The following is a 56027-nucleotide window of genomic DNA, read 5'->3' on the forward strand; positions in this document are numbered from 1 at the left end:
TCACGAATTAATTAAAAAAAAGTAAGTAAAATCATTAAAGAATGTGGTGTAACGGATGAGGCTGATTTTCCTTAACCAAAGGTCTTGGACTCAAGATTTGATAACGGAAAAAATTCTTTGTAAGGACACTTTCTTTCGAATGAGGCACTACTCGACATGAATTCGAATTCTTCTCATAAAAAAAAAAAAGTAATGATCGTTTAACTTTATTGAACAAGCCATTGTTGAACGGTCCCATTTTCACTTTCAAGAAGTAGTTGTATACTCGACAGACATTTTACCTACTCCATTACAGATCTTTAAGAATAGGTTGAATAATCTTCTTTTTTTTTTTTAGCTTATAACCTAAAAACAGAATTGATGTCTAATTCCGTCGTCAAAGATTTAACAAGATCTCCACATATGTAAGGCCCTTCAATTTTCCAAAGGCACTAAATTTAATAGTTAAAATTTAATAAAAGGCTAATTGCATTTTTGATGTCAGAGTATTGATAAATTTTTATTTTAGTTTTTATGATATACATCTAATCTGTAATTAAAAATTGTACAATTTTAAAAATATATAACTGCTTATGAATATTAATAAATTTAACATAAATATTAATGGTACACCAGATAATTGTCTATGTGTAATGTTATTGTACTGTTACTCAATACTTGATGATAATATAGGTCTAAAAATAGTTCAAATAAAATAAAATTTTTATATAAAGGAAACGAAATCACACTTTTTTACTAATTGAAGGTTAAATGTATTGAGGCATAATATATCAAAAGAATTTACCGAAATCTAAGGGACTAAAAGTTTATTTTTATCTCTTTAATAAAAGAAAGACATTCCTTTAAGTTTTTCAAGTTGTTGAACTTTTTCTTTTTAAGAAGGAAATACAAATATTGTTTTCTCAAAAGATTATTCAACACACTTTTGCCAAAAATTTGTCCCAACGACAACTTTTAATTAGGAGTAAAAAAAAAACAACTTTTCCATTTCGCCAGTCTTTTTATCTAAAGTTGTTTATTGGCTATTATAAAGTGGGGAAGGGGAAAGGGAACTTATTTGTATCCCATGCAATATCCTAAATAAATAAATTAATGACATGTTTAATAATTTGATTTTAACCAAATGTGGCTTGTCATTTAATCATTCATTTGGCATTACGTTTTTCTTTAGATCATTATAAATTCTTCCTATAAATTTTAAATACTCTATTCTAACATAAAAAATTTATAATTTTCTCACGGACAATATATGTTATAACTAGATTTAAATGAATGATGATTAAAAGTCCTTATTCATTAGATTTTTATTTTGCATCATATACTAAATATACATTAATCAATCATAGTTGAGTAATTAAAATTTACATAAAATAATGGCATAAGCACGAATTTATGAGTTGACATATCGGATGGGTAATTTTCGTTTTCACAATGTAAATGTAGATGATGGATGTAATTTTATTTTATTTTTGTTTCATCCGATATTTTATATTCGTATTGATATAATTGGGATCGAGCATGACAGGACATCATGGGGAAACAGTACTTTCAAAATATTTTTTTTTTATATTTAGATTTCAAGGCTCTAACTTAAAATTTTAAATTCTTATTATTCCACCGCAACTCAGGGTGATGATAATAGTCGTAAAGTTAATGCCCACCCGCTGTTCCCAAATGGAGCTTAGGTGATAATGGTTGTTGTGCTCATTTGTCCGCATCGGATTAAAATAGCTAAAGGTTCAAAATTTTATCTTAAAACTCTGAGAAAATGGTTCAAATTTCTTCTCTGAAAATAGTTAAACTTAAATGTGTATTCTTATTTATTGTTATATAAGCAAATAAGTTGTTTAATTAATATGCGAGTCTTTATAGTTTAGTATAAAGAAAAAGAAACAAATTTATCCCTGTTTTGATGATATGTACTTAGCTGAAAACGATGCACAGCAGCACTAAAAATGGATGTGGTTTAATTAAATTATTAAATTTGTTATACATTAAAGCTTTATTGGTTAATTCATCCATTTGCATCTATATGTCATTGATTTAAACAGTAAAATAATTTGTTGTAAAAAGGAGACGTGAGGTGATGTTGGAAAAGCAAAAAAGATTGATAGATAAGGATAAAGTGGATGGCTTGACTTGGTTTGGAATTTGGAGGTTCCAAAAAAAGCTTTTGACAAACCAATGCAAATTGAAAGAAAACAAAATAGTGGTGCGGACAGTCCATCCATAGAAAAAAGCTGTGATGTGAAGAAAATAAACAGATTTTTATACAACTTGGACCCACACCATTTCACCCTAATTACATTTTGAACCATAAAGTTAAACATGGATTTATATTATCAACAACATGAGGAGGTCACCGATCGCATTGGGTTTAGACTTTAGACAATACATAATTACATATAGTTAAAAAAAAATTGAATATATATATATATATATTTATAAGAATGATCTTAGAAAGGAATAATACATCACTTTTTTCATAAACAAAACTTCAATTTCAACTTTTGATTTTTAATCTTAAAGTTCGTTAAACAAGCATAAATAAAAAATTCAAGATCATTTAATGTAATTTACAGGATAAAATATGCTACCTAGATAATGGAAATTGGGCTCCATTTCTGTCATAAAAAATAAGTCATTATTTTAGATTGGCACTTTATTAATCACCAACTAAGGCAAGGCCATTTCTGTTCACACCAATAAGGAAGCTGACACAATAAAGGAACTGCAGGGTGGGTCGAATAATGCATTATGCACCATCCAAACATTTCAATTTTTTTTGTTTCCCACCGCTAGTTTGTAGAGTTCCGATTAAATTTAATTTGTATTACAAGGCTAATTAGAGAGTGGCACTACTAACCAAAATTTTTTCATACGCAGATTCGAACCCAAGATCTCTAGTTAAGGATGAAGTTATCCAACCACTATACCACAATACATTTCTACTTGTGCTAAACTATTTTTAAATTTCTTCAAAATATTGGAAATCAATCAGATATTTTTGAAAAGGTTGAGAAAGAGGTAAATGATGGATTTCATTTCGAAAGCACAGTTAAAATTAGTGAGTGGGGAGTAGGGAAGCAGGAAGAACAAATTATGAGTCAAAAGTTAAAAACAATCATATATTCTTTTTCTACCTGCCAACTACCAGCCTAACAAGCACAATCTTACCACTCTACTTCTTTTTTTTTTATCGCAATAAAATTAATGTCATGTGATCAAAAAATTATAAATTAAATAGTAAATATAGTCTCTTGAAGAAATAAAAAATAAAATTATATATTCGGTTTTTTCTATTTTATTTTTTTTGGGTCGACAGAGACGAATGTTAAAATCAAGTTAATTTGTAGTTGAGACCAGCAGGTGTGTGTGTAAATATATTTATCTTCCCCCTTTGAATAACATCTATCATATGTGAAAGTAATTTGTAGGGACAAGAAGGGAATCCTATAAACTTGTCAATTCATGCCTAATGGCTGATGTCTATGGGGACTTACTCGATTAACAGAGGTGGAGGCAGAATTCAATTTTATGAATACTAAATTTTAGACTTTAAGTGATAATAACTGTGTTCTAAATTTAATATTTAAATATATTTAATATTTTTTAAATATAAATATATTATTTAAATAAAAGCTATTAAATTCAATTGAATCTGTAAACATGAATATTTCTAGCTCTAGGTCTTGGGCTTTTGTTACGCACTTCAAATTTAATAAAAATAGCCTTAAAGTCTAATGATAGAAATATCTTCCACACATTGGACATTTAATCCCACGCTTTGAATGGGTTGATCTTTAATCTTTTGATTTTATCAATCAAAATTAACCTAGTGGGGCATGAGTTTTTTTAGGACGTGGGGAGCATAATTTATGGAATACTATAATGTGAAAATACAAATTTATGTTCTGCGAAAAAAGTTATTTGTCTCCAGAGGCAACACGAAATAAGGACAAAAGTGCAAATGACCATTTTTCTGAGGAAAAACATTGGGCTATTAGGAAAAGAAAGTTGCAAATATTTTGGGCTTCAACAAACTAAATCTCAAGCAACGGAATAATGGGCTGAAGACATATGATTTGCTTCTGTTTCTTCAAGTATGCAGCAGGGCTAAGCCCAGCATTTGTTATGCACCAATCTGTTAAATGCTATATTCTACATTTCTACATATCCCACATCACAAGAAATAATCACTTCGTAGAACTTTATACAGTCTTATTGCACAAAATTTTTGGCATGACCTTACTTGAACAGAATCTATTCTATAAGGCTCAGACTGGGATTGTCTCAGCTCTGTTTGACAGACTTCTAATATTTTTTCGGGATAGGGTGTCAATATTCAAATAATTTTAAAAAATTGATCGTATCGAATTTAATTACTAAATTTTTTATGTTTCTACTTAAATTTATAGCTGAATTATTGGGTAGGTTTTAAATAAAATACCGAACATTACCAAATAAAATTATTTGATAAAAACATTACAAGTCAACAGGTAACTAACACCCAAATCCCAACTCTGTTAGAGTACTGAAGTGAGTAAGATTTTCAATGTAGAGTAAATAGTGGCTGCCTTTTAAATAATAACACTAAATTCTACATTTTGAAGTGTTGGTTCTGTTCTTGGGCTTTTGTACCATCGCATCTTAAATATGATGAGCGCCGAAGTAATTTTCCCATCCATCTTCTATATGAACAACAAAAAATTGAAAATAATAATAATCAACAATCTAATTTACTGAAAGCAAAAAAACGTGATGAAGAAATCCTTCTACACATTCTTCTTTGCTTTGTATCAATTCCCGTAACTTTTTTTCACTTTCAACAATGACGTCATTCATGAATCTTGACTCAAAGCCCTTACCGAAGCCACCACGAACTCCCGTATTTTGACCAACAACAATTCCATCACTTTTATATCATTCATACCTCACCTCACTTTTTCATATTTCGGAATGTCTCAACGAGATCGACACGTTCATGTTATATTAGTACAATTTGTCGACAATTTTGATTCAAAAATTGAGATTTTTTTGGAAGAATGGGAAGAAGAATTTTGAATTGTACTAACATGTTTCAATTTGCCAAGGATTGAATCACATTGCCAATAAAGTTTTCCCATAAGTTATGCTTTCGTTATTTACTTTTTTTCTTTTTAAACGTAAAAAAATAGTCTGTTAACAGATCTTTCATTAATTTTCCTTTTTCACTGCAACAACATTAAAGGCATCACTATGTATCAAGGAAGATGACTTATGTATCTGAGTTTCTCAAAAAATAAGAGATTTTTGTAATTTAAAAAGAATAAGAATAGAATGTAATTGACTCTTTAACACTATGGGATATATGTAAGTTATACCTTAAAAAAAGAAGAAGTAAAGAACAGTCAATTTACAAATTGGAAAGTATTTTTTGAGTAAATTAATTAGGCAAAGTACTAGCTCATTTTCATATTTTTTTCTCAATAACGAAGTCTTTACAAATGAATGAAATAAAAGAATAAATTAAGGCAAAAAGAAAACCTAGTAATCAAATCAGGACTCATGATAAGTCCTAACTTGATACTACCAATCTACCATCATTATAGTATAAAAATTAAAATTTGTAAATTGTCCATAACTGTACAATTAACGCGTAGGTCATACGATATTAGTTCAATCTATTTTAGGGGGAAATTCCCCTACAATAACTTGCTATCGAGACTGCAAAATATTGTTTGACATTACACTAAATTCGAAGCTAAAAAAGCCATTTTTTCCCCTTTCCACAACAAATATCCTCTTTTTTTCCCTCTCTTTTTGTTTTATGAATTTAGATGATAGTGGTGAGTTTCTAGAAAAAAGTGAATGTCCTATTGTGGGAGGTTTGTTTTCAAAGAAGCACTTGATGGTGTTGTGTTTTTTATTGTTTGGATATCATTGATGTCTTAACTCACATTACCTCCCTACCCTCCAATATATATATTTTTATCGTTTTATCGCGATTATTTATTTATATTGATATCTTAATTTATAATCTAATTGTAATAAATTAATGTAATTTGATATAATACGAAGAGTACTTTCTTCCTGCTTTCACTATAAAGGAAGTTGGCCGTCTCATCTGTATGCTAAGATGCAAAATTTAGTTCCATTGATATGACAAATTGATAAAAAGAAAAGATGAATGCAAACGACGTTTAGATCACATCATAATATATAAACTTACCAATGCACATCACACGTCACTATATTTGTGAATAACTTTCCATAATTATCACGCGGCGCATATATATCGGTTGTCTAAAGTCAAATTCGAATGAAGGCTTAAATTCTAATATATATTTTTTATGAAGTTTATTATAGTTAATTATTTAATTTTTTTTGAGACATAGTTTTTAAGATTTGTCAAACTTCTATTACTTCTTTCCTCTTATATGTAAAGTTTATATTTTCTACAAATAATACTCGATATTTTAAAAAAATACTTATAACCTATTATTTATTTTTTAAAAATCGAGACCTCTCAAATTTTGAGGTATAAGACAATTGCCTTTTTTCCAAAGCCATAGAGCCGCCCCTGATAATCATTATCATCATTTTGGGGGTATAGAATGAAGCTTAAATGATTGAACGGGTTGAGAAGAAACTATAAATTAGTAATCTAAGAGGACGGTGAATTAAATTTATTTTTTTAAAATGAGAGTAAGGAAAGGTGAAAAAAAAAGTTTAGGTACTTAACAATTGAGCTACTAAATTTTTTGGAAAAAATAAAATCATCAAATTTCCTAAATTGTTGTTATTCTACCAAATTTATTGAACAACTTTGACCCGTGAAAATTAAAATCATCAATTTTGTTTCTTTATTAGAGTTATATATAATATATAGAACAAAAAGAATTGAATTAGACAAATCAAAATGAGTTGAACTAATAAAAAATAAATTGTAAAAATTTAACTAAAAACCCTACTTTGACACAACTTTAGTGGTGTCGGAAGTTTCATATAATTGAAATTCAGACAAAAATAATTGAATTTCAGCCACATAAAACATAAAATATTTTGTGTGAAATGGTATATTGTCAATAATAAATTAATCCACCGTTCAAAATTATTCTAAAATAGAAAGACATACAAATTTTTATGAGTTTAGGACAAAACTTAAAGAGTGACACTAAAACCAAGTATTTTTATACCTGTATTATTGTTAATTTGCTTAAATTTCGACAAATAATATTTGTATCACAACAAAGCAAAGTAAAAAAGACAGAAGAAAGAGGACAAGAAAGAAAGAAAAGAGGGAAAATCCACCTCCAAATCATGGTCTTGTTACTTTTTTGTTTTGAAGTGTGTGTGTGTGTGTGTGAGAGAGAGAGAGAGAGAGAGAGAGAGAGAGAGTTGCATGTAGAACTGAGAACTTTAAATGGGCCACAAAATAGTAAGCCTTATGATGATTGATGGGTTGAATTAGACCATCATTACAAAGAAGCCCAGTCCCCCAACGGACATGTTGAAAGGCCCTTTTCACCGGCTCTCCCCCTTACCGGTTTTCTCAACCAACTACCTTATTGCACTACTCGCTCTTTCACTTGTTCATCATTTTCATTTTTGACGCTTCTCCTTTTTCTTAAACGAGCGCGTGTTTTTTCGATTGCAATATGCGAGTGGGGTTGTTAATAAAATCCGGCCGACACGGAGAAAAATCAGAACCGTGAAGAAAAAAGCAATATATTTGTTGAAAATAATGGACCAGTACTTGCAAGAAAAGTGAAAATGAAATACTGATTAAAGTAATATAAATATTTTTATTAGTCAAATATATGTTAAAAAAAGAGTTTAAATTTTATACACATTAGTGTAAAAAAAATTATTTAGATTGATAATACAAATATGTATTCCATGTTAATGTATATGAAATATGTGATGTAGTTTAACTTGATATAAAGTTTTTTTAAAAAAATTGTGATATAAAATAAATTATAGATATGTGTAAAATTATAAATGATTTCATTAAAGATAAAATGAATATTTTAAAATTAAATTATTATGAAATATAAAAATGTGTTATTCATTGATTCTTTTTGGGACCAACCATATATATATATTGTTGTAATAGAGAATTATACTAACAAAAATTTGAAAAAGGAAAAAAAAAGTCTCTTGCTGGCGGGGTCCTTATAAATTGGTCCTCGCCCTTCTTTTTCTCTTCTTCTTCCATTCCCAAGGAAGAGATTTTTGTGCTTAATTAATGTGTATGAATATAGTAGACGTAATACTCGACAGATTTGTAAGAAGAAAGCAAATGTGTAAAGAATATTAGAAAGATGATGATGTTTTTGGCAATTAATCGTGTGAGGGAGAAGAGAAGGGGTAACGTTATACAAGGCCGCTATCAATGCGACTGAAGAAATAATTAAGCTTCACTTTTCTCTTAATTTATGTTTTAAGCTTGGAAATTAAGATCAAGGCACACAGATGGAGCCAGGCAGTATACTCTTTTCTGTTATTACTTTCTTCTTTCTTTTATTTTCATCTAGTCTTAATCCCTTAATCCTTTGCTTTTCTTTTGTTAAATGTAATAGTTTTTGTTCTAATTAGGAGGAGCAGTGAATTAAAACACTGTTGTTTTTAATCATTTAGTATGATGCACGTACAATACTATAAAGAGCTGAAAGTAATACTTGCATTCAGAACCTATTTGTATTATATTTTCTTGAATAATGTTATTGTGATTTTTTTTTCTTTTTATCTGACATTGATATGTATGTTCTTATCACTAACAAACTGCAGTTTTTAATTATGAATTCAAGTATTCAACTGTATACTTTACACTTTGTTCGGATGTTATTATGTATTATTTCATAATGTATTGTATTGTGTTGTGTTATATTGTATCATACTGTATTGTTTTAATGAATACAACGCTTGGATAGATTGTATCGTACTCCATTGTTACATAATGTCACATATTCATAATTTGAATGATGAACCTACAATAAATTATAGGGTACGGATCGAGTAGATCTACTATGAAAAGACAAGTTAAATGATAAAATAGAATTATTAAATAATAAGTAAAGATAAAATGAGAAAAAAATATTAAGATAATGACCACACTAAATCGATCGTTACACAAAATAAATCTTTTAGTCGTTACCTAACGATTGATTTAAATGATACGACACAATATAATTTCAGTAACAATCAAAACAAACATTATATTTCTCCAACAATACAATACAACGGGTAACAACCATCCAAACAAGGGGTTAGTGGTTACACACATGCACATTAATGTATTTGTGTGTTTTTTGTTTAAAAAAATAATATCATTCAATATAGGCTACATCTGTCTCAAAACTGCAATCAAGACCGTCTCAATTATAAGGCCACTAAAGCAATCACTTAGGACCTCAATTTTTTTGGGCCCTCATTTTCTCCCATATATATATATTATTAGAAAATCTCATGTATTAATAAATTTAAAATATATATATATATTGTTAGAAAATCTCATGTATTAATAAATTTAAAAAGAATTTTTTGAGTGGAAAATATAATAATTCTATACCTCTTTAATACAAGGATCATTGTAATAATTGATAAATAGAATAGTGTTTAGTTAATTGTAGCATCTTATCTTATGTGGCTATCGATTTTGTTGCCTCATTTATATTCTGACGATTATTATGAACCAACATTATTATTCTTATATTTTACTTTTTTTATTCCTCTTTCACTATTTGTATTCATTCATTATTAAATATTCTAAAGTCTCTCAAACGGTTGAACCTTCTACATTACGCAATTTTTTTTGTATGTTTATAAAAAGATCAAATTTGTTTTTGATGTCTTCTTCAAATTTTAAGCACTAAAACTAATCAACACTATTTTAATATCATTATATCAGTTTATCAAATTCAGTGCAACACTATTTCGATATCATTATATAAACTTTTTAAATTTTTGAGTTAGGTTTTATTATTCTAACTTTAAATTATATATTTTTTCCATTGAAAATTTACATTGTTTACCTTCTTACTTCATAATGTTTATATATATTCTATCTATCCAAACCTCATTATTAGGATTATATTGAGTATGTTATAATTATTTAATTTATATATATCAACTAAAAAAAATAAGACCTCTTTATAAAGTTAGGCTTTAGGTCTCCAAACTTGTTGAGGCTACCAGCAACTGCTCAGTGATGATGCTATATTCCACAATTAATTAAAAAGAGATTCGGTTGAGCTACTTTTGTTATCACCCTTTAAATGTGTTTTTTTTTTTTTTTTTTTTTTTTTTGGGAACAGACCCTACACGAGGCTCCCACCTCTCGTGCACAGTCAGGGGTTGAGCCGCACCCCCAAGCCTTACCATAAATAATCAAAATAAAATACAAGGAGGGGGACATAAACCTTACCTCCGATCCTATGGTGGTTCATAAGTCGGCTAACCTCTTAAGGTCGGCTAACTCATCCCCGATACAAAAAGAGACTAACTATAACTAGAAAGCATTAAACCTGTGAGAGGACTCCTCTCGGTACAAATCAACTAAGAAAGCATAAATGAGGGAGACTCTCCCCTTCCATGAGAATACAAGAAAGTAGCCTACACTAGTCCTATTCAAGAACCAGTACACGAACCTTCTATCTCGCATGGGTTGGGGAAATTCTTCTTGTAAACTGCAATTTGAGACAGTGCCGGCTGATAATTTGGATGACTTATCATAAATATTGGAATCTTAGCACATCCAACGGGTGAATACTGGCCATGATACATATGTAGCTTATTGAGAATATGTTCCTAGTAAATTAATTTGGAAGACAAGTATTAGGATATGTTAAATTATGTTTTAGGCCTAATTTACACTTCAAAAGCTAGCTCAAAGGGAGAAGGATTGCCGGAGCATTATAAGGAGTTCACCCATTTCATTAACACCAATGCGAGACTTTTGTCATTCTTCAACAGGATAGAAGATTAATAAGTAGTCGTGTGTTGTATGTTTTATTAATCAGTATTGTTTATATTACTCTGTCTATTAGCACATCCAACGGGTTTATTCAAGGGACATTTTCAAATATATACAATAAACTAATTAGTTTACAATAAATATAGTCATGTTTTATTTACATTACTTATTCATGAGCTATACACTGAATATACATTATAATACACTTAAAAGATGAATATAACTTGACTATACATGAAGTATACACTGATTATACATGTCTATACAGCGAATGATCATTTTTTTTGATAATTACTTTTGCCGAATGGCGGCGTAATTATCCCAAATAAAAATCTATTGTTGCCTTATGGTCCCAAGTGTCAAAGCCCAATAATAGCTCATGGCACAAGCAAAAAATGCATACATTATCCAGTATTCCAACTTAGTAACAAGTGTAGAGATTTTAGTTGGTTGTTGTCCAACGGAAAGCATGGGAGTTGTTGGGCGGGGCCCAAACTCAATGAAAAAGAAGACTGGATAACCATACAGGCAGGTCCTGGAAAACATTTCGGATTGACCAATCTGGGTGAGGGGCATTTCCACTTAATTTTGTCCCTATTTTGTGTCCGTCTCATTTTTTTTGCATGGCGAATAATTTTTTATCACGACATAAATTTATATTTTCGCATTATAATATCTTTTAAAATTATGTCTTGCGCCAACTTATGTTCCATTGGGCATAAATTTAATTGCTAAGGGCAAACCGTGCAATAAGTGTTTGGGTGACTCATTATTTCGGAAATCTGCAGCATTCTCGAATCCTTTCAATAAAAGTTCAAAATTTTAGACTGAATTTTCTTCCATCTGCAAGAATCTGAGGTAGCATCAGTGGGATATTGCATATTTGTATTAGTCTGTTAGACGTCAAAAAACACATGCATATAGGGGGCAAGGGGTGCAAGTTTGAAACAAAAAGTACAGCAACTATATATCGCTATTTCGAGTCGCTAATTCAGTTTGAAACATTTCTCATAAAAGTTTCAAGTTCATGAAAAAGAGAAGGTCGTGATACATCTCTGATCCATCATCATTCTAAATATAGACCTGGTTTAACTATTCTATTCATGGTCGAGGAACAGAAAATTAAATTGTCCTTCAATGCTTCAATTGTGGACTGAAAATTGAAACTCTGTGCAAGTGATCTTTAAAAAATCAATTCAACACCCAGCAGCGAGGATGTCGTCTTTGTATTGGGTAAAAATCAAACCAAATTACTAATCGATTTTTTCCCCTTGGATTATCAATTTGGTGTGATTTGCCACTTCTCTTTGTACAAGACTAGGGACAAATATTATTTAGCCACTATTAAACTTGTACTACTACTAAAAATCTGCAGATATATGATTTATGAAAACCTTGGCAAGTAGCTTATACTTTCGGCGCTTCACCAAACTCACCACTCTACATAAAAATATATGTATATTCATGTTTCTTCTTCGATCGCTGCAAATATTTAATTATGAGACAGTCATTACCTAAACCAATAAGCATTTATAAAAGAATTCTTGAATTTGCTCAACATGATCCCTTTCATCAAATTGCTTCTTGTAAAGAAAAAGTCATCTTTTTAAAATCCTTCTAGAAAAACTAATCGAGTAGCCAGATGCACACGATCCAAATAATAATTGTCCCATTCATATATAGTACCAACATAATTATTCTAATCATATCAGTAGTTAATGTTGACTTTGACACTCAGCTTCTATGTTTCTATCTTTTACTGTTTGTGGGAGTTTGGCACCTATATATGATCACAATTGATATGATACCAAAATTCACTCTATATATCATCTTTGAATTAAAAAAAAATTAGATCGGCATGAAGTTCCACAACTTTAGGGAACATTCTTGTTTGAGTGTGAGCTATAGCACTAATTAGTTTTAATTTAAGATGAATTTGGAACCTGTTCATAGCTTGAGTTTTTTAAAGGAAAAATGAAAACAAGAAAACGCAAATATAATTCAAATGAAAATTCCGTCAATTGAAATGGCCACCAAAATTGTTGTTCCTGCTGGGCCCAAGCAAAAACTAATCAAAATTCTGTATCCCAGCTTGGGGCCCAAACTCAATGAAAATCTGACTAGCATAATGTGCATTTATTTGCATCTTGAAAAAACATGGGTGACCCATTATTTCTGTATCTTCAGTGTCTTTATAAGAGAGACTGGCATGACATATGACTTGAAGAAATAGTGTAGTGTCATTGGATAATTCAACTATTAATTCTAACATGTAATTTGGAAGAAAACCAACGCGCAATTTAATTCATTATTGTGTCCAACTTCGTTTTTTCACTTGATAATTCATTCATGTTGTTCCCTAATCCCTCGAATCCTTGCAATACAAGGTAGGAAGTTTTCTAAGTTTCCATCTATAAGAAACTGTTTGTGTTAGAATCGGTAGGCAGGATGATGTCTTAGACAAAAGAAAAAAAAAAGGACGTGGAGGGGCAAATGAGTAAGTTTGCAACTTTTCTCATAAAATACGACACATAGTGATGCTATACATTATATTATGATCAAATAATAAATATTGCGTCAACTTGGAAACACCGTTAGTAAACCACAGCCAGCACCTTAATATATATATATATATATATACATGCCATCTTTCCTATTTCTCTCAATCACTGTCTGTGGTTCACTCCACGTCAAAAGACTATCTTCCAAAGAAAATGTCTAAATATTTACTTGGCTTCATTCAAACAATAAGTTCGACCTTTTTTTCCCTTTAAATTTAGGTAGAATGTATTGAGGGACCAAGGAGCCACCATGTTCTATTCTTAGCCAGCATACCATCAACTACTTTAAGAAAACATCCGTCATTTACTTCGGGTACGTACTAATACAGTAATACTTCACCAAACGTCTCACCACTTATATATATCTAGATTAAAAAGTACTCATGTTTCTGCTTGGTTACAAATCATTAATCCGACAGTCATACCTAAACCAATAGCCATCAAAACATTCTTTAATTTCTATATCCGAAATCCTTTGTTTTTATCCCCCAGGTAAGAAATACGGTATGATAAGATCACATTCAGTCCAGTTATCAAGATATCGGCCAGGCAATGTATATATATGATTAGGGTTGTTCATGGTCCGGTTTGAATCGGTTTTTAGCTAAAACTAAATCAAACCAATTAAGGCGGTTTTTTTTAATATTCAAACCAAACCAAACCATTATAGTATAAATCCTATCGATTTCGGTTTTATCGATTTTATCGGTTTGATTCGTTTTTTACAGGTTGAAATAATATATTTTATAATGAAAAAAAATTGACCAACTTATTTACGTAATTCATACTACAAATCAATAGAATTTCAAAATAACTATCATTAATCTTCAAAGATACCTGAGCTCGTTTAGAGATAGTGAGGAGAGAAGATAAGTATATAAGCTAAATAAGTTACCATCTAAAGTCCAAGCTAAAGTTATAAGAGAGAAGCAAATATGGTTTCAATAATAACAAACTTGAATATGTCCTGACTGGAACTATCTTATGTTCTTGTAAAGTATATAAGCTAAAATGATAAGCTCTAAAAGGGCAAAATATTAGCAACATAAATCCATAAGTTGGTGGATTGTTCAACTCCTACGGTCTACGAAGGAAATGACTTCAAAAATAAAGAATTGACTGCCTGTTTTGACTGTCCAAGTTCAATACCGAATCTAAGAAGAGGAATCACCAGAACAAAAACAAATCCTTCAAGAAGCATCATTTTTTTCACTATTGCATGAAGTAATTGAAGCATTCCAGCCGTGGCCAATAGAAAACTTGTTACTTTACCTTTCTCCAAGATGAAACTATTTGAAAGAAAACTTAAAGCACGGATCAGCAGCCCAGTATATGCAAAAATAGCCTCGAAAGAAATTACAAAATTTCCACCACGAGGAAGATAACAACTACTGCATAGTAGTACAACCTCCACAACAACAAAATTGAGAAGGCTAGCCCATAAAAGGTTAATTATATACGTTATTTTTTCACTAATCAAGTTGAGAAAAATAACAAGGTCTTTAAACAGTCCTCCGAATGATCAACATTCAACACAAAAGAACCATATACCCAACTATCACCAGAGAAAGATCACTTAATTGCTTGCATAAAAGTGTGATTAAATAAAAAAAAAATAAGTCAATAACATAATCCAAAAGTACTTCAGGTGAAGCAGCAGCAAAAACCTGAAAATTAACTACCAAAGAGCAAAACAGTTGCACTACGAATTTCAATTGCAAAATCCAAACTAATCAATGCTCAAGGTTGTGCTAGCATATTCTGAAAAAAAAAAAGAAAGTTTAACAAAGTAGGCGTTAAAACTTTTTAAAACATAAAAGGCATATTCAGAAAGAGTTAAATGTGTAAAATTACCTTTTTCAACTATCTCAAGTTTTTAAATTTTTTCTAAAAGATCTTCAAGCTTGCATTCTTTGGAAGTTGATCTTAACCATTATTGAGTCTAAATAAGAGTTTCTACTGTCTTTGGAGATAAAGAACTTCGATAAGAGTCAAGAATCCGACCACCGGTGCTAAAAGCTTATTCAGAAGCAAAAGTAGAAATAGGAATAGAAAGAACATCTCTTGCCATCCTAGAAATAATTGGATATCTAGCCGAAGAAACTTTTCACCAAGCCAAAATATCTAACTCTTTGGTCTTTTCGAAATCATCTACCAAGTACTTCTCAAGTTCTAATTTATGACAAGTGAGGATTGCTCAGTTGGTTAAGCACCTTCACCCACGATCGGTAGGTCCTGGGTTCGAGTCACACTGGAGGGGAAGTGTGGAAACACTATAAATCCTCCAAAATGGGGGGTAAAAAAAAAGTTCTGATTTATTTTCAGTATTGTCTTCATCTGCCAAATATTTCTCCCATTGTAATTGCCACATCTCGTCACTATGCATGGTATCAATTTCATCATTCAAGCTTGTTTGACCATCAATTTTATTGGTATGAGTCCCATAAAAAGAACTCATGTAGTAATCATACAAGCGACTAAAAATATCCATCACCTTTTTTGATTTTTCGGCTCGCACCAAACAACCATAAGAGTTTTTAAACAGATATTCCACATATTTCAACTTGTATCGAGGATCCAAAACAACAGCAATGAATAATAACTTGTTCATACTTTCAAAAGTACCCCAGTATTTATTAAATTTAAGCTCCATTTTTTTAGCCATGCCACTCAAAATAGAATCTTCACTACGAACATATTTGCAAATTATCTTTTGAAGATTAAAGATCTCATGAAAGAAAGAATTGGAAGTAATATATGAAGTTCGTGAGAATTTCAACGTTACCTGGTAGAAAATCTCAAGGAACTTAATGAAAACTTTAACATTCTTCCAATAATCTATCGATGGATGCCCTCCCACATTACTTGTTTCTAAACAATACTTGAGGTACTTGTGATCTTCATCATACATTCTTGAAAATGCCCTATCAAATTTTACAGCTGTATCTAGCATCATATATGTGGAGTTCCACCTAGTCTCAAAATCTAAAGTCAAAAGACCATGAGTGTCAATCTTAACCTTCTCGACAAATGACTTAAAGGAATCAAACCTTTCAGCTGAGGACTTAACATATTTGATAGCATTTCTTATCTGATAAATAGACTCATTTTGTTCATCGAGTCCTTTTTTCACGATCAAATTTAGAATATGAGCATTACATCTAACATGTAAGAACTCATTTCCTAAGATGACTCCTTTCCAATCCTCAATTCTCCTCTTCAAGTGTTTAATTGCAGAATTATTAGCAGTTGCATTATCTAAGGTCACCGTGAATATGTTATCAATTTCCCAATCAAATAAGCACGCCTCAATTCCCTTAGCAATTGTTTCACCCTTATGATTCGATATTTGGAAAAAGTTGAGATTTTTTTTTTCAGATTCCACTCATCATCGATTCAATGGATAGTGACAACCATATAAGTTAGATTTTGAAGTGATGTCCACGTATCACTAGTAACACATACACGTTGTTATGAATAAGTTTTTTAAGTTTTTCTTTCTCTTCTTGATATATTTTCAAACATTGTCTAGCAACAGTCAAGCGAGAAGGTAATTGAAAATTAGGCAAAATAACTGCCATTAATCTCCTAAAACCTTCCCCTTCAACAACTTTAAAAGGTTGTACGTCAATAATGACAAACTCAGCAATGGCTCTCCTAATCTCATTGACGTTAATCACAATCTTTTCTACAGTACATGTACTATATGCTTGTTCTCCTTTTTTAACTACCTTGATTATTGATTGATTTCTGTCAATAATTCTAAGAGGGGAATTAGGAAAAACCTCATTTAAATATCTCCATAGCATTGAGGTCTCATTCGTACTTTCAGAAGTAAAGTTACTAGTACAGTAGTTACATTTCGCCCTTTTCTTACTCAATTTATCAAGATATTCAGTATAGTGTTTCCAAACGCCGGATGTTCTCCTATCACTACTCACAACGCTATGATCAGGGTCGCAAAAAGTTGTTTGTTTCCGCCTTTTAGCATAATTGAGAGTAATATCACGAGTTTTATCACCGTTAAGTTTAGGTTCCAGCAAAGTAGTTGGAGATACTTTGTTGGTTACCTCCACTAGCTCCACCTCTTTTTGAGTAGTTGTAGTTTCCATCTGAAAAAAAATATCTGAAAATCTAAATAAATAGAGAAATCCAAAATCATTAGATAAAAACTAAATCAACAGAAAAAACCTAAATTAGTGGAGAAAATCTAAAATAACAGAGAAATAAAATAAAAAACACATACAAGATGAAAGACTAGAGAAACAATTCATTCAAGTAAAACTTCAAAAACACAAAAATAATTACACAAACAAAGAGTAGGGAACATACAAAAAGTAACCAAAAAAGTAAAAGGAAAAAAAGTTACAGTCTTACAGGGATTAAAGCTTCTTGCACTCAATTGTTATCGTGAGAGACTGAGAGCAGAATAGAGGTCTACAGGGTTTGGGAGAAAATAAGAGGGAACTGAAAATCTAACGAGGAAAAAAATTATTTATGTTAACTATTCATTAAGGATTTTTTATTTTACTTGAAACGTAAATGGGCTTGGGAACATTGGCTAGACTTTTTTCTTGAAATGGTCCTAAATTATGAAGAAGTTAAAAAATAGATAAAGTTTAATAAACATATATAAATATATATAATATTTTAAATATGTACATAATTATCAGTTCGGTTCGGTTTAGTTCGATTTTCTTTATGGGTAACACCAAACCAAATCAAATGTTATCGATTTTTAAAAATCTAAAATCAAATCAAATCAAACCGAGCCGGTTTTTGATTTATTAAATCGATTTGACTTAATTTTTTGGTTCGAATCAATTTTTCGATCTCGTTCGAATACCCCTGTATATGATCTCTTTATTAAGAATTACACCGCACAAAGAGGAATTTGATTTACTACAGTACATTTCTCGTTTAATTGCACTTAATTTACAATGAATATTCGGTCATTACGTACGTACTAAAACACAAACTTACAAAAGAGAAATATGTTAATTAACCAGTGCACGTGCCGTTAATATAACGCCAGTTATTTGTGTGGTTTAAAGTCCATAAATTATTAATATTGTGCAATCCAACTGGTATTCTAAGAGCACACAAAATGATAATCATCAGAGTCCAACACCAGATAAACCTTCTCAAGGTTAATTCGAACATAAAACAAAGAATAAATTATAGTCGACCAAAATCAAGAATGTAAAACAGAATTAAGTCGCATATGAAGATCCAATGAAACTAAATGGTGAACAGTACTGAGTCTTAAAGATTTGAATAATGGGTAAATTACATTCGGTGGCCATTCAGCGCATTTGTTTTTTTTAAAAAATAACTATGCCTTTTTATCTTATCAAAAAAATAGCCAATGATCACTCGGCTGTGCAAAGCAAATGACCCATTTGCTTTCTTATTTTTTAAAAAATGCTACGCTCTTTTTAAAAAAATCATTGCCTTAATTAATTAATTTGTTTGCTCCATTTTTATTTTTTTCTTTTATAATTGTTTCACTTCTTTTGTGGAAAAAATGAGTATTTATATCATTTTATTTTTTTGTTTATTCTTTTATTTATTAAGGTGGGAATGCATAATAGTCAAATAAATATCATTACATTACATAATTATTTATATAATATCAATACATGATTATACACATTTATACCATATCAATATATTATATATACACTACAAAACTATTTATACATCACATATACATATTTATACATCATTTATACAATATTGATACACGTTTATACAATATTTATACAATATCTATACATTATATATAGACTACATAACTATTTATACAATATCGATACATTACATATACACTATATAATTATTTATGAAATATCGATACATTACATAACTATTTATAAAATATTGATACATTACATATACACTACATAATTATTTGTATATTATATATATATACATGCTTTTACACCATTTATACAATATTGATAAATGAAAAAAATTTAATGAAATTTTTTTGAAAAAAAGGATATTTTTTATTCAAAAACCCATAAAAAAACAGAAAAATAATTTTTATTTTTTTAAAAAAAATCAACACTGCAAAGAAAAAAAGAAAAAAAAAAGGAAAGAAAGCAAAAAAGGCCTAATGGCCTTGTGTCGAATTGAGCCCGTGTTCAGCTAAAAAGGCCTAATGGCATTGGGCCAAATTAAGTCTTATAGTGTTCAGCCCATAGCCTATTTTTGATTATTTTTTGTATAAATGAAAACATAACTAAATTTTTTGTAAATTAATAACTTTTTGATAAATTAGTCCTTTTTATTTTTCAAAATAAGAAAAAAGGTTTTTGACACTCGAACTTTATTGCCTGGCTATAAGATAAAATTGTAGGAGTACTATATTGTGCCATTGAGCTACTAGTCAATTGTAGAATAACTGATTAAGCTGAGATATTGTTGTTCTTTTTTCAAGAAAAGAAACTAACTCCACGTTGTAGTGTTAAAGCTCACATCCAAACAAGAATTTTTTCTTTCAATTTTGTCCAAAATTCCCTGACTAGCTCCAACGTTGCTACGTCGGATTCAAAATTTTCACTAAAAAATCTAAAATAAATTAAAAAATATATAAAAATTTTAAACCTCAAAGTGAATTTTAAACTACTAAATCAATATCTAATTTTATATTTAGAAATTAAAAATAATATATACATTAAAAATAAAAATAAAATATTTTATATATACCATCTAATTTTTTATGGAGGAGGCTCAGGTGAAGAGGGGGCCATAGGTACTAAACTCCAAGAGGAGTAAAAGGACGAGGCATAGGAAGCTACTTTAAGTCAGCATTGACTGCTGATGTGATATTAAGAAATACAAAAACGAATGGGATAATATTGTGTCATGTCTGATGCATCTATTTGATTAATTTTTCTACAAAGTTATTTGACTCTTCGTTATGCAAAGTAAATTGATGAAATAATCATTTCCCCAAAATCATTCTCCATTCTGATATTTGTGTTTGTTTATAAAAGTCGCAACTAATTAGACTTTGTTTATACTTTAAGCATGTCACTTCGGCATATTGTGAATGGCTGATCAAAAGCACATTTCACCTTTTGTTACACCACACTTAAAAAATTGAAATTTTTGCAAACATTTGATTCGCTTTGTAATGCGCTTGGAAAGTGGGACACATAAAACGTAGAAATTTCTTTTCTTCTCCTTTTGCTTTAGCTGGATAAAGAAAACCAATATTTACATTGGAGAATATTTTTTTTAAAAAAATTGAATCATCACCTTAAATTTTGTGGTAATTCAAAAAGAATAAGATAAAGCTAATACAAAGATCTTTTGTCTTACAAATTAAAATTTATTGGTCCCTAAAACAGAAAAGAAACTTTTCTTTATTTCCTCATTTTCTTTATCTAAGGCCATATAAAAAAAAATCTCATCCCACCTCGGTGGGACTCACCCCATCTCACACTTTGGACAGAATATTAATTTAGAGCGTGAACAATTTTATATTGAAAGGCCAACACTGATAATCTCTAAATTGGTATGAATCTGATTTTTATATCATGTTAAATAAATTTTGCTGGAGTTAACTCAATTTTAAAAACTAGCTTTATAAAATTATATAAAAAGTTCAAACAAAACAAGAGAAAGGGGAAATATGTTAAAAACTCTTCTTAAAACTTTTTTCAGCTTTCGCTTGTTTTTCTCTTGAGTCAAAAAAACATCACCACTATTAAATTTAAAGGACCATGTTGAAAGGGGAAAAAGGGGACCTAGTAGCTAAAAACTTGAGAGTTTACTAATACCTCCATAGCCAGGGGCCCATAATTACAATGAAAAGAATGACTGGAATAATATTTTTGTACTGATTTCTTTTGTTAAAATTATTGTAAGTTCGCTATAACTCGTGGGATATAATATCATATAGTATGTGACTAAAGCATATATAATACTAGATGATCATTGACTTCTGTGGCGACAAAATTAGACGGATAGATTAACAGCCCCCTAATAAGGGGTCATTGTTAGTTGAACAACTTACTACTAATTTATCAGTTCCCCTTTGAGCTACCAATCCTTTCTTTCCTTTTTTATGATTGTTGAAAACTTGAAATATGTCTATGGGAATTATCAATTTATCATTGAAGCTATTTCTCAGTTCATTACTAAAAATAGATTTACACTTTTATTAATTCAGTTTGAAAAATTAAGAGATAATTTATCATTTAATTTCTTATTATTAATTATAGTCATTTCTCAAAATATTAAATTTATCATATTTAATGGATAATATAGTAAAATTTATTATATAATTTATTGCTCCTCAAGATATGTCAAGTTAATATTGAACAAATAAAAATGGACGGAATAAGTAACTTTTAAGCTACATTAGCGTAACAAGAATTTGGTTCCTAGGCTTCGGAAGTTCCACAAACAAAATAAAAAATATGTTACAAATTAATAGAGTAACATATAAATGGAAGAGTTCATATTGTTCATATTGTTCCTAGAGCGGATAAATGTTTTCTATACATAAGTGTTCATGCTTAAGAAATATAATTCAATGTTTTTTATTCTCTTTACTACTACCAACTTTCAATTAAAATGACTGCCTCTCTCCAAAGTAAATTTAGCTAATAGAGATTGTTGACACGTGCAAACGAATAAAAAAGAGCATTAGATGGACCATAGATGAACATCTTCACCTCTGTCCACCCACCTATACTTCCCCATCCATTTTAATTATCATACTTATTTATTTAAAATTAAATTAAGATACAATTAATTATTTTTACCATTTTACTTACTAAAATAATATGAATTTTTTATTAATGTGATAGGGAAAAAATATTTAGTTAAAATCAAAAAATAAATAAAAATAATTTTATTAATTTATTTTTAATAAATGTTTTTTCAGAGGGACGTGTAATGGCAAAAGGTGGAAATATCATTAACTGAAAGTAGGCATAATTAGAACTCCAACTTTCACGCTAACATTTTCTAAACCCTAAGGCCTATGCTAAACTATAAATAAAGCCTATGTAAGATTATATTAAAGGCTTGTACTAAGCAACTTACTCGTCACGGCGACGTTGAGTTGTTTTGTCTCTTTCAAAACCCCTTAAATTTTTGTTTGTATAAAACATAATACTAGTATTTTTCATAACAATTAATGAAAAAAGTATTTCACACAACTCTTAATACTTGCTCTTGAAATTCATTTCTGGATAATGTTTTCTATAGATTCTTCTCACTTCACAGTAGTATAATCAAAATTCTTTTATATACGTGGTTTTTTATTATTATTGTTGAAGAATGACTAAAGTTCATATTGGTGGTTAATGAGATGTGTGGACTTTTTATAAAGCTTGGGCAATTCTCCTTCCTTTGAGCTAGCTTTTGAGATGTGAATTAGGCCTAAGATCTAATTTAACATGGTATCAGAGTAGGACCAGACTCACCTAACATCATCTCACCCAATGTTGTGTCCTACAATTATATTGAGTTAGACCTAAGACCTAATTAAACAATTATTCTATACTAATTAAACTGATATCAATATGTTAAAATAACTTTACAACTCGAAACCAGGATTTAGCTTGATTTAATCTTAACTAAGGGCTCTCAAGAAAAATTTCCCTTCCATCTAGTTTAATTATAATTTTGAAAAATCTTATAATGGTAAATAAAATAGAATAAGTTGGAATTTGTATTTCTGAAAAGTTGAAATTTACTCTTTTTTTTTTTTACGTCTCAAGGAAAGTTAAGAAAAAATTTGCGTGTAATTAGAAAGAAGATTTGTTTTTGGGCTTTGTCCATTATAATGTCTGCCCAATTAAAATGTCTCAAATTTCAAAGCACTCAGTAACACTCTTATGAGATGTGAATATCAACGAGTAGCACGAGACTTATAAGAGCATCACGTTCCTTGCACTTCGACGTATGCTTTTTTAAACAACAAAGATTATGAGCTCAAATTCAACTGCATGATGTGAGCCGTTAATATAAATGCCCTTGACAGCTCATGTCCTTTTTGTGCAATTACAGTATATATTTAGTAGACGAGACTATAGATTTTAAATATTTTTTATTTTATTTTAAATTAATGAAATTATATTGGTTGTATTTCTTATAAAGAAGACTATTTAAAATAGTAAGAATTACACAAATATCGTAATATTTATATTTAAATGTACATCTTAAATTTGAAATACAACTTCAATAGTAAAAAATGAATTTAAAAAACAGATTATAAATTGATGGCTAAGCGGATCCTTATAAACATTTGCAGTAACTTTTGTTGGCGTCTTCGCGAGGCTTTTGAACTGGATGCTCTGCTAGTGTCGAACTATATCCTTGAAATCGTAGAATTTGTGTGAGAGTGGGTTGTATTATATTTCGGGCAGATCTACAGAGGATTAAAGAGGGTTCATATGAATCTACTTTGTCGGAATTGGCTATTAATATTTAAGCCTTTTTTTTATATTGTGAACCCACTTGGTGAAAATTTTGGGTCATCATCGATTATATATTAGTTCTCTCATTAATTAGTATTTGTTAGACAATTTTGAATCTTAATACACATTTAATTATTAAGATATTATGTTAATATTTAAATACTAAATAAAGTAATTAAAATTGTTTGTTTATGATGGTCTTATGAGTAGTAGCTACTAGCTAGCTAGTGGTGAACTGAGGATGATAGTTCTTATGTAATGGTTGATGATGATAAGAGGTGGACACAACTGATGATTGTGGTGGATGGTATATAGTGATAGCTAATAATAATGATATTGATAGCAACAAAAGATAACAGTAATTAGTGATGTATAATATTGATTGCTCATAGTGATTGACCTTAATGATGGTTGTAGTTGAGTATTGTGATTGTGGATAGTGATAGTTAATAATAGTAGTCGACAATAGTGATAGTTGATAATAATAGGCGATGACAATAGCGCTGAACTAATGAAATTGATGAACTATCATATTTAGAAATCTTTGACAATAGATCGACTTTGTTATTTAAGATTTTGTTCCATATCTTTATAAAATTTATTTAGATTCATTAAGTGATTATGTCAGAAAAAACAAACATTCGAAGATGATTTCTAAAAATAATTACAAAATCAATTTTGAAGATTGATTTTTTAAGCTAAAATAGGTGAACGGGAAAATTGATCTCCGAAGGTCAATTTCTTTAGATTTATTTTTGTTGTAAAAAACTAACATCCAAAAATGAAAATACTATATTTTGTATTTTTTGTAATGAGCATGAAAAAAATTAAAGCAACAATAATATTTGTTTCAAGTCTTTAAATAGGAATGATAAATCCCATATTGCTTTGCTATTACATTGATTACAACTAAATTTGCATTATTTGACTCTTGTGGTTCAAATCTTTTATCGAATTTATATAGAATTTTTTTTAATGCATTGGATCATTTTTTTCATAACTTTGACCACTGATCATTTAAATCTTATTTAGTGGTCTTTGTGGATAATCTATGACGCAAAAATGACATCACGTATCATAGCAATGCCATATAATTGTTATTGCTATTATTGAGATGAAGTGAGAGTCATTAAAATGATCAAGTTACTTAGCAAAATCTAGAAAAAATAACGAGTTCAATAATGTTTAAAATCATTTTTAGTTGTAGGAAGTGAATAGTTAAATTCCTAAATCTATCGAAGTATACAAATATGGGAACCAAATTAGTACTATATTAGTCTAAACAAATTATATAATAATCGATCAATTGTAATGGCCTCCTTATTGGGTTCAACAGCTTCTGAATTATGATTCGACGCCGGCATGAAGCATATAAATTTTCTATTCTAGGAAACAACGATTTATGCTCTATTGTTTTTCTAGAATGAAATATATTTATGATTTTTTTTTATAGTTTTAAGACAATATTGATAAATAAGATAGATAAGTACAAAAAAGGAAAATAGTGAATTTTCGTTTTTCATTTAACAGATTCTTTCAAGAGATTTGAATCCCAATAAAATGCCTTCCGATCTATTTTAAATGTCTTTTTATACTTTAAAATTGAACCAAAATAAGCGTCATTTAAAAAAAATGGTAACATAAGTAAAATTTCTGTCTTATTTACTTTTATCCTAATAAATGATGGATATTACTTTCTAAAAGATTTTTTCCATACTTAAAAGAGAAATAGAGTGCAATTTAATGAAGTAATCATTATAACTAATGCTAGTACTCCCTCCGTTCCTTTTACTTATCAATTTTTGACTTGCCACATTTATAAATAAATCAATTGTTGCTATAGTGAGTTTACCATTTTACCCTTATTAATCACTAAAATCATAATTCAAATTTCAAAACATTTTGATACCAAAAATATTAACTCTCTCAATAAATTAAGGGTATAATAGGTAAAAAAAAATTGTACTTTCTTGATTTGTCAAATTTGACAAATAAAAAAAAAAACAAATTAAGAATTTTTTGACAAGTAAAAAAAACAGTGGGAGTATTAGCTAATTTCTTAATTAACTGGTCCATGTCTATATATTTATGGAAAAATAAGTTGATGGATAATGTTTTTCTAAAATTGGGAACACTTGCCAGGGAAAAAAAAGCCATATATTGTATATTATTTTGCTGAGAGGGTTCATATAAATATAATATGATAGTTAAGTAATAACAAAAATTTCTAGTCCAAACATGATAATAAACCTTGTATGGAGCATCATTTTGTAGTGCTTCTCCCCCATATATATATATGTTGGCCTCAAATTTAAGCAGTGTGACAACTTTTCTAGAAGAAATTTTGTTAAAATTTGTGTAGTTAGATTCCCAAGTAACGTAATGTTGAAGAGGTTCTTACCCTGTCTCCATAAACCCAAAAATTCGAATCCAACTAAATTCCATTCCCATTTCTAAGTTTATTATATTCGCGCCATACAGGAACTACTCTAATATTCATCGAAAAAGTGCCCACCCTAACTATAAATTGTCAAAATTTGAAATGATACATCCTCCTTTGACTCCTCTTTTTCTTTCCAAGAAAAAAAAAGATAAAAGCTTAATTACTTTATTTCCATTATTACTCTCTCCCATTTAAAATGCATACTCTAAGAAAGTTAATTAATGACATTAATAAAAAAAAAAAAGTAAGTTAAATTCAAGATTTTGCGTCAGTTGTATCTATAGTCAATCTTTTTGTGATACTTTATTACACTCTTAAGTTAGTATAGTACTAAATACTTCCATAGTTATTTTACACAAACAATTCTTATTAAGAAAGTAGTTTGACTAATATATATATTATTAGCTTTTTAATTTTATTTATTTATTTATTTATTTATGTGCCTCTTAATTTTAAAAACAAAATTTAGCTATTTTTTTTTATGATTTAAATTGACAACTAAGAACTTTGTAATAAATATCTCTAATATACATTAAATTAAATTTATTATGCAATGTGTTATGTGTATATATATAAAAAAAAATCTCGTCCAGAAACCTTATCATTACCCTGCTTTAAGTCACTGTAACTCTTTGTCTTGTTCTCGCCATTAGAGTCCAATGCTAGCTTTTTCTAATGTGTGAACACTCTTCACACTTTCAGTACTCTTTCTTCTCCTTAAATCTGTTTCCGTTACACTTGTAATCCATGCAGAAATTTCCCCCACCTCTTTCTAACTCTTATCGTCCCAACATCCAACCTCCATTTACAGATGTTTCTGATTAATGTTCTTCTCTTTTTAAGGAATTGGGGTAAGGAGTTTCATTGAATCAACAATGGATTACAACATGAAACTTCAATTTCTGATACTCATAAGTTTTTTTTTCTTCATTGTTCCGGCGAGTTCATCGCCCCGGGATATCGCCATTTTACTCCGGGTTAAGTCCGGACACCTCGGTGACCCGAATGGGTTGCTTGCTGATTGGAACGGGTCTGCTCCAAATGCGCCTTGCACCTGGAGCGGCATTGACTGTGACCGGAAAACCGGTGAGGTTGTGTCCATTGATTTCCGAAGTTTTGGAATCTCCGGTCGTTTTCCGGGCGATTTCTGTCGGATTTCGACTTTGCAGAGGCTCAATCTGGGTGATAACAGTTTTGGTGAGTCCATTTCCTCTGACTCCTGGTCACTCTGTTCGCATCTACACTTTCTGAACATTTCTTTAAATTTCTTTGTTGGTCGGCTGCCGGAGTTTATTACCAAGTTTGATAACTTGACCATCCTTGATGTTAATTCAAACAATTTCTCCGGTGAAATTCCGGCGAGCTTAGGCCGTTTACCCAAATTACAACAGCTGAATATAGCCAACAATCTCCTCAATGGTTCAATTCCTGAGTTCTTGACGAATCTTACCGAGTTGACTCGATTGGAAATTGGTTCAAATCCTTTTAAGCCAAGTCCATTGTCTTCCTCAATCGGCCGACTTGGTAAGCTTCGAGTTTTTTATGCTCGGTATGCAAATCTTATTGGAAATATTCCAGATTCCATCAGAGACCTGAAATCTATTCAGAATTTTGATGTGGCAAACAACAATCTCTCTGGAAATATTCCAGAAAGCATCGGAGAACTCAAAACCATACAACAAATAGAGCTCTTTGCAAACCATTTTTCAGGTGAATTGCCGGATGTGTTTTCAGGTCTTGGTTCTCTTTTCAGGTTTGACGCTTCTGAGAACAATCTCATCGGGAAAATACCTGAAACCCTTATTCATTTGCCCGTGGAATCTCTAAATCTCAATGATAACCAATTAGAAGGCGAAATTTCCGAAAATTTAGCTCTTAACCCAAATCTTAGTCAGTTCAAGCTTTTTAACAACAGATTTTCAGGTACTTTACCTCAAAATTTTGGTTTAAGTTCAGACTTAGATGAGTTTGATGTCTCCGGCAATAGTCTAGAAGGTTCTTTGCCACCCAACCTATGTTCTAGAAAGAAACTTAGGATTTTGAACCTGTTCGATAATAAATTCAATGGGCCAATCCCAGAATCCTATGGGGAATGTAATTCACTAGAATATGTGCGTATCTATAACAACCAATTCTCTGGTGAGTTACCAACTGGTTTCTGGGGGTTTGCTGGATACACATTTTTTGAACTGCGAAACAACAACTTTCAAGGTTCAATTCCAGCTTCAATCTCCAATGCTCGAGGCCTAACACAAATTCTCATCTCTGGCAACAAATTCTCCGGTGAATTGCCGGCAGAAATATGCAATTTGGAAGAGGTTGTGATCATGGACATTAGCAAGAATCAATTATCAGGGGAGCTTCCTTCGTGTATCACACGATTGAAAACGTTACAGAAGCTTGATCTATCAGAAAATAGGATCAAGGGTCAAATTCCCAAATCTGTTGGTTCTTGGAATGACTTGACTGAATTGAATTTAGCCAACAATCAATTGACAGGTGAAATTCCTGGTGATCTTGGGACGTTACCGGTCTTAACCTACTTAGACCTCTCCGCAAACTTGCTTTCTGGCGGAATTCCGTCGGAGCTGAGCAAGCTCAAGCTCAACAAATTCAATGTATCAAATAACAGGTTGGAAGGGAAAGTGCCACTTGGGTTCGATAACGATTTCTTTGTCTCAGGTTTACAGGGCAATCCGGATCTTTGTAGTCTGGATCTTAAGCCTCTGCCCCAATGCCCAAGACCCAAAAGTGTAAGCTTGTACTTGGTGTGTATTTTATCAGCTTTTGCCTTCATACTTGTCGGGTCACTTGTTTGTGTCTTACTCAAGGCCAGCAAGATGCTACCAATCCGGAGCAAGCGTAAATGTGTGTGGAGAATTACTGCATTCCAACGCGTCGGTTTCACAGAGAGAGACGTGTTAGCTGCACTGATAGATGACAATCTCATTGGAGCTGGTGGGTCGGGTCGGGTATACCGGGTCAAATTGAAAAACGGGCAGATGGTGGCGGTGAAGAAACTTTGGGCGGCTAAACGGGAAAGAGGATCCGAGGAGGTGTTCAGGTCAGAGGTGGAGACATTAGGGAGAGTCCGGCATGGAAACATAGTGAAATTATTGTACACTGGCATTGGTGATGACTTTAGGATATTGGTGTACGAATACATGGAGAATGGAAGCTTAGGAGATGTATTACATGGGGAAAAAGGTGGCTTGTTGTTGGATTGGCCGAGGAGATTTGCCATAGCAGTTGGAGCAGCTCAAGGATTGGCCTATTTGCACCATGATTCTGTGCCTGCAATAGTGCACAGAGATGTTAAGTCTAATAACATTTTGTTGGACGAGGATTTCAGGCCAAAAGTGGCTGATTTTGGGCTAGCTAAGGCAATGCAACTGGATGCTGAGGAGAGTGATCAAGTCATGTCCCATATTGCTGGTTCCTACGGCTACATTGCGCCTGGTAAGCTTAATCTCCTTATTGTTTTTCACCATTTATTTTGGGTCCAATGACTGTTAGAAATTTTCTAGTATTATTAGAAATTTATTTGCCAATTAAAAATGTTGAGAACATCTAGTTCTAAGGACACTATTTTAAAAAAAAATAATATTGAACCAAGATAGGCATAAATGAAACGGTATGGATAGCAGGAATTCATAAAACTAACCTCTACTTGTATGGAATCGAGGCCTAATTGTTGTTGTTGTTGTTCTATTTTTTGTTAACTTGTTGTAAAGAGATATTTAATATCTTGCGTTTGGCATATCAAGGACATCCAAAAAATAGTTACGTAGAAGTTTTGGTTACTTCACATACTATCTTAAATTTTTTATTTGATTTGATTTTAGATTCTTTTTTATAAATTCAGAGCAGATTTTAGGGTAGATGTTTCAAACTTATAAGTACATTGGAAACCTTAATAATCTCTATTTAGTGATAGCATCTAGTGTCATTCCTCTAACTGGACGCTGTTTCTGAATTCTGCAAATTTTTTATTGCTTGCTAATGCTTGATTACAAGTTTAACGAGAGGGTTTGTCAAAGTAAAATCAAAGAATGATTGGGCACCTCGCTTTTGAAGTCTGCATGACTATTTAGTAGTCACTACTTATAATATTTAATCCTGAGTTTCGTTTGGGATTTGTCAAAGTAACATCAAAGCATAGTTGGGCACTCCGTTTTCTGAAGTCTGCATGACCATTTATTCTACTCCAGTAGTAATATTTAATTCTGAGATTACATCAAATTATTGAATGATTTTGTCACCTAATGTTTGTTAACACAGTCAAGATTTGATCGAAAGAATAAAAAATAGGAGGGTCATGTATGTCCTGTCACCTAGCATTTGTAAACACATTCAAGATTTGATCTGAACGAATAGGATTGAAAGAGACATGTGCTAAGGAATGTTGCTTATTTATCTAATTTATCAATATCTTAAATTCTATTTATTCCCATGAAGTCCTCTTTGATTGGACATACAATTTCATCTTTTTTGTAAAGTTGATACTATCTGGTCTGTGACTGCCCATCTGCCCTTCCTTTGCAAAAGTAAGAAGAATATAGAAACCAACATCCTTGATGGAAATTATTTGATGGCCTTCTGATACTAGTCCAAAAGAAAACATTCCGCTTGCAATTGTAAACAGTTTGTTAAGTTGGATCTTGGCTACTTAGCGATTAGGAAGATGCTAAAGTTTGCTAAATATCTCATGGGATGGCAAATGTGTTATCCAAGGTTTGCAGCTGCACGTTTAAACTTAACCTCGATTCCTTTGTTTCAATTGCAGAATATGCGTACACTCTGAAGATCACTGAGAAGAGTGATGTTTATAGCTTTGGTGTGGTACTGTTGGAACTAATAACTGGTAAAAGGCCTAATGACTCCTCTTTTGGAGAGAACAAGGACATTGTCAAGTGGGTGTTGGAGGTTGCAACATCGTCTAAGAAAGACGAAGGAACTGGCCATATTGTTATGTGCGCAAGTGGTATTCTTGATTTGAACCAGCTAGTTGACCAGAGAATGAATCCATCTGCAAGCAATTACGCAGACATTAAAAATGTTTTCGATGTGGCTTTGCTTTGCACTTCAGCACTGCCCATTAATAGGCCCTCCATGAGAAGAGTTGTTGAATTGCTGAAGGATATCCCCTCCGCTCGTTCTAAAACAATCCATTAGCTTTTCACAGTTACATGTCCTTGATTAAGTAATTTGATAATAGCATAAACTGTAAAAGAATGTGAAATTAGGTGTCTGTTTTGGTCTGCTTGATGGGCTTTGTTAAGTGTCATCTGGTAAGTTGTTTAGGTCTATTTAGTTGGCTTGCTCTGATTTAGCAAGTGCTTTGTTTAGATACTCCAGTACTGCAGACATAGTAGCTTAACTAAAAGCTTGCTGACCCTGTAAAACTCATGTTATAACTACTAAACATTTGAGTTTTTGTTGCAAACTTGCAATATATGAACTTTATATTCTGTATGCATGAATTATTCTTTGCTGGAATTTTGATGAGAAGTTGTACGAACAAATAAACAAAATGGAATTTATCCACCCAAAGTCAAAGTTAGAATATTCGCTCTTTCTGGTCTATTTTTCCAACGTGCAGAAGATTTTAAGATATTTTAAAGAAATATCTATTGACGGAAATAAATAAAAATGGCAGGTAATACAAATTTGTTTCAAAGTACACAGAAATATTTCCTCATTTTGAAAAAACAAACCAATGGTGTGTGTGTCCGTTATTGTCCCTCCATTTATTTATGATGTCTCCGTAGAATCAGAGAAGAAGGGGAGGAGCAGAGCAAAGCATTCAAATTCTGGAGATCGTGGGAAGTCTTCATAAAGAGCTTCTCCATTGATTCTATTGCTCGCTCATTCTGCAAAAAAACATATCGGTAAAAATACACACACAAAAAGAGAAAGATGAGGGAGTGCATATCCGTTCACATTGGTCAGGCCGGTATTCAGGTTGGCAATGCTTGCTGGGAACTTTATTGCCTCGAACATGGCATCCAGGTCCTCTCCTTTTCTTTATGTTACATCTTTCATCTGGTTTACGTCGAGGAAAAGCTTTTTTCAACAGAATGGAAATTATTCTTAATTGTTTGTGTATAAAAGTATGTGATACATGGTAATCCTACAAGGTTATATGACAGAGAATAACGATAGTAGTTTTGTGTATTTAATGTTGACGACTGTATCCACATATTGGTTTAACCGGCCGATATGGAGTTAAAGTATTTGTGAAGGAAAATGATTTTTATTCATAAGGATTGGATATTCATGGAAAATATTTTTCTTAGAGAAGATGAAAAATATTCACAAGGAAAATGACTTATTTTCTCCGAAAAATCTTTTATGCCGATACCAAACAATGAGATCAAAAGACTACCAAAAATGATACAATAGTTTTCGTTATAACAAATCCCAAAATGATAGAAGCAAATAATTGTTTCGCTATTAATAGAGATGCAAGAGTTATATCTTCATAGAAGGTGATACATTTTCCTTAGCCAATTAACTCATGATGGAGTATTTGTTCTTAGTGAAAATTGGTCTAAGTGTGGAAATAAGCGGTTTCTGTCTTTTTCATATCTTTTAAGAAATGAGTGAATTATAAGTCAATCAGTTTTTTCTCATTTCTATAATATATCCTGAATTATTGTGTGTTTAATAGCCGGACGGCCAGATGCCAAGTGACAAGACTCTTGGGGGAGGTGATGATGCCTTCAATACATTTTTCAGCGAAACCGGTTCAGGAAAGCACGTTCCACGTGCCCTTTTTGTTGATCTTGAGCCCACTGTTATTGATGAAGTGAGAGCTGGAGCATATCGCCAGTTATTTCACCCTGAACAATTGATCAGTGGCAAAGAAGATGCAGCTAACAACTTCGCACGAGGCCACTATACAAGTATACATTCTGCACTCAGTTCAATTCTGCCGTTAATGTGAACTTGTGATATAACTCTTAATTGTTGAGTTCTATTTTTCTTTTCTTTACCAGTTGGAAGGGAGATAGTTGATCTTTGCTTGGATCGGATCAGAAAGCTCGCAGACAACTGCACTGGTCTGCAGGGGTTTTTGGTCTTTAATGCCGTTGGTGGAGGCACCGGTTCTGGTTTAGGTTCACTTTTGTTAGAACGTTTGTCAGTAGACTACGGTAAAAAATCCAAGCTTGGGTTTACTATGTATCCCTCTCCTCAGGTTTCAACCTCTGTTGTGGAGCCTTACAATAGTGTTCTATCAACTCACTCCCTATTGGAACACACAGATGTTGCTGTCTTGCTTGATAATGAAGCCATTTATGACATTTGTCGTCGCTCTCTTGACATTGAACGCCCCACCTACACCAACTTGAACCGATTGGTGTCACAGGTATTGGCACATTTACAACTCCGCCATTTTGTAACGGCTCAAGCTTAACTATCAAAGTGTTGTCTACTTCGGGTCCAACTTTTTGGGGCCTTACGATTTGGGCTAGGGAGGAAAATACCTTCTCAATTGAACTGCCTTGTATGATTTTGTTTCTCTTATAAATGTAATGATTTTTCTAACTTCTAATCAGGTGATCTCATCTCTCACTGCTTCTCTGAGGTTTGATGGAGCTTTGAATGTTGATGTGAATGAATTCCAGACTAACCTAGTCCCATACCCAAGGATTCATTTCATGCTTTCGTCTTATGCTCCAGTTATATCTGCTGAAAAGGCTCACCACGAACAACACTCCGTGGCAGAAATCACCACAACTGCTTTTGAACCAGCTTCTATGATGGCCAAGTGTGATCCTCGTCGTGGCAAGTACATGGCGTGCTGCCTAATGTATCGAGGGGATGTAGTTCCCAAAGATGTGAATGTTGCTGTATCTATTATCAAAACCAAACGAAGCATTCAATTTGTTGATTGGTGTCCAACAGGCTTTAAATGTGGTATTAATTACCAGACTCCAACCGTTGTCCCCGGAGGTGATTTGGCCAAGGTACAAAGAGCAGTGTGTATGATATCCAATTCTACTAGTGTTGCTGAGGTTTTCTCCAGAATCGACCACAAATTTGATCTAATGTACGCGAAAAGAGCCTTTGTTCATTGGTATGTTGGTGAAGGCATGGAAGAAGGTGAATTTTCGGAAGCTCGTGAGGATTTAGCTGCACTTGAGAAAGATTATGAGGAGGTGGGTGCTGAGTATGGGCAAGGTGAAGAGGGTAGTGAAGGAGAAGAATACTAATGAGTTAGAGTGTGTGATGCATCATTAGATTTTTTTTTATTGTCTTTTCTTGATTTCAGCATACACTTATTTAGTACTGATTTGATTGTAAAAAATGATTTCCACTTTATATAGGTACTCGCTAAATTTGAATATGTGATAAATATACAACTTTTCATTGTGTGATAATATATGATATTTTTTGAAAGATAAAAAGAAGTATAATAATGATGAGATTATATAAATGAATATTCATCATATTACTATTTTAAGATTTGTTCTTTCGTCCATGAGGCTTACAACAAAACGGAAAAGAAATTTTCTGAGGACATTCACATAGATTGAACAAATTTTAAAAGAAATAAAAATGAACAATAGTCGATATATCGAGATATCTGGTTATCAATTTCTTTTACCCCAATTTTTCATGAATTTGTGTTTGATTTGGGGTTTTGAGTTATGCAATTAATTAATTACTCTCAATCAAGATCCTTTCTCATAAACATTGGGACCACTCTATTTCATCACTTCAACTTTGAGAAAGATAATTATTTGACGAATTGATTTATTTGTGAATATCAATAAATTTATGAAATATTCAAGATCTCACGAAAAATATATTTCTTTTTATAGACAAAAACTAGTGTGAATAAACCGTAAAGTAGCCTCTAAAAAACTCTTAATGAATTTTGAATTGAACTTGTCTGGTAGGTGGCCAACTTCAATAATCCATTTTTTTTATATATATCTACAAGAGTATTAATAATTAGAGAAACAACAACAATATTTTTAGAAAGCTAACATATTTTGTTTTGGAGTTCTGCAAAAATGTTTTGAATTTTCAAAGTATATTTGTTTAAGCTATTTAAAATTAATAATTAAATTTTTGAGAATTATCAAATAATGAAATTTCACTGAGTATGAATATATTGTTGTTGTTATAAAAATATAAAATAAAATTCTGCAGATCTCTATTTTAAAAAAATCTGAAACAAACGACACCTTAAATTTCGTCAACATTCCAATAGGCCTACATAAATACCGGACCTAAAAAAGACTTTGCACATGCGAGAAGGTAAAGCGTGCGAATTTGGTTAATAATAAAAGGGGCGAAGGGACACAGACGGAAAAGTCAATCCACCATCATAGAGAACAAGAAAGATCCCTAAATGGCGACGGCGATGTTCAGATCTAGTATTCGCTCCGCCCTACGCGGCCGCGCGCCGGCTTCCAAGAGGACTTTCTCTTCTCACGCCTCCGTTGAAGAAGAGGCCCGTACGTAATCTTTATTCATTCTCAATTTGGATTAGGTTTTCTTCACTTGTGCTTGCATTCAATCCGATCTGTAATCCTTAATATACACCTCTCTTTTTTCTGGATGCGTTTTTATATGCTCATTGTTAGAAGCGAAAATTTTTAAGTTTCTCACGTATATTTATTCGCTTGTAGATCTTATGTTGTATTCACATATTCTGTTGGGATGTGATTAAAGTGAAATTGACTTAGACGTACATTTCCTTAAAAAGGACAAGTCATTGGTATAAAATTGTCCTGAGCGGAATTGATATAAGATTGGTATAACGATCCTAACTAGTTTGGGATTGAGTTATAGTTGATTAACTTGAATGTATATCTTCGTATTCTGTGGCCAGGAGAAGCTTCTAAATGGGAGAAAATCACTTACGTTGCAATAATATCCAGCACTATTCTTGCAGTGGTTAATCTCTCGAAGGGTCATCCTCACAGTGAAGAGCCTCCTGTAAGCTTTGTCAATGAATTTGTTTTATTTCCTTTTCAAGTAGTGGAAATAATTGTTTGATCCTTCAGTCCTCTCAATGACCTTAAGACAGTGTAAATAAGTGCAATGTATAGAAATATATATGTCACATTCATAATTAGCCTACTGCCACAAATAAGGTGTAAGCAGCTGGAAATTTTACCAACACTTCCTATTGCAAGGGAGATATTTAAGTGCTTAAATGTGTTAAATTCAAATTTATAGAGGAGAGTTGTGAGCTGCGACGACTCTTTTATTTTTTGATAACATCATGATGGAGAATTTGGTTAGTTTCCTGAGAAAATAAAATACTATGAATAAGACGACAAGAGTTCACTATATTTTGAAAAATTTCAGTTATTCCTTGTATGTGAAATATTCTAATAATCTAAGGAAGTAGTTAAAATGACCGTTGAAGCAAGATATGAATCAACAATAAAGGATAGAGGACAACAATGTATTGGTGGTGGAAGGAATACGAAACACTAAGGAAGGGGTGGCAGTTAGAGAAGAGGCATACATTTTTTTTATCAAGTAAAAGAGGGGGGATTCGTTTCTTAAGAAAGACAATGACTGGAAAATGGTTCTTTTAGTGTTCAATTGTTAAATTTCCATTAGTTTGTTGATAGATCAATTTAAATAGTAGTTGAGAAGTTAAATTGACATAGAATATCAACGTTCCAATTTGATTAGTTAAATTAATTTGATTTCTTGAATCAGTGGAAGAGGTATAGAACTATTATTATGAATGCTTTGATCATTTTTACAAAGGATAGTTACATGAGTTAGGTGTCTCAATCTATTTACTTCAAGATGACAACGTGGAAGATTGTTTTGCTGTTACATGCTTTTGAATTCAAGTCTAATATGTTATTTCCCCCACGCCGTGTAACCTAATCTTTTTTTTTTATGTCTTTTCTTCTTCTGCTTGCAGGCTTACCCATACTTGCACATTCGCAACAAGGAGTTTCCATGGGGTAATTATGTGACAAGTCATTTTCTGTTTTTCTCTCAATAATTTCACATTTACCGGCTCATGCTTGGTGGTTTGACTGTATCTGACCTTTGATGGTTGCATTGCCATTACCGGCGTCCAGCACTTGTTTTATAAGAAGAGTTTTACTGATGTAGTACGTTTTTATCCTTTCGGGTTAAAAAATGTTGCAGAATGCTTTCAATGGTTCTGAAGGGGTTGGAACTGTTTTCCTGATGTTGTCCTTATTGAATATCTGATAGTAGTGGGTCTGGTTTTGCACGATCTTGTTTTCCCTGAGACATGATGCTAAAGGTTTAAATAATTGAGCACAAGGGCATTATGTTAGTGTATTTTATGCATCATTTGACAAAAAGTAGGAAGAAAATTGCCCGACTGTTAAAGTAGGTACATAAAATGCAATTTACTCCCTTGGTGTCCCCTAATCCATTTTGGAATTGATGATGTTTGCTGCTGAAATAGTTGAGTGGTTGGTAATTCAGGTCAACCCATATTTTTATGTTGCCTGGTGTTTTTGCCTTGTTGGCAACTTGGACTGATAATGCAATGAGTGAATTTCTCTTCTAGTTTCATCTGTTGTGAAAAGAAAATTAGAAGTTGAAATCAGAATTGTCATGTTCTGCTGCATATGTATATCTGTTGTTTTTCTGGTTGATATTCAAAAGATTTGAGTGCCTTTGCTGCAGGCCTCATTTTAAATGTAAACATGTTGTCGCGTATCCGTATTATTTTAATAGTTAATTCAGGGCCCATACCATGGTGTACGCTTTCTAGGATATACTCATTTCTGATGATGAAATTTCCATGTTTTCCATATTTTGTGCTTGCGTTTAGAATTTGATACCTGGTTACGCAGTGTTATAATAGCATTTTCTCTGGCCTTTGGTGAATGCAGGTCCAGATGGCCTTTTTGAGTCCAAGCACCACTGAAACTGGTTTCTCTGTGAAGGCATTAAAATAATTGCTGTCCATCTGCGAGTATCATCACATTTGTGGTGTGAAAGCTGTTGAATTTTCACAAGATGTCTTCTGTGGGTTCTTTTCAGTACAAGAAATCACTGCCTTTACTTTGGTGTATCTGTATTTTGCAGTTTACTGTTGTAGTGCTTTTTAAAGAATAAGAATTGAGGGATGATTAAGTCATTCCAGTTATTCTTTTCGATATTGTTGCTCTTTAATGGCCCATTCCGAATGTCTTAATGCATGAACATCCTATCCTATACTTGATATTATTGACATGCGGGCTTAAGTTTCATCTTTTAATCCTGGCAAACGTTTCTTCATGGTTTATGTACTTCTGTATGATTCGTTCTTATTAGTATAATTTAAGGGATGTTGGTGGTTATTATTGCTGACTATGCCTGTCATTGAGTATACGCTACAATGCCCTTGCCAAAAATTTCTAGCAACTAGATTAAGATCTGAAATAGTATAAGTGACAGATGTGACATTGTCAATTTTTGTTGCTAGTGTAAGAATTCAAATATTATTACAATGACAGACGTGGTTTGTAATTGTTCAAGGACGGTATTTGGCGACCATTACCGACTATGTTCGTTATTCTTTTCCTGGGAAATTCATTTAGATGACGTTTGGGTGGAGTAATGTTTAAAAAGAAACAAATAATATCTCCACATAAAATGCAAAATTGTTTTATACAATGAGCCCGTTTGGATGGGCTTAAAAAAAGTAACTTTTATGTATGAAGTGCTTTTAGAACTTTAAAGTGCTGAAAGTTATTTTTATAAATAAGCAGTTGAGTGTTTGGATAAAAGTGCTTAAATGTGGAAAATTATGTGAATTTTAGGGTTAAAAGAATAAAAAGGGTAGTTTGGAAATTTAATTAAAATATAAGGGATATAAAAGTAATTTCTATGGTCAAAGAAAATGACTTTTAAGCACTTAGAAAGAAAAAAGTTAGGAATCCTAACTTTTCATTTTTGACTGACTTTAAGAACTTTCTGGCTTAAAGTTAGCATTAGGCAAACGCGTCCAAAAGTTGTCCAAACGGGCTCAATGTTAGTTTTGAATTTCCTTTCACATGAAACTTGGCATAATTCATTGCAAGATTTGGTTTTAAATTTTGGTACATGCATAACTAATAGGCTAATAAGTTAGTCGCTAATGAATGTCTTATTTTATGCCATAGAAAATGTAGAATAAGAACACGAGATCAATCTATGCATGACTTTGGAAATATTTAGGAGATCAGAGATCTTTTCTGCAGTGTAGTTGCAGTACAATCTCTACATCTCTGTGTAAGTGCATAATTAAGTTGGAGGAAACAAATGAAAAGAACAGTAGCTCCAGTTGGAGAAAAACAGTTAAACGTTATGAAATACTACTCATTTTGATATAAGTTGGGACAATATGATACTACAAGAAGTGAGACCTATACCCCCATTTCATTTATCATCTATAAGAATGGAGAATTTTGTAATTGACCTTACTCTTCTGAGTCTCCAATTCACTTTTTGAATGGGACAAGAATCTCCATCATTTAAAAGTCAACAATGAACTGAAAATTTATATTACTACCATTTTGTAAAAGTGAAAAATTGTACAAAACTAATGAGATGTTTTTGGCAATATGTTCTAAAGATGAAGAAACCCTTATCAATAATAATGCACAGAAAATTGCACGATTCAGACATGCAGATACACCTTTATGGATTAGAGATAATCAAGTAACTGAGTTATGCGCAACACCAAACTACATATTTGTTACATGATGGATTTTCGGCATCAACAGGCAAGCAAACCGAAGATATCTCACTTTTCATATTTGCCTTAAAAGACTTTGAAAAAGGCAACAAGAAGAAAGAATGTGAATAAAACCTTAGCATAAAATAGTACTACTACTAGGTATCTATGTTACTCTGCTGCAGCTTCTTCATGACTGTTCCCCTCGCTTCCTGTCTGAGGCAATGTTCCCAGATCAGTACGAGCCTCTGTCTCTTCTCGAGGAATCGCAGAATCTGTCGACTCGACTTGGTTTTGCTGGCTATCATCAGGTTTGCTATTTGAGGTGGAAGAATCAATCGATTTGTTTTGATCTGGGTCCGTCTCGTCATTGTCATTTGAGGGATTTATTTTGTTCTCAGAGCCTGGATCAGAAGTAGCATCTGATTTTTGGTTCAACTCATTCTGATCTTTCCCACCTCCCGTTGACTTCTCAGTTGCACCAGCTGTTACAGAGTTACCATTTTGGTCAACAGATTCAGAGCCCTTTGAACTTGTTACCGATTCTTCATCTGCTGAGGAATTTGAATCTTTTTTCTCAGACTGCTGCGCATTTGGATCGTTCTGTGTGCCATCTCCAACAGAAACAGCCTCCTTAATTGAGTTGTTCTCATTCTGTGTGGTTTGAGTGGCAGAACTATCATTTTCCTGCTGCTGTTTGTTGGCATCATTGGTTCCTTCTGCAAAATTGGAGCCCTCACCAGAGTTGTTCTCATTTTGTGTGGTATGAGCGACAGAACTTTCATTTTCATGCTGCTGTTTGTTGGCATCATTGGTTCCTTCTGAAAGATTGGAGTCTTCACCAGAGTTCTTCTCATTTTGTTTGGTGTCAGAAACAGAACTGTCCTGTTCCTTCTGCAGCTTATTGGCTTCATTGGTTCCTTCTGCAAGATTGGAGTCTTCACCAGAGTTCTTCTCATTTTGTTTGGTGTCAGAAGTAGAACCATCCTGTTCCTGCTGCTGCTTACTGGCTTCGTTGGTTTCTGCTGCCAGATTGGAGTCATTATTAGAGTTGTTCTCATTTCCTAGCTGATTTTCATTAGCTTCGTTCGTTCCTGCTGCATGATCTGAGTTATCACTAGAGTTGTTCTCATTTTGTATGGAATCAGATGCGGAGTTTTCATTTTCTTGCTGATGTTCATTGGCTTCATTTCTTCCAGCTGCATGATTGGAGTTATCATTACTGTTCTTTTCATTTTGAATGGTTTCAGAGGCAGAATTGCCAGTTTCTGTCTGCTGGCTAGTGGCATCATGGTTTCCTGCTGTGGCATTAGAATTGTCCTCAGTGTTGCTTTCATTACTCACTTCTCCAACAGAATTTGCATCTGCAGAGCTATTTTGTTCAAGCATCTTATTTTCTCCAGCATCTGAATCCAACTTGTTCAGACTTTCATCACTTGCGTCGTTCTTGTTTTTCTTGTCTTGCAACTCATCTTCTCCCTTCTTGGATTCCTCCTCATTATTCAAGGCTACATTACCATCTCCTTCTGTACCTGTCATGTCTTCAGAATGTGAATTCTCTTTCACCAATGAACTCTCTTCCTTGCCATTTTCTACTGTTGAAGCCTCATTAGTCTCATCAATTTCATCATGAACCTTATCTTCCGATGAGCTAGATTCTTCAGTTTTGCCTTGGTTCTCTTCCTTCTCTTTACCGGCTTCATCATTCTCTCTGCTGTCTCCCTCATTCTTTTCTTCTTTCCTCTCGTCATTCTCTTTTACTTTGCCTTCATTACTTTCCTCCAACTCCACCGACTTCTTTTCACTTTCATTTTCAACTACTTCTTCACTTCCACTCTCTTCGCTTTGTGCCTTCTCTTCTTTCAAATCAGTTCCTGCATCAACATTTCCCTCGGTTCTCTTCTCTTCACTTTCACTTTCCTTGTCATTGTTCTCTGTAACATCCTTGACGTCCTTCTCTAATCCCTGGTCCTTACTTTCTTCACCCTCAATGCCACTTTGCTTTACCTGATCTTTTTCACTATCTTCTTCTCTGGTTTCATTAGTTTCACTGTTGTTGGCATTCGTGACAGTGGCCTCCTCATTACTCTCACCTTTGCCATCTTCAGTATTCTCTTTGCTTTCTGCTTCAACATTGTCTTCACTCACTTCTTTTTCCTGGATTTTCCCCATCCCTGTATCGTCATCCACTGACTCCCCTTTATGCTCACTATCCTCCGCTGATTTTTCTAGATCATGGTCATGCTCCTCCACTTTGGTGTCATCATCAAAATGCTTAAGCTCGTCTTCCTCTGTCACCTCCTTCAGTTTCTCATCATCAATATCTACTTCCTTCTTTTGAGGTTGGAGGTCCTTCCTTCCAAACCTTAAAACATCATTGTCAGTTTGTACCTTCTCCGAGACTCTTGTGTTTTGTTCAAAAGATGCTTTCTTGCTACGTGAGTGCTGGACTTGGTAAAGCAGCCAGATACAAACACCGACAAGTACACATATCTGAAGAGCATGCTTCACCTTGAAGCCTTTATTTCTCTGTTGGTTTCTACGAGGCGAGTACTTGAACATGATGATTTTCTTTTAATCCAACCCAGCTTTAAAAAAGATCCAAAAAAGAAGGTGCAATTTAGGGGCTTAAGCCAGAGAGAATCCATGAAAACACTAATTCTAGCTTTACAGAATAATTGACATATCAAGAGAATAATACTAAGGTGGTACATCTAAACAAAACAAAACAACAATACTGCTTAACATAGGCATTGGTAGACAATGTTAGACAATCAAATTAACTTAGTTATACTAAGGATTGGTTACTTTCTGGATCTAAGTTACTACTAGTTAATTACTTTCATCCAGATCTAAACAGACGCCAGAGGAGCTAAGATATTCAGCAACAAATGCTATAACAGATAAACTGTTAAAGAAGAGTGCAGGCAAATGAAACTGCAACAATTAAAACAAACACATTGTTTTCACAAGATTTGCATACGCGCAGGATAATATATCCTAACCAATTAATCAAAACAACCTAAATTTGAAATCATTCCAGAAAACAAAAAGAGAAAAAAGATATAAAGAAATAAAAGGCATACCTGATACACTAATAGAAGCGAGTCTCAGAGTCTGGATGCAAGATTCCAATGGTAATGATGCAAAAAGTGGGTAACTTTGTAGGCAATATTGGTCAATGATTAAAATAGAAGAAAAGGTGCAATAAGATCCTTAACTTAGTAATAATATGCTTCTATTACTGGAACTCCAAAGCCAAAGGGAAATGGTTTAAGAGTTTTATGGGTGGCAAGTAGTTTTTGTAGAGGTTGAATCAACTATTATCAGAAGAGGTGAAGATGTGACCTTTTTTCTTCCTTTTTTAGTTTCAGATCAAGATCCACTTTTTCTCACTTTATTTGAAAACCACATATAATTCCCCTCCTTTTGTATAATTTAAACAACTGTTGCGTTTACACAACCCCTTATCTGGAAAACGACGCCGTTATAAGTCGTTACGTTGTCGTTTTATCAACCAAATTTTAATGTAAAGCGGAGAAGCTGCCACGTTTCACCGAATAAAATTTAAAAAAAGGGGGTCTCAGTCGGTAACGCGGTGTTTATTTTATTTTGTGATAACAAAACAAACCGCTTAGAAATCGGCGAGTTTTGAAATGATGTTGTCGAAGTTTCTAACAACAGCGCTGCGGCGCACTATCCCTAAACCCTGCCATGGTACCTGCCATCTCCGCCCTTTCTCCACGGCGGCAGCGGTGGTTGGAGAACTGTATGAGGAGGACACTACCGGCATCACGATGAAAGGTGTAAAAATATCCGGTAGACCTCTATACCTAGATATGCAGGCAACTTCTCCGATGGATCCTAGGGTTCTTGACGCTATGCTTCCTTACCATATCTCCCGTTTCGGAAATCCTCATTCCCGAACTCACTATTACGGGTGGGAATCGGATCAGGCCGTTGAGGCGGCCCGTGCCCAAGTCGCGACTCTAGTTAAGGCTTCTCCAAAGGAGATAATTTTCACCTCAGGTGCTACTGAGTCGAACAACATCTCCGTCAAGGGAGTTTTACATTTTTACAGAGATAAGAAGCGGCATGTTATTACTACTCAAACGGAGCACAAATGCGTTCTGGATTCTTGCCGTCACTTACAGCAAGAGGGCTTTGATGTAACTTACCTTCCTGTTGAGTCTGATGGCCTTGTTGACCTAGAGAAGCTTCGGGCTGCTATACGGCCAGATACGGGCTTGGTATCAATTATGATGGTGAATAATGAAATTGGTGTGATTCAGCCTATGGAGGAAATTGGGAAAATTTGCAAAGAATTTAATGTTCCTTTTCATACTGATGCTGCACAAGCGTTGGGGAAGATTCCAATTGATGTGGAGAAGATGAACATAAGTTTAATGTCGTTAAGTGGGCATAAGATTTATGGGCCGAAAGGTGTTGGAGCTTTGTATATGAGGCGTAGGCCAAGGATTAGGGTTGAGCCCCAGATGAGTGGGGGTGGACAAGAGAGAGGGATTAGGAGTGGGACAGTACCTACTCCGTTAGTGGTAGGGTTTGGGGCAGCTTGTGAACTTGCAATGAAGGAAATGGAATATGATGACCTGAGGATTAAAGCTTTGCAGGAAAGGTTACTGAATGGTATAAGGTCTAAGATTGATGGGATTGTTATAAATGGAAGTGTTGAAAGGCGATATGCTGGGAATTTGAACTTATCTTTTGCATATGTGGAAGGTGAGAGCTTGTTGATGGGGCTGAAGGAGGTTGCAGTGTCAAGTGGAAGTGCGTGTACCAGTGCGAGTTTGGAGCCCTCCTATGTGTTGAGGGCGTTGGGAGTTGAAGAAGATATGGCCCATACATCAATTCGATATGGAATTGGGAGGTTTACTACTGTGCAAGAGATTGATCGTGCGGTTGATCTTACAGTCAAGCAGGTTGAGAAATTGAGGGAAATGAGCCCACTCTATGAAATGGTTAAAGAGGGTATTGATATAAAGAGTATACAGTGGGCACAGCATTAGATTTATTGTTACACGTGCATGTGGAATGAAGTTGATCGTCCAGGTTCTTGTTCAGAATATTTATAATATGTTCTTGAGCTTCAAGGCTATCTTTATGTGTTAAGTTTCTGCAATAAGACTGTCGTCGACTGTAAGTTGATGCTGTATTTATGTATGACATAGCCGCTGAGTTGCTTTAGTGACAGGATGTAACATCTATTTTGGTAAAAATTATGGGTGTTTCTGCCCTTGGATTTTGGTTTCTAATATTCTGCTTGTGACCATTGCAAAACTTATATGATTTTGACCCAACTGTGTTTGCAGTTTGCACGATGTTAGGAAAGTTTATGGTGTTTCTGATTATTTTAGAAAAATAATGTAGGGTGTATTTGCTGCATTCAATGATCTGCACTCGCTACCTCTACTATACACGTCAGGATATGAAAAGATTGGACGATTGCCTGTGACATAGCATAGGACACTTATCATCTTGTCGTGGTTTGAACTCTACAGGGTTATGTGCTTTGATGAAAAAATATCAAGGGGACGCAGAATGAAATTTGCCTGTACTCTTTTATTATGTTGCCTTGCAAAATATGGGAGGGCACCTTGCCTTGTGTTCCTTGTTGCTGTTTGCTTGATGCCATCTTTGTTTAAGGTCCTTCCTTCTAGTTAGTTTTGTGATCAACTGAATGCTTTGAAGGTTTTTGGTTATGACATTAATCTGAAGGTTGCACATTTGAAGATTCCAAGATCTTATTCTATGGCAATGAACACCTTGATTAGGGTGTTAACATTTGCCCTATCTATTGAATTCGATTAAATTTTTGTGTGTTCCTGCTACTTTGAAGCTCTTCATGATTGACGTCTTACAAGTGGTTTCTGGTACTATCCACATATTTGATGTCATGGGCTACTAGGTGAGTTCTTAGGATTTCCTTTTTCAAGTCATTTCTGGGGAGACGTACTGCTAGCAGATCATGGAGAGACTGAGATTGATGGAATCCTGGTCTATGTTACTGCATCCTTCTCCCCCTTTCCTGTGAATCCTATTTACCGAGAAAATGGTACAGTTAAATTTTTATGAGGTCATAGACACGCGTCGTAGTTTAACTCATTAGGTTTGGTTATTAGCGCGATGATAATTAGTAAAAATGACATAATGATAACAATGCAAATAAAAAGGAAGTCGTATGAAGCTTTTGAGCTTCGATGATGTGGGTGAGCATTGAATCCGGCATTGTTGGCTTCAGTTCCAAGAACGACTTGTGTAATCAATGCTATAAGACAAAGACTTAGTAAGTGAGGAAACCTAGGAGCACAAGAATGTAAATGTATTGCCGTTGTATTTCTTGGAATCGATTTTCATACAAGTGTGTGGAAGACCCTATTTGTAGATTACAAAGATAAAGCATAAGGCAATCAAAAGGCTCCACCCGAGCCCTAATCTACTATGACCAATGGATGTTGTCCATGTGGAAATGCCGTTAGTGGTGCCAACCAATATTTCTTTGTCATGCTCAGCCTATTCGTACAATAATATCTAACATATCTGTCCTTTTTGACCTCTTGGCTACGTCATCGGGGCACAAGTCCTCTACTCTTTGGATCGCCTGTTTTTGGTTCATCCCGATGATAACATTTGTATGTCACTGGGAACTCTTTGAATGGCTAACTTCTCCGGTGTCACCTACTTTTCTGGGCCTTCTTTGCTAATCATCATGTGCCTTGTACTCCGGCTAATTTTACCCAAATACAGATACACGTCGGCATCGGAGAAAAAGAAAAATGAAAAGCAAACAAAGAAATTTTTTAAGTAAATGACATCTTCATCTAAATGAGAGTGATGAGGGAATAAGTGAAGCTTCTGCAGGGTTGTTGAATGTAGTGCCTTCTTTCTTTTGGAGGACATTTCTTTTACTTAGGAATATGCTTTGAGAGTCAAGACAATTGAAGTAGTGTTGTGCTTATGTTGCACTTTGATTTCTGTTATTTCTAGTTGCTTCTTTAAGGAGTGATATCTTTGCTTTGTATTTATCAATGAAATCATCCCTGTGCCAGCTTGTACTATCTTCCCTTGTACTGAGGCTAGTTGTTCATGAACAGTAGATGTAGTTTGGGCTGCTAGGGGGAAGTTTGGACTTTCAGTGATCCACAGGTTTTCATATAGCGCTAGTTGCATAGTATTTGTGTTATTACTGGTCAAAGATGCTTAGTAGATTGTGTTTATGGTGCTGATTGTATTGATAGCATGCAAGGGGAAACACTCTTCAGAGATGTTTGCTTTCTGTTACTGGATAAGGATTGGTTCTTAGAGTAGGTAAATAAGGTACAACCAAATGAGCATGAATCCTAAATTCTATTGGTAGTTTGTTGCTTCTACCAGCCGACTTTTTCATCTTCTGTCAAACTTTATAGGGCATTTATATGCTGTAAATTCAGAATAGCTAGATCCTGGTTTCTATTGATATTCTATATAGTTGTTAGAAAAGCTGAGAATTTAAACACACCGTGCACTGGTATGTTGATGTGCATCGTGAAAGCACTTCCTTGGATCCCAATGGTATGTAAATAGTTTCTTGACCTTGTTTTAAACATTGGATCAGGAGTGTGCCTGACCGACTGTCAATGAAGTCCAAATGGATTTTGTAGACAAGTGATTTGGAGCATGTCATGCGTTTAAATTCTGCTTATTATAGGAAGTGTTTGTTGTTGGAAATGCTTTCCGGAAAAAGTATTTTGGAGAGTGGTTTACTGTGTTTGGTTAATCACTTTGAAAAACAATTGTCATATTAAAGGAGCAATGTGTGCTTGGGTCAAAGCTTTCAGAAAGAGCTTTTGAGGAGATGCTACTTCTTTCAGCTTTTTGAAGAAAAAACTTTTATTTCTACTCAAAAAACTTATTTTCCCCCCTTAAGGTTTGGCCAATCACCTTAACTCTTTAAAATAAGCATTTTTGTCTTTTAGAAGTTTGCCCAAGCAGGGATAATTGTGGACTTTTTTCAATCTTTCTACGTAAACAGGATCATTGGTAATTGTGCTGGTGGGAGGCATAGGTGCATGGTTAGAAAAGTTGAGGTGCGCTTGAGTTGGGCAGGTGCACATCATTTTAGAAAAAAGGTTTTCTTTCAGCAATCAAAAGATGATACCTTTATCTTGTCGTCGAAAATGCTGTTAATTGTGGTCGTTCTGTATATTGCAAAAATTAAAGACTGCAGATTGGATCACCATATTGTCTTGTAGTTTTTATGGTCTTGGATATATTTGGAGGCTTTCTGGGCCTCACAGCTAGTACCAATGGCGATCTTGAGGCTTCTGGCGGGGAGCAAGAAGAAATAAAATGATAGATCAACCAGAAAACTTTTTAAAGTTGGAACGAAAAAATCCTTGCTTACTTTGCCTCAAATATGTTACTGCAGTGGTCGCTTTCCCTTTCCATGTCCTGTTTTATCCTTTGGATCTCAAGATATTATTGTCTACTCCAAGATGTGTATTCGTGCGTGGATTAGCTGGAAAGTGATTGAGACTCAAAAATGCATGATAAATTAGCATCAATTTTTCATTCAGATTTCTGGATTTGCATTCTTCGAAAAAAAAAATGGTTTGTATCTGCCTACAAACTGGGATTAAAGAATTCTCTGTCGCCATCCTTTGCTGGAGGGGTATACAGGTTTCGTTCATTATTTGAGCAGTAGATCAACGTCTTTATGATTTGATTGATCCCTGGAATTCTCAGTAGCGTCACGAAAATTAAAGAAAAGCATATAGAACAACAAAGGCTTTGGGAATGACACACCCTTACCAACTATGGTTCGCTGCTTTTTAGGGAAACAAACAAAAAATGGAATGTCATGCTCATTCTTGTTTAGCTCGGATGGATGTGTGATATTTATTAAATTTCTATCTATATTATGAATTGGTTTCTAGTCTCTAGATATTACCATTTCATGCTAATTAAGGGGATAGTTTTTTTATAGTAGGTAATAAAATTACGCAGGAAAAATTTGTTGAAAGTCACGTGAAGTAAACATGTTTTTGTAGGATCCTTTATTTTTTTGACAATATTTAACAAAAGAGTGAAAGTTGTCTACTTTCAAATATTTGGAGAATATTTTCTATCAAGAAAAATAATAGAAGGATGTAGTTTAAGTTTAGGTATAATTTAAGAGTGTTTTTAGCCAAAAACTCAAAACACATTCGGCTAAAACTTTTTGAGTTACGTTATTTAGGTAAATGAATTACCTCAATTGTACCCTTTCCTCGCGTTATTAACTTCGCTGCAGAGGGTTCTGGCTGGGGACAGTTGAGAGGAAAAAAGATTTTGTTTGGGTAAAACGGATATTGACCAAGTATTCAATGGTGTGCAACAATGAATGGTTGGAGTGCAGAATCATATTAAAATTACTGGTCGAAAATGATAGTATTGAGAAATCTGTGGTGAAAAAAAAATTATTTTAGTCGACTGTCAAATAACTACTAATTTCAGATAAATGCTGCATAAAATTGCATTTTATGTAACAGAGTATAGACGACAGACCTCATTACTGCCTGTGAGCAGAATGTAAAATTTAAGCAAAGGGAGACTAATAAATTCGTCTGTACTCGTTAATTATCACTACTAGAAGGGAAAGTGAGACAAGGTGATGATAATAATTGCTGCACAAATTATTGGTAAGAATATTTGTTAAGCCTGCATCCATCTCATGGGCGGAGGCCCCTTCGGCGCGAATGGTCCTGTGCACTCCTTTGCTGGGGAGATGTATCAAGTTAAATGTTAGCTATTATGAATGTATATTTAATTTTACATACCTTTAACACAATTGAATTATTTTTGCATTCTTCATCAAATTTCTGATTTCGCTGCTAATTGATCTCTTGTGTAAGTATATGTAATTATGCATGAATGTCAGAGTAAGAATTCTGTCTTGCTTGAATTAAAAAGAAGAAAAATTGAAAATTTTGAGTTGAGAATGTAATTAAATTCTCCCACGGAGTACCATACGTCAGATTGTATGAGTAGTAAGACAAACTCTTTATTGTTTGTTGGAATTTTTTAATAAAATAAGTGAAATATTATTATAAATAGATTTGACGGTAAATTAGAATTTGAACTTTCTATTTTTCTTTTTTTCTCAGGAAAAGAGCTTTGGGTTTTGGTTACTTGACAAAGCTGCAAATACTGTGTATGGAACAATTCAACGTTTGACATGTGCTAGCTTGCATGAGGTTCCAGAATACGGATACTGTCTTTAATAGTAAACAAAATTAAATAACTCATATGGATAACTGCTTCTTTTCCCACTGGCCAAAAAACCAAGAAAATTCGTGTGAGTGATTTCTTCCAATTCACATAAAGTAACATCGAGTCAGAAGACAACTAGAAAACTGATACACTAATTAATTCTCTTTCTTTTTTCATTTCATAACTTAAACGCTTGCGTATAAAGATGATGAAAACGTAATTTTATAATATCTATTTCAGCTGTGTAAATGTGAGCGTAGTCGTAGTGGGTGATTTTAATTTTGATAGAAGGTACAAGTCTGGAATGTGGTTAAAGTCAGAATGGTGGCATCCAGAATCCAAATTAATATTCCAATAAATGTAAAAAATATGGCCATATCATACGATACTATCAGCTTTTCAGTAATAGCAGTAAACAGTTTTAACCAAATCTTCCACCTGCCTACTCTTAGTTCTACTGCCTGATTTGTTAACAGGGTAAGGTCAATTATTACATATGCCCTTTTAGCAACCTCTACGGATTTATACATTTACTTTACTGCCATTTTGTACCTCTTTTTTACACGCTCAAGAGATTCGCTACTATTCTCTTTTTTTCTCAAAAACTTTTCATCATCGTAGGAAGGTTCATACTGCTCCTACTGAGATGCATTACTGGTACTAAATTTATTTAACTGCTACAATTAATTGCTGATTAACGTTAGACCTACCTTAAATCAGATTTTGGGGGGAAAAAAATATCCCAACAGAAAGCGACAGTCATTCATTTGTAGACGAGACCCAAATGGTCCCTTAAATTTGAGGTTCATTCCAGTTTAATAACCTGCTTGGCCAAGCTTTTGGAAGCCAAAAGTGCTTCTTCTTTTTCCAAAATGAGGTCTTTGTCCAAACTTTTGGGAGAATAAGTACTTCTATGGAGCAGCAGGGGTTGTTTATCATAACCAAAAAAAAAAAAAAACTTTTGCTCAAAAGTTTTTTTAAAAAAAACATTCAGAGAAAAATACACTTAGAAACATTTTTAAAAGTTTGATCAAACACTAATTGTTGCTCATAAATGTTTTTAAAGTTTATTTGTCAAACATATTGTTTCTAATTATAAGTATTGTTTTGGAACACACTTATGAAATAAGGTGATTTTAAAGTTTGCAAAAGATAAGCACTTTTGATAGGATTGATGAAAACATACTCAACGGACTATTAAAATTAATGAAAATGACATTTTACCTCAATTTTTTTAGCACTATTAACACAAAAACATAAAAAGTGTAGACAAGAGAATTCCCACAAAACTTGAAGAAAAAATATATTAAGGTAGGCAAGAAATCCTTGATCATGATTGTTATTTTATTTGGACACGGAAAAACACAACACACTTAACGTTAGTTCTGTAAACTTGAAGGATCGTACGCATTTAAGGTACTAATAAAATAGGGACAAAAATAGACCTAGGCCCAAATTTAAGGGATTATTTGGGGCTAAAGCTCAACTTAAAAACTAACAAGAAAGTAGCAATGATTCATGTACAAGGTGACTGTACTTAGTTTGAGTTGTCGCTTAGGGGTTGAAGATAAGATTCCCACATTTGCATTTCCAGCTCATGGGCTTGTAGTTTGAGTTGTCGCTGTCCCTCGCATAGGCAATGCTGTTGGACGCTTTGTTGTTGTTGTTGACAGTGTGGTTCTTATTTCCATTTGTGATTTGGGGATTTGTCGGAACCTGGATGGCTTCACAGTGTCCGCAAGAACCACATCTTTTTTCACACCTAGGTGGCCTTGACCCAATTTGTGATCTCAACATTGCTCTCTTTTCACTCTCTATCTACGTACAACACAAAAAAAAATACTATCAAACACTACTCTAATCAGGAAAATAAAAAAACGTAAACATTGTGTAAATTTTACCTGGCTATCCCCATGACGGTGAGTATCAAGCAATTTTCTTCCTGCAAAATGAAAATGAATTAGACTAAGTTGCTCTTTGGAGAACACAATAGGATGAAAGTGGAAAGTTGTGCTCGAGTGTTCAATATTGAAATAATTTTTGAGGTTTTCGCAGACTTTGTCCGTGTCAACAAACACTTCTAAATACTTTAGTGTGTGTGTGTGAGCTAGAAAGCAGAGTACTCTGTTTTTGTGAACAGAGGAGGCTAAGAAATATACCTTCAGCTTGGAATGTCAACTGGGATAAGCTTGAAATAGTAAGAATGAGAAGTGAAATTGTAAGAGAGCGAATTGTTTGGTGACATGTGAAATGCTGAGTCCAGCCCATTTCAAATTTCAAAAGGAATGATTGACTTGAAAGTGAATTTATCTCCTTTAGTTATAGATATAGGAGTTTGAGGGATTCTTGCAAAAAAGATACAGTAGATTTGATGTAAAATGAAAATGAAGCAAGAAAGGGAAAGGTGTGAGGATGGAGATGTGAGGAAAGAGTTTAAAAGTAGATGATGAAAATGATAAGTAGTTGTTAATCAGATGTCGCCTTCCTTCTGTAATTGGGAGTGTGATGGAACGTGGGGAAGACAGAAGAGGATGAGTATTGCAGAAGGCTAGCCTTCAAGGGAAGAGCCTCAACAACTCCCCTCGTGCCATGAGCCACTCCTTACTCTTTCACACCAATAAAAATACGCACGGATGAATTGAAAACAACAGGATGAGAGGGTCTTATACATCATGTCAACAATTTTTCATATCATCCGCTCACTCAAATAATATAAGTTTTTTTTTAAAAAAAATAATGTAAGATTTGAAATTTTAAAAGCAAAATACGATACATGCTCCAATACATAAAGATCGCTTGAATGGTTGGTGAGATATGGATAATAATTTCGGGTCATGAAATTATTTTTTTCTACATTTGGTAATGACTATTATTTAATCTCAGAATTATTATCTTATTATTTTTTTTATAAATAGTGAGATAATTTGTTTCATATGAAAGATGGGATTAAAATAATACAATTGAATATCCTTGTTTATTCCATTTCATCAACCAAACAATTTCTAACAATGTATACTATTTAAAATTTAAAAGAAAAGATATTTGGGGCCTTTTGGTTAAGAAAGTAGGTTATGCATAGATTAGTAAGGCATAAGTTATTTATATTGAACGTTTGATTGTACTACGAACGGGATATACACTAACTTAAACTTGTGTGTTGATTTTTTTAAAAGGACAGTTTTTTTTTCTTTTCTAGAATGTCTTCTATGTATAATTAATCATGAGTTCATGACATTGTTATTCCATATTGGTCTTGATATAAAATAATATACGGATTGATGTAAAAGTTCTACCCATATTAAATAAATTGAAATTAGTAACCGGATAAAACAACATAATTTTTTAAACCATGATTATTTGAGTAATACAATAAACCAAACGTATCCTTATTGGTTTATTTGGTTTTTTTGCGCATATATACCACGAAAGAGAGATTTAGTGGCATTTAATTAATAACTATGATAAAAATCTTTGCTAGGAATACGTACAAACAATGAGAGTTGTGGATGAGAGTTGTGGCTTACATTAATGTTATAAATTGATAATATAAAAAAAAATGATTATTGACTATTTCGAAGTTAACTAGCGCTAATTGTTTAAACTAATTAGCATGGGTAAGTAAGATAAAAAAGATCGTAAGTAACATGTTGTTTTATAAGACAATATTTAGCTTACATTAAGTTTCAAAAAGAAGAAGGGGAGCCTTGGAGTAACTGGTAAAGTTGATGTCATGTGACCAGGAGGTCACGGGTTCAAGCCTTGGAAACAGCCTCTGGCAGAAATGCAAGGCAAGGCTGCGTACAATAAATCCTTGTGGTCAGGCCCTTCCCCGGACCCCGCGCATAGCGGGAGCTTTAGTGCACCGGACTGCCCTTTTTTTAAGTTTCAAAAAGAAAAGGAAGTTTTTTTTGTTTTTTTTTTTTTGGGGGGGGGGGGTTTCACCCGGTGTCCGGAGTCCGTGGAGCCTCGACTAAATTTGGATCACGCTTTGTAGGGCCTATTCGGTCGTGGCGCTCCCAACAGGATTTTTTTCATATCCGGGGCTCAAAATCGAGACCTCTGGTTAAGGGAGGAGCAGTCTCACCACTGCACCACAACTCATGTTGATTAAAAAAAAAAGGAAGTTACTAAATGTATTCTTAAATTTTGTGATTTTAAATATGCAATTATATATTATTTTTTTTGGTTTTCCACTTAATTTTGAAGTCTGTATTAAAACTTCGATTAAATTCGAATCACGCATTTGCAGGATCTATCCAGGGTGGCACTGCAATTATATTTCTATGGCTACAAAAACATGCCACAAAAAATAAAATGAGAAGCTAACTTGCGAGGTTAGTTTAAATTTTGTGCACCGTCAGTGTATAACTTTTTTACACCATCAGATAAAATTAATCAGCTATAACATGTAACCAACTTTTTTCTAATTATTTTCTTTTTTCAAAATTAAAACACTCAATTCTTTTTATTTTCTCCCTTAGTTTCTGTCCCTTGAAACCTTCCATATTCATAATTCCTCAAATATGATAATCCATTTTCTCTCCATGACTTTTCCAAACCCATGTGTCCCCCGCCTTCTCTATCTATAAATTATTCATTACGTATGTATTTATCAGAAATTTATTTTCAAAGAATGATTTATATTTAAAAAATTTTGGCTATTGAAAATACTGTTTATCGATATAAGAATTTTCTCATAAAATTTCCGAATGAGAGTATTGATTAGTAATATTATTGCCGTAAACAATTCAATTCATATGGAATTACAACAATTCATAATGAACATTAATAAAAAAAAATCCAAAAGTTGAATATTTATGACAATAAAGAATTGTTTCTTTTAAAATTTATAATGTTTGAGGTTGAAGAATTACCTCAATAGTCAATTTACCATATTGTTGGGAGCAAATAATAATAATACTTTAGAATTCAATTGTGAAAAAATTAGTATTGAAAAATTACTTTACTAAGATGAAACTATGAACGTAAAAATAAACAAATAATTAAATCTATGAAAAACGTAAACAGCATCGGAAAAGGAAAGAATTTTGGTACTTAAAAGTAGGATTAAATTTTCCTTTAATATGTTTTAGTCATAATTTATAATTACATAAAAAATCAAATTAATTTTTAAAAGTATCCGATGGTGTAAGAAATTTAGTATAATGCAGAATTTAAATTCTTTTGAAAATCATATAAGATGAAACTGAGAAAATAACTGATTATTGTATTATATTGATAGTATAAAAAATTGTTTTTGTTATAGCTGTAGTATAAGAAAAATCCAAAAAGCATAAAGCAAAAGAAGATAGGGTAGTGTAAAGCAGGGATTACAAAGGACAGAAGAATGGAAAAGAACAAGTGTCCAGAACAGCAAGAATCCACTATAAACGCCAAAAATACACTAATAGACACCTGAATATAGCTGTTAGAATTATGGGGGTTTCGTTTTCAGAATTTTCTTAAACAGTGTGAATATGTTTTGCCCATAGTAGGACGTTTCTTCTTCTGCTTGCTTTCAACACGAATCACAAAATCCATTTTCCTCTTGTTAAAATTGTGCAGATATACGAGTAATGTAGGTATTAGTTATTTTATTTTTTGTCTCGTGTAAAATAATATATAGATTATCTCATAACTTCTAAATGTATATTAGTTATGCATTTACCTCACTTCCCTTTAGATTTCATCAAGTGATCAT

At 33.0% G+C, this 56027-nt stretch overlaps 6 protein-coding genes across 6 annotated transcripts; 4 read left to right on the forward strand and 2 right to left on the reverse strand.

The window, feature by feature from the left end:
- Positions 1 to 27016: 27016 nt before the first annotated feature.
- LOC129872358 (LRR receptor-like serine/threonine-protein kinase HSL2) lies at positions 27017 to 31852 on the forward strand. The gene is made up of 2 exons (XM_055947340.1): positions 27017 to 29865; positions 31193 to 31852. Exons 1-2 carry the CDS (start codon positions 27282 to 27284, stop codon positions 31579 to 31581), a joined length of 2973 nt encoding a protein of 990 aa, XP_055803315.1. The 5' UTR covers positions 27017 to 27281; the 3' UTR covers positions 31582 to 31852.
- A 250-nt stretch (positions 31853 to 32102) lies between these two features.
- On the forward strand, positions 32103 to 34768 carry LOC129873341 (tubulin alpha-3 chain-like). The gene is made up of 4 exons (XM_055948419.1): positions 32103 to 32418; positions 33080 to 33314; positions 33408 to 33778; positions 33969 to 34768. Exons 1-4 carry the CDS (start codon positions 32326 to 32328, stop codon positions 34623 to 34625), a joined length of 1356 nt encoding a protein of 451 aa, XP_055804394.1. The 5' UTR covers positions 32103 to 32325; the 3' UTR covers positions 34626 to 34768.
- Positions 34769 to 35673: 905 nt separating this feature from the next.
- On the forward strand, positions 35674 to 38638 carry LOC129874248 (cytochrome c oxidase subunit 6a, mitochondrial-like). The gene is made up of 4 exons (XM_055949508.1): positions 35674 to 35879; positions 36257 to 36363; positions 37316 to 37358; positions 38271 to 38638. The coding sequence occupies exons 1-4, from the start codon at positions 35774 to 35776 to the stop codon at positions 38303 to 38305; spliced, it is 291 nt and encodes a 96-aa protein (XP_055805483.1). The 5' UTR covers positions 35674 to 35773; the 3' UTR covers positions 38306 to 38638.
- A 1339-nt stretch (positions 38639 to 39977) lies between these two features.
- Positions 39978 to 43451, reverse strand: LOC129873045 (uncharacterized). Its single transcript, XM_055948037.1, has 2 exons — positions 43165 to 43451; positions 39978 to 42666 (listed from the first exon to the last, which is right to left on the reverse strand). Exon 2 carries the CDS (start codon positions 42638 to 42640, stop codon positions 40250 to 40252), a length of 2391 nt encoding a protein of 796 aa, XP_055804012.1. The 5' UTR covers positions 42641 to 42666; positions 43165 to 43451; the 3' UTR covers positions 39978 to 40249.
- Positions 43452 to 43668: 217 nt separating this feature from the next.
- On the forward strand, positions 43669 to 45396 carry LOC129873775 (cysteine desulfurase, mitochondrial-like). The gene has a single exon (XM_055948950.1). It carries the CDS (start codon positions 43735 to 43737, stop codon positions 45103 to 45105), a length of 1371 nt encoding a protein of 456 aa, XP_055804925.1. The 5' UTR covers positions 43669 to 43734; the 3' UTR covers positions 45106 to 45396.
- A 6232-nt stretch (positions 45397 to 51628) lies between these two features.
- On the reverse strand, positions 51629 to 52976 carry LOC129874036 (EPIDERMAL PATTERNING FACTOR-like protein 2). The gene is made up of 3 exons (XM_055949257.1): positions 52486 to 52976; positions 52228 to 52268; positions 51629 to 52144 (listed from the first exon to the last, which is right to left on the reverse strand). The coding sequence occupies exons 1-3, from the start codon at positions 52592 to 52594 to the stop codon at positions 51881 to 51883; spliced, it is 414 nt and encodes a 137-aa protein (XP_055805232.1). The 5' UTR covers positions 52595 to 52976; the 3' UTR covers positions 51629 to 51880.
- Positions 52977 to 56027: the final 3051 nt, after the last annotated feature.

This window comes from Solanum dulcamara, chromosome 11, assembly GCF_947179165.1.
Source record: "Solanum dulcamara chromosome 11, daSolDulc1.2, whole genome shotgun sequence".
Taxonomy (NCBI): Eukaryota; Viridiplantae; Streptophyta; class Magnoliopsida; order Solanales; family Solanaceae; genus Solanum; species Solanum dulcamara.

Bases quoted from the DNA above. Each gene is read 5' to 3' on its own strand.
- LOC129872358 (XM_055947340.1), top strand. From the start codon at position 27,282: ATGGATTACAACATGAAACTTCAATTTCTGATACTCATAAGTTTTTTT. The intron at 29,866-31,192 runs GTAAGCTTAATC...TTTCAATTGCAG, and splicing joins CTACGGCTACATTGCGCCTG to AATATGCGTACACTCTGAAG.
- LOC129873341 (XM_055948419.1), top strand. From the start codon at position 32,326: ATGAGGGAGTGCATATCCGTTCACATTGGTCAGGCCGGTATTCAGGTT. The intron at 32,419-33,079 runs GTCCTCTCCTTT...TGTGTTTAATAG, and splicing joins GCCTCGAACATGGCATCCAG to CCGGACGGCCAGATGCCAAG. The intron at 33,779-33,968 runs GTATTGGCACAT...ACTTCTAATCAG, and splicing joins TGAACCGATTGGTGTCACAG to GTGATCTCATCTCTCACTGC.
- LOC129874248 (XM_055949508.1), top strand. From the start codon at position 35,774: ATGGCGACGGCGATGTTCAGATCTAGTATTCGCTCCGCCCTACGCGGC. The intron at 36,364-37,315 runs GTAAGCTTTGTC...TTCTGCTTGCAG, and splicing joins CTCACAGTGAAGAGCCTCCT to GCTTACCCATACTTGCACAT. The intron at 37,359-38,270 runs GTAATTATGTGA...TGGTGAATGCAG, and splicing joins CAACAAGGAGTTTCCATGGG to GTCCAGATGGCCTTTTTGAG.
- LOC129873045 (XM_055948037.1), bottom strand. From the start codon at position 42,640: ATGTTCAAGTACTCGCCTCGTAGAAACCAACAGAGAAATAAAGGCTTC.
- LOC129873775 (XM_055948950.1), top strand. From the start codon at position 43,735: ATGATGTTGTCGAAGTTTCTAACAACAGCGCTGCGGCGCACTATCCCT.
- LOC129874036 (XM_055949257.1), bottom strand. From the start codon at position 52,594: ATGGGCTGGACTCAGCATTTCACATGTCACCAAACAATTCGCTCTCTT. The intron at 52,269-52,485 runs GTATATTTCTTA...TTCATTTTGCAG, and splicing joins GTTGACATTCCAAGCTGAAG to GAAGAAAATTGCTTGATACT. The intron at 52,145-52,227 runs GTAAAATTTACA...TGTTGTACGTAG, and splicing joins ACCGTCATGGGGATAGCCAG to ATAGAGAGTGAAAAGAGAGC.